The sequence below is a fragment of the Bubalus kerabau genome, chromosome 1 (assembly GCF_029407905.1).
Source record: "Bubalus kerabau isolate K-KA32 ecotype Philippines breed swamp buffalo chromosome 1, PCC_UOA_SB_1v2, whole genome shotgun sequence".
NCBI classification, from domain to species: domain Eukaryota; kingdom Metazoa; phylum Chordata; class Mammalia; order Artiodactyla; family Bovidae; genus Bubalus; species Bubalus kerabau.
The window spans coordinates 158,780,344-158,849,584 of record NC_073624.1 but is presented as its reverse complement, the minus strand read 5'-3'; the positions used below and the strand labels follow the sequence as shown (position 1 = coordinate 158,849,584).

Sequence of the window (69,241 nt, the reverse complement as noted above, 5' to 3'; positions counted from 1 at the left end):
TTGTGTCACTGAAAAGCATAACCATGTGCACATATTTGGGGCAGTGTGTTTGAAGCAATTAATTGAAACAGGACCAAAGAAATTAGAGGAGGGAGTTATTTTTTAAATTTAATTTATTTTTTAATTAAAGGATAATTGCTTTACAGAACTTTGTTGTTTTCTGTCAAATCTCAACACGAATCAGCCATAGGTATGTATACATATGTCCCCTCCCTCTTGAACCTGAGGAGGGAGTTATTTGGGCAAGCTTTATGAAAGGGAGAGCCTTGAAAAGAATCTTAAGGGAAAGGTAAGTTTTGAACATGTGAAACCCATGGGGATGTGAAGTGAAGTGAAGTGAAAGTCGCTTAGTCGTATCCGACTCTTTGCATCCCTGTGAACTGTACAGTCCATGGAATTTTCCAGGTCAGAATACTGGAGTGGGTAGCCTTCCCCTTCTCCAGGGTATCCTCCCAACCCAGGGATTGAACCCAGGTCTCCTGCATTGCAGGTGGATTCTTTACCAGCTGAGCTGCAAGGGAAGCCCATGGGGATGTGAAGGAACTAGTCAAAGAGAGGGCTAGAGGGACTATTAGGAGCCAGATCATGGAGGCCATGGATGCCAGCCTCCATGGTCTAGACTTGAGATACTGGAGTGATGTATGGAAAGACCCATGATGGTTCTTGAGGGCTTTTTACAGTTTTCATGAAGTATGTGGATGTGAAATTCAGATCATATGGTTAAGGCATAAATTTTGGTAGAGAAGGGAAAGATATAGTAAAGCTATTCTTTGGAGAAATTTTGTGATGAAGAGAAAGTGCTTGAGAATTTTACAAGGTTGAGAAGGGATTCTCCTTTGGGTAGAAAAAAATTTCATGTTTTTGTCAGTAGGCAAGAGGCCTTTGAGTCAACTTGTTGGCAAGCTGAGAGGCAGAGGCTGGAAGTGTGGTTCAGGAGACTTAGAACAGGGGTTCCTGGAGAAGGAGAATTAGGTGTGGAACAAAATTACAGGGGAAGGAAAGCACTTTGGGAATTATTCTTTTGCTCTTATCCAGGGGTGGGAAGTAGATGTTCTGAGTGAAGGGGAAGAACATTTGGGATAGTGGTGCATTCTAGAATTTGCAGTAAGGACTTCTAGTTGTCTTGGTAAAGAAGGAAAGGAGGCCAGAGTTTGGTTATGTACTTGAGTGAGGATGAATTTTAAAATATCTGCTGGGGGAATGGATGAATAAAATGATTGTTGGGTGACTCTGTGTACCCATTTTAAATTTATTCATTCTGAAAACACTTTATGGATACCTTCTCTGCCTTACTTCCCTTATCTGTGTAATAAGTTATGATGCCTGCCTCTTATGGTTGTAAAGATTAAATGACTTAATTCATATAAAGCTTTTGTAGCATTGCTTAGCATTTAGTAGGCACTCAAGTAGTGAAGTTGTTACCACTACCATGTTATTTCATTCCCTGGTGGCTTAGATGGTAAAGTGTCTGTCTACAATGGAGGAGACCCGGGTTCAATCCCTGATTTGGGAATCTCCCCTGGAGAAGGAAATGGCAATCCACTCCAGTACTATTGCCTGGAAAACCCCATGGACAGAGGAGCCTGGTAGGCTACAGTCCATGGGGTCGCAAAGAGTCGGACACGACTGAGCAACTTCACTTTCACTTTCACTCTGCTAGGTAAGAAGAGACCTCATCAGCATTCTTAAATCATATGCTCCAATAGCCCGTTACAAACTCAGAGGTAGGGCAGTCAGGGGGTAATGGAGGTGCCCTAGAGGTGATAGTTGGTAGATATCACGAGTCCATGGGGTCTAGAGTTCAACAAGAACCGCAGTGGGGTGTGGGCTCCCAGGCTTCCTGTCAGCTGGGTGGAGGTGAGTAGCCTTGTGGCTCTAGGGGAGGAGGTGAGTAGCCTTGTTCAAAGCAATGATAGGAGAGGGGTGGGGAGACAAGAGCAAATAGCATAGCTCACGGTAGAGGATTTTGCAAAGATTTGGCCCAGCCAAGGAGTCAGTGTTAAGGAAGGATTCTGACCCTACCAGGGAGCTTGACTGTAAATCAGAAGCAGGACCCGTGCCCATTGTCCAGCCTAAACACACACTCTAAGGATGGGGGCAAGACAGAAGTGGGTTTGTGAGTGGGTGCGAAGGGGTGAGGTGCGAAGTTAGTGAAGGAGAGGAAGTGGACTGAGTGCTTCTTAATGTTGAAGGCTCTACTCTGAGTTTACAGGATTGTTGATGTGAGCCTGTGTTTGAAAGGAAGTTTCAGAAAGTAAGTTCAGAGCTTTTCACCTAACGTGTTGGAGCTGGCCTTGTTGCCCAGTTCTGTGTGACATGTTTAAACTACTGAATGTACTTACCTGTGCTGAGAGCTTTACAAGAAGCTACATCTGAAACAGACTTGACTTTATTTTCCTAGAAGCTCGTTCTCCTCTTCACCTTTTGTCCATCACTCAGTCATGTCTGACTCTTTGTGACTGCATGGACTGTAACACGCCAGGCTTCCCTGTCCTTCACCATCTCCTGGAGCTTGCTCAAACTCATGTTTATTGAGTCGGGAATGCCATCCAACCACCTTATGCCCTGTGGTCCCCTTCTCCTCCTGCTTTCAATCTTTCCCAGCATCAGGGTCTTTTCTAATGAGTCAGCTCTTTGCATCAGGTGGCCAAAGTATTGGAGCTTCAGCCTCAGCATCAATCCCTCCAACGAATATTCAGGATTGATTTCCTTTAGGATTGATTGATCTCCTTTCAGTCCAAGGGACTTCAAGAGTCTTCTCCAACACCACAGTTCAAAAGCATCAGTTTTGGTGCCCAGCCTTCTTTATGGTTCAATTCTCACATCAATTCTCATGACTATACATACTCACCTCTGCAGTATCAGAAATGGCTTCATTACTGTTCAGGTGCCAAATTTATGATGGGAAAGTCCTCCCTGACCCTCTTGTGGTTATCCTTCATTCACTACAGGGAGCCTGATACTCCTCTTTCTCTCATGTTCCAAAGCCATGTGATAGGTTTCCTAGCTTGTCACCTTTCTGCTGTCACTGTCATCAGTCTTTCATCAAATTATAAAACATTGCTTGTTTAACACACTATTCAGAACCATGTGCCAGCTCCCTTCAGATAAAAAATGGTAACAGCCTATCCCAACTGTGATCAATGGCCTCCCTCCCTTTACCTAACTTTCCTTATTTCAACAAGTTCCTCTTGTTGGCTCCCCTCTGAGGACTTAGAAAATCCTACCATAGACTTTTGTGAGAGATTCTCAGAGCCTTGCAAAGCCCTCTGCACATGGTGAGAAAGAGGATGGACAAGAAAGTAAATAATGATGGAACGGCAGACAACCAGTTGGGTAGTTAGTACTATGAACTGTTTACATGGATAGAAGTCACTTAGAGATTCATGGAATTGAGAGATCAAAACAAAACAAGACACACAAGCAAAGAAAAAGGTACAGAACTGATTGTGGATGAGCAGTAGAAATGTGAGCAGAGAAATGAAGGTGAGAATGCTGCAGGATGCCTGAGAAATAGTAGATCTGTTCAGTGATGAGGTAGGAGGGAAGTTCAGGAAAGCTGATCTGGACCAGTTTGTGAAGCTTATTAAAGTCAAAGCTAAGGCATTTAGGGTGAGAGTGGGAATGGATATGAGACATGTACATTGAAAACTTTATTGGGAATAGGGGATGAGAAAGTGGTGCTATTTTGCAAAGAGATGTTTTTGAGAGGCTTAATTTAAGTTGTAGTTAGCATGGTTTTGGCTTAGAATGCTGTTGTCTTAGTCTAGGCTTCAGGTAATGAAGGCTGGAATCTGGGTTGTGGTAGTGGAAATTCATCAGTGAATGTTCTTTGGTGAAGAACCCCCTGCCAATGCAGGAAACTTAAGAGATGTGGGTTCAATTCCTGGATCAGGAAGATCCATGGAGGAAGGCATGGCGACCTTCTCCACTATTATTGCCTGAGAATCCCATTGACAGAGGAGCTCAGCGGGCTACAGTCCAAGGGGTCATGAAGAATCGGACATGTCTGAAGTGACTTAGCATGCATGCATGCACTTTGTGCTAAGAACTGTGTTAGATTCTCAAGGGAAAGGTATGTATCAGACGTGATTCCTACTCTCAAGTCACCCACAGTTTAGTGGGGGAATGTAAAAAAAACAAGTGTTAGCTATGACAAATTCCATAAGCAAACTTGGAAGCTGACTGTAGGAAGAACCCTGGACTGGAATAATGGTGGGCCCATTGAGGGCTTAGAGGGATTATGCAGGAGGAGCAGATCAGGGGCAGGAAGGGATGCCTGGCAGTTGGGTGTGTAGCAGGGTGTAAGGGAGAAGCTCAAAGCCTCTCTGCTGCTGCTCTCACTGACCCAGAGAATGGGATGGCAGGGGTCCCCTTGTTTGGGGATACTGGAACTAACATTACTGAGACATTTTTCACAAGACCAGTGACTGAGACACATATAGTTAATAAATATGAGATGATAACCTTATTCCAAAGTGCCATCCCCATTAAAAATATTCAAGTATAGACCATTTGGGCAAACTCCGGGAGATAGTAACGGACAGGGAGGCCTGGCATGCTGCAGTCTGTGGGGTTGCAAAGAGGCGAACACAACTTATCAACTGAACAACAATAGACCACTGAAAACAGAAATAAAAAGCACAAATTTTAAAAGTTCTGTGAAATTTATTTAAACCCAGAAATCAGGTACATTGAATCAGATTTGTTTCTAATTGTGTATTGTTAGTAGCTCAGTCCTGTCCAGCTCTTTGCAACCCCATGGACTGTAGCCCACCAGGCTTCCCTTAAATTGTAACCATTACTACTGCCACTAGATGTCACAAAGATTCAGTTTTTAAAGGTCCTACACCTCTTGAGGCTGTGGCTTTGAAACATTCCTTTTTTTGTACAGAAATAAGATTTTTCTAGTATTAACAAGTATAATGAAATACTACTTTAAAATTTTTTAATTATTACAAAATACCCCAAATATACACAAGAGTACACAGAATAATTGGAAAAGGAAATTGCAACCCACTCCAGTATTCTTGATGGGAAAATCCCATGGACAGAGAACCCTGGTGGGCTGCAGTTTATGGGGTCGCAAAGAGTCGGACAAGACTGAAGTGACTTAGCACGCACAGCACACAGGATAATATAAGCAATATCTTTCACCCCAACCCAGACCTAACAAATATTAACTTCTCATCATATATTTGACATTTCTCTCATTTCTTGCCCACAGATAACCATTCCCTTGAGATCAGTAAATGTACTGCCCAGGCATGCATCCCTGATGTTTTCATGCAAATGCTTATTGATTTATTCAAAAGTAGCATTGATATTTTGGGGTGAGATTGAAAATGTTAAATGGTATCAAACTATAATAGGTGTCATTCTGCATATTGCTGTTTTCATTCCTGCTATATTTTCAAGATTTATTTCTACTAATTCATGAATACACTTCATTTATTTAAACTGTTGTACAATGTACCATTGTACCCATTCTTCTATTGGCAGCTGTTTAGACTGTTTTAAATGCTTTATTTGTAATATACATCTTTGAATGTATCTCCGTGGAAATGTGTGCACTTGAGGAAATCTGATTGTCTGCATACCATCCCTTGACACTTAGTGACTCTCTATCCTACATCCCTTTCCAGAGAATCTATCAACCAGGGACCATGTCCCTAGTATTCTGACACTATGTCCTATTGAATGACATTATGTCCTGTGAAACAGGTGAAAACTAATATGTGAGAGCTTCTCTGGTGCAGTGATTCTGAAACTCAAGCATGCATCAGAATATTTGTGAAGTCTTTGAATACACCCCCATGGGAAATAGATGGGGAAACAGTGGAAACAGTGTCAGACTTTATCTTTTTGGGCTCTAAAATGACTGCAGATGGTGACTGCAGCCATGAAATTAAAAGACACTTACTCCTTGGAAGAAAAGTTATGACCAACCTAGATAGCATATTGAAAAACAGAGACATTACTTTGCCAACAAAGGTCCATCTAGTCAAGGCTATGTTTTTCCAGTGGTCATGTATGGATGTGAGAGTTGGACTGTGAAGAAAGCTGAGTGCAGAAGAATTGATGCTTTTGAACTGTAGTGTTGGAGAAGACTCATGAGAGTCCCTTGGACTGCAAGGAGATCCAACCAGTCCATTCTAAAGGAGATCAGCCCTGGGATTTCTTTGGAAGGAATGATGCTAAAGCTGAAACTCCAGTACTTTGGCCACCTCATGCAAAGAGTTGACTCATTGGAAAAGACTCTGATGCTGGGAGGGATTGTGGGCAAGAGAAGGGGATGACAGAGGATGAGATGGCTGGGTGGCATCACTGACTCGATGGACATGAGTCTGAGTGAACTCCGGGAGATGGTGATAGACAGGGAGGCCTGGCGTGCTGCGATTCATGGGTCACAAAGAGTTGGACACGACTGAGCGACTGATCTGATCTGATCTGAAGGCAGTAAGTCTGGGTTGGGGCTGGAGAATTTGCATTTCTATTAAGCTACCAGGTGTGGTGTTGCTCCAGCTCATCGATCACATGTTGGAAAACTCTGCTCTGGCAGATGTGAGACCCTCTGTGTGATCCTGGTCCCTATTCTCAAGCTTCTAGTTGATGGTAAATTGATTCGCACGGCAGTCATGTGAGTGTTCTATATAGTCCTACTGGCAGGATATGGGGTTCCTGGGGTATCATTCCCTTCCAATACTTGGTAATGTCACACTTCAATATTTTTGCCCATGACAGAACTGTAATGTGCTAGCTTCTTTGTCAATCTGAATTTTTCCTGGTGTTTAGTGTGGTTACAAATCTTTTCATGTTTGCTCTTCTGAGAATTGCTTGTTCATATTATTTATTTATATTTTTTATTGATTTGTTTGTCTTTTTCTTATTGACTTTCTTAGTTGTATGTATTGGGAAATCTCTCAGCTGGTGGGTTGCCTTTTAACTTGGTTTATGGTATTTCTTGTTCAGTAGAAATGTTTTATTTTAGTTAACGGTACCTTTTTTTCCATTCATGTTTTATGATTTTTTGTCTTTTAACAAATTGATGAAACATTATTAAGTCTGAAAAATTTATATCCAATCTGATTTAACAATTATCTTTATAAATTATTTCCATGTATTTTAATTTAAATTTTTCAAATTAATTTTCTTCAAGTATAGTAAATTGACAATTTAAAAATCAGGCTAAAGCATGATTTTACCAGTTAAATTGAATAATAAAATGACTCTTCAGTTCAGTTCAGTCACTCAGTCATGTCCGACTCTTTGCAACCCCATGGACCTCTGCATGCCAGGCCTTCCTGTCCATCACCAACTCCCGGAGTCCACCCAAACCCATGTCCATTGAGTCGGTGATGCCATCCAATCATCTCATCCTCTGTTGTCCCCTTCTCCTCCTGCCCTCAATCTTTCCCATCATCAGGGTCTTTTCAAATGACTCGGCTCTTCACATCAGGTGGCCAAAGTATTGGGGTTTCAGCTTCAACAGCAGTCCTTCCAATGAACACCCAGGACTGATCTCCTTTAGGATGAACTGATTGGATCTCTTCGCAGTCCAAGGGACTCTCAAGAGTCTTCTCCAACACCACAGTTCAAAAGCATCAGTTCTGCGGTGCTCAGCTTTCTTTATAGTTCAACTCTCACATCCACACGTGACCACTGGAAAGACCATAGCTTTGACTAGACAGACCTTTGCTGACAAGGTGTGCTTCTGCTTTTTAATATGCTGCCTAGGTTGGTCATAATTATCCTTCCAAAGAGTAAGCATCTTTTAATTTCATGGCTGAAGTCACCATCTGCAGTGATCTTGGAGCCCCTCAAAATAAACTCTGACACTGTTTCCACTGTTTCCCCATTTATTCCCCATGAAATGATGGGACTGGATGCCATGATCTTAGTTTTCTGAATGTTGAACTTTAAGCCAACTTATCAACTCTCCTCTTTCACTTTCATCAAGAGGCTCTTTAGTTCTTCACTTTCTGCCATAAGGGTGGTGTCATCTGCATATCTGAGGTTATTGATATTTCTCTTGGCATTCTTGATTCCAGCTTGTACTTCTTCCAGCCCAGCGTTTCTCATGATGTACTCTACATATAAGTTAAATAAGCAGGGTGACAGTATACAGCCTTGACATACTCTTTTTCTGATTCTAGTTAATAACTTGTCCATTGATGATGTTGCTGAAATGATACTTTAAGTGCTAAAAATGAGCCTATTGTAGTATAAATACCTCAGCCTATTTCCACCACTGCTAATATTTTTTGCTTTTTACTTTGATGATTAGGCACTTTCTTCAAGGAGAGAAGAAAAAGAGCTTTTGAATCAGATGACTCTGAAGTATAATTTGGCATAGGAGAGTTTACCAGGTGGGAGGTGTGCAGTGTGTGACTTTCAGGCTGGTAATGGTTGGTGGATTTTTCAAGTCATAAGAAATGCTGACCTACTCCAGGATGTCTCCTATGTGGCTCCACTGGCTGGAGCAGCACCTCCTAGATGTTTATTTGCATCCACACTGTTTTGAAATTCAGTTATCTCTGACATTGTTGGCTCATTTATTCAAAAGGAGGAGAATGCTTACTGTGTGCCAGGCATGGTGTGCAAGATACTTTGCAGTAGTATGTGTACTCCCTCTGCAAGGTAGGGATTTCCCTTGTTTTATGGAGGCAGAAATGGAAGTTCAGGGAGCTTTTTAAGCTTCTGAGATTCTCACTGCTAATCACTGACAGAGCTGAGATATAAACCCAGATTTCTCTGACTTTAGAACTTTCTTGCTACCACTGTGTTCTTTCAGTAACATTCTATCAGAGAATGTTTGTAGGCATTAATAGCTATTAATACTTTAGTGAGACTATTTGCTAAACCTTAAGTTATTTTGCTAAACTGTGAAACCTAGCTGAATTGGATACACCAGCTGAATTGGTTACACTAGAGGAATACATGAACAGGTGGGCTGTTGCTGGAGGGTTTGAACTTGGCTGTAACACCTTCTGAGAGCCTGAAATACTGGTGCCCAAAGACTGCATGGGGTGGCAGCTAGACAGGAGGAGTTTCACACCCTTTGACCTTTTTCCTAGTGTAGTGCTTCTCAAATTTTAATTTCTTTTTAAAAATTTTATTTTTTTACTTTTTTGAACTTCTAATTTTTTACTGGAGTATAGCCAGTTAACAATGTTGTGATAGCCTCAGGTGGACAGGAAAGGGACTCAGCCACACTGGCGGGATTTTCTTAAAGCATAGATTCTAATTTCTGAGTCTAGGGTGGAGCCCTAACATTTTGGATTTCTAACAAGTGGGCAGGTGATACTGAGGCTGCTCATTAGGGAACTACACTGAATAACAAAGGTCCAAGGTATACTCAGAAGGTGTGTGTGGAGAGTAATGGACTGGAGAGGAAAAAAACTGTTTGGTAGACACATGGGTGGCTGGAGGAGTTTGAGGGCCGAGCAGTAGCGCAGCAGTTTTAGGAAGGTGGTGGAGGCTGGGTGGTGGCGATGGGGGAGGTGGGTGGTAGGCTTTCTGCTGTAGGTTCAGAGCCCAGGCTGAGCAGTGTCACTTGTCCATTATGGTGTCTGGTGAGTCACTGGACATGGTGCTGCAGTACGGGTGATCCTTATGGCTCAGAAGCCAGTGAAAGCAGATCATGCTGAGCAGTGGAATTAGAGATGTGTTTGCTTCATTGTCCAAGGACCCTTTGGGTATAATTCTGGAGCATTCAATGGCAAGCTTTCTGCAACTGAGGCTATGAGAGGCTTTTTTTTCATAAGCTCTGGTAGCAGAAAGGATTCGAGTAGCTGGCAGCAGATAAATAAACAACCACAACTTTGTGGGTACTTACTTTTTTATTATCTTGAATTAGGGAAAAGTTGAAGCACTTTTAATAGGCAACACAGTGTGGGTAAAGGAGAGAATACTTATAGCTGGAAGGACTGAGTTTGAGTGTGGTTTCACTTACCAGTTGTGTGGCCCAAACTAAGTCATGGAATCTCCCTGGACGTCCTCCTCTGTTAAATGGGGATGGGAGCCTGCTCAGTTACTGTGAGAGCTGACACTTACAGGAGTGCTTTGTAAACTGCAGGACTTTCTGTATACATTTTTAAATATAGAATATTAACATCAGAGACAGTAGGAATGGGAGGCTGCTTCAATGTAGGTGTGTGTTGCTTTCCAAAATAGGTATTCAAAATCTGTTCTCAGCCCCCCAAATGAGACAGTTTTGTAGACATTCCCAAACATGAAATACTTCTGACCCAACTTTATTTACTTTTGGATGGGAGGCCTAAATTAACTAAATAATTATTTTAGTTTCTTATTTCATTTAAAATATTTAGATCTCAACAACACTATTCAGTTATATAAAAATATTTTCTAGAGCAAATAAAGGCTTTCCTTGTAGCTCAGTCGGTACAGAATCTGCCTGCCTATGCAGGAGACCCAGATTCGATCCCTGGGTTGGGAAGATCCCCTGGAAAAGGAAATGGCAACCCACTCCAGTATCCTTGCCTGGAAAATCCCATGGACAGAGGAGCCTGGAGGGCTGCAGTTCATGGAGTTGCAAAGAGTTGGGCACGACTGAGTGACTAACACTTCACTTCAGAGTAAATAAGGGAAAGACAGAATATCGAGAGAAACTAAAGCCAGATGACTTAATGACTGTGTTTTTCTTTTTCTACAATTTTTGCCTCTCAAGTGTTTAGGTTTTGGGGATGGAGATTCGTTTAGCAAAGAAACTGTATTCTGGGGGAAAGGTGACAACTTCAGTCTTTTCCATACCCTTTGGCTGTATTGTGAAACTGTAGGTCAGCGATTTAACCCCATTAAGTAAATTGTGGACTGAGGTCAGGTCACTGTCAATCCATACACTTTCCGGATTTCCTACCAGTATTGATGAGTTTAGAGGGAAGGACATGATATTTTAAATTTCTAGGGTCAGTTGGGATAACCTTCAATTTTTAAAATAGAACTTATTTATAATGACTGACTACAGCCATGCTGATTTTAATAAAAATGGAAGTATATAACTTCCATATATAGCATACATGTAGTCCTTAGGGTCATTAGCCTACACTGACAGATGTCTAGATACGTCCTAGCTAACTTCTCAGTTTCGAGTTAAGAGTTGATGGCTAATTTCTTGAAATCATGTATAATATATTTAACATTCATATTGATTGCTGTGAATTGATTCATAGATTTGACTCATGATTTTTCTACTTTAAAAACGCTAAATCATCTACAGCAAAGCTATTTTTAGCTGAGTAGAGGGCTCCATAGGAGCGAACGGGATTTGTGATTCCCTGTCTAACAACGGGGCCTCTGTGACCCGCCCCTTCCTTCCCTCCAGCGAGGAGTCTCTATGTTGGGAGATCAGCGGGCCAATCCCATGTTGCTCTTCCGACCCACCCATCTTCCTGCTTTTTCCTCCAAAATTACTGACTGACGTTAAACACACCCATGCTGGCTCCATTTTTACTTCGGTTATATATTTACCTTGGCAAGTGTGCTTGCTTATGTAAAATGAGTAGTGTTTATTTCATGATAACAGTAACCTTCAGAATATTAGTTTTTAAATATAGAATCACATATTTATAGAAATTCTTGTAGAAATGGCTTTATTGATCAGAGTATGGGATTATTTTCATACTTTATGTCTGTAAAGACTTTCAGTTTTCTGGAGGCTCATTTAACACAACCTGACCTGTTGAGTAAGACATGGGGAATGCGCGTAACAGGCAATGCTGGTATTTGCAGGGTAGGAGATGGCGCAAGTCCCTGAGAGCACCCAGTCCTCCCCAGCGCATCAGTACTTACCCACCTCCTGGCAGGGTCTAATTCATCCTGAGAACACACGGTGCTTGTATTTATTGTCATTATTACTCTACTGCGGCATCCCGTGTGTTCACCCAGGTCAGTCACTTGGAAGTGATCCCTGAATCCTCCCACCTTTTTGCTTTCTACGTCCAATGAGGTATCAAATCCCACTTCTGCTTTCCATCTATGCCAAGTAATCTCTCTGCCTCCAGGACAGACAGCTCTAGTTCAGTAGCTCAGTCATATCTGACTCTTTGCGACCCCATGAACCGCAGCACACCAGGCCTCCCTGTCCATCACCAACTTCCAGAGGTTACCTAAACTCATGTCCATTGAGTCAGTGACGCCATCCAACCATCTCATCCTCTGTCGTCCCCTTGGGTGGGCATAAAACAGTAGCAGCAGCTGGCAAAATGGTTTCCATGAAATATCTCATCCATGCACATCTTTTTTTTTTAATTTAAATGTATTTATTTTTAACTGGAAGATAATTGCTTTACAATATTGTGTTGGTTTCTGCCATATATCCACAAGAATCTGTCATAGGCATAAGAATGTCCGCTCCCTCTTGAACCTCCCTCCCACCTTCTACCCCATTCCACCCCTGTAGGTTGCCACAGAGCACTGGAGTTGAGCTCTCTGTTTCATACAGCAAATTTCCACTGGCTATCTAATTTACATGTAGTAATAATGTATATGTTTCAGTGTTACTTTCTCAGTTCCAGGCACATGCTTGAAACCCTACATCAACTTCCCTTTGTAATTAAGAAAAAGTCTAGACTCCTTACAGGAACAACAGGGCTCTTCATGATCTAGCCTCTGCCACCACATCTAGTCTTCTCTCTGGCGGTTCCCCAGCCCACACCCCAGCCTCACCAAATAACTTGAAATGTCACAAAGGCCTCATACTCTCTCTAGCTGTGGGTCTCTGTAAACAATCTTCCCGGTGCCTGGAACATTTTCTCCCAGTGTTGCCTGGAACATTCAGGAGGCCCTGCTCTACTCCTGATATAGAGTAGGCATTTAGTTCACATTCACAGAATGAATGCCTAGCATTCATACATGAACAGGGAAAGATGGTAGATGCGTGGGTCCCTGGGCAGCCTGGGGGAGCCTGTCCTGGCATGCTGCCCTGCTCCCTTCCTACCACTGCTGAGATGGCACCCCAGCAGGGCATGCAGCTTCCTATCCACATCTTGTCCCTCAGTACAGACTGGCTTACGGAGAGATGACAGCTAGCCTGATCTTCCAGTGTAAACTTAAACTCAGAGGAATTGTTCCTGCTAAGGCCAGGGGCTGGGCCTCCTGCTAGAGATTTAGCTCCAGAGTGGCTTCTTCCTCTTCTTTGGAATTCCTGCTCCTTGGCTGTCAATTGTCAGATTGTATGGTCTTCAGTCTGGGCCTTTAACTTCTCCAAGATTTTTCTTCCTCTCGTGTTTTTTAAATAATTTTATTTAGTTAGTTATTTTTGGCTGTGCTGGGTTTTCATCGCTGTATGTGGGTCCTCTCTGGTTGTGGCCAGCGGGGACTATACTCTAGCTGTAGTGTGTAAGCTGCTTCTTGTGGTGGCTTCTCTTGCTGCAGAGCACAGGCTCTAGAGTGTGCAGGTTCAATAGCTGTGGCACATGGGCTGAGCTGCCCCGAGGCATGTGAGACCTTCCTGGACAAGGGATTGAACCCATGTCCCCTGCATTGTGAGGCGGACTCAACCACTGGACCACCAGGGAAGCCCTCAAAGGTTTTTCTCACAAAGATACTTTTTAATTTTGAAAATGGTGACACTTTTTTCTGTGACTTGACAATGCCTTCGTGTTATTTCTTTTGTTTTCTGCTGCACTGTCAGCTCCTTGATGTCAGGAGTCATGCTGCGTTTTGTTTTGCTGTTTGTATTTCCAGAGACTAGAGCAGTATCTGGAGCATGACATAGTAGGTGCTCGGTAAATAATTCACTGAGTCATGGGAATGAATATAGGGGTGAAGGAGCTGAGATAAATTTTCAATTTTTAAAAAAGTTTAGAACTCTTCTTGATTTACAAAATTATTGTAGAGTTAGTACAGAGTTTCTGTATACACTGAATCCCCATTTCCCCTATTATTAGCATCTTACAGTGTTATTGGATCTCTTTCTCAAGCTCTTCCCTCTGTGATCTTTCCAGTTTTTTCCCCACTCTGGGCCTGCCCTTTTTATCTGTTGTCCAGAAAACTGGCTTTTAGTTACCCTGCTCTGCTGTTCATTTTGTGTGGCTAAGCCTGCACCTGAGACTTAGCCAAGTGCCTAAGAGAAAACAACAGGGGTTGGTTCCGCTTTCTTGGGATTACAGCTTCTCCACTTGGAGAGAAATTTCCCCTCCTTCAGGATTTTAGGTGCCTACAGGCCCAGCTGCCAATTTTGTCACCCGGAATTGTCTAGGGGCAGGGGCTCCAGAGAACAGAAAAAGGAAAAGAAGTACAAATGATTTCCCTCCACTGTCTCAACTTAGGAATCCCTTTTCCTGCTCTTGTGCCAATAAAAGGGCCTCTTCCAGAGCTTTCTCTGTGTGCACCCCAACACCCACTCCTGAGTTTTGCGCTGCCTTGGGTCCAAGATACAGGAAGGGGGGAAAAAAGGGGAACCTCCCTGACTTTTCCATGATACTTTGAATTTTGGTCTCTTCCCCTATTTGTCTACTACTGTTTACTTTGCAGAATCCTCAAATAGCTACTTCATGCATTCTGTGAAGATGTTATAGCTGCATTCAATGGGAGAGACAGGGTAGAGCCTGCTCATTGTCCTGCCCCATCTCATCTGGAACTAGGACTCAGAAGGTGTAATTAACTCTCAGATTTTTAATCTAAGGAACACATACAGGGGACTATACTATAGAGATACATGGATATATTTCCTTCAGGAGAGAATATGCCAACATATTAATCATGCTCATCAATCTATGAATGGAAGGATATAAAATATTATTTTTCTTTTCTGTATTTTCTGAAACTTTCCCGCAGCTACCATAAATTACACCAGAATAAAACTCAACTTTTTTTTTTTTTTTAGAAGGCCTACTACGGTTGAGTCCTATAATTGGAACCCCACAGCACCATTTAATCTGGAACGTTTTATTTTTATTTCTCTATGAGAAATGAGCCTGAGACAGCCCAGAGGTTTGGGAATGATGTATTGCTTTCTAGTTTTGTAAACATTTTGTTTATGCCAGCATCGGACACTGTTTTGATTACTGTAGCTTTTGTTAGTAAATTTTGAAATTGGAAAATGTGTGTGTCCTCCAACCTCATTTTTCTTTTTCAAGATTGTTTGGCTATTTTAGATCTTTTTCAATTCCATATTAATTTTAATATAAGCTTTTATAATTCTGCAATAGATGCCTCTGGGATTTTGATAGAGATTGCATTGAATCTATAGATTGCTTTGGGTTCTATTGCCATCTTAACAATTTGTTTTCAAACTCATATATATGGGATGTATTTCCGTTTACTTAGGATTTTTTAAAATTTATTTCAGAAATCTTTAGTAGTTTTCCACTGTAAAACCTTGAACCCTGTTAAATTTTTTTTTTTTTAATTTTATTTTATTTTTAAACTTTACATAACTGTATTAGTTTTGCCAAACTGTTAAATTTTTATTTTATTCTTTCTGATTCTATTGTAAATGGAATCATTTTCTTAATTTCCTTTTCATGTTATTCATTGATAGTATATATAAATAACTGATTTTTGTGTGCTTATTATATACCCCAAAGTTTTGCTGAATTAGTTTATAACCTCTAATAGTTTACTTTTGTGTGGATTCTTTAAGATTTTCTATATGCAAGATTATGTTATCTGTAAATAGAGATAGTTTTACTTCTTCCTCTGCAGTTTCAAAGCTTTTATTTTATTTTTTTTTTCCTTGCCCATTTGCTCTGGCTAGAATTTCCAGTACATTGTTGAATAGAAGTGGTGAAAATGGGTATCCTTCTCTTGTTTCTGATCTTGGGGCGGAAAGCTTTCAGTTATTTACCATTGAGTATAATGTGAGCTGTAGGTTTCCCAGAAATGCTATTTATCATGTTGAGGAAGTTCCTTATACTCCAAATTTGTTGAATGTTTTTATCATTTTGATTTTTAAGTCCTTTTTCTGCATCTCATTTGATTATGTGGTTTTTTCCCCTTCATTCTATCACTATAGTGTATTACCCTGATTTTCATATTTAACCACCCTTGCATTTCTAGGGTAAATCAACTTTGGTAATGATGTATATTTCTCTTAATATGTTGCTGAAACAAGTTTGCTAGTGTTTTGCTAAGACTCTCTTATCCATATTCATAAGGGACATTGGTCTATGGTTTTCTTCTCTTCTGATATCTTAGTTTGCCTTGGTATCAGTGTAATGCTGGCCAAATAGAGTGAGTTAGGAAGTATTGCCTCCTCTTTGATTTTTTGGAAGAATTTGGGAAGGATTAGTGTTAATTATCCTTTAAGTATTTGGGGAACTTCACCAGTGAAATCATCTAGATCTGGGGTTTTCTTTATTAGAAGGTTTTTAATTGGCAATCCAATCTCTCGTTAAGTTTTTTTTTTCTTCAGATTTTCTATTTGTTTTTAAGTCAATTTTTTGTTGTTTGTGTTTCTAGAAATTTGCTCATTTCTTCCAGTTATCTAATTTGCTTACAGTTCACGTATGTTCTTATAGTCCTTTTTACTTTCATAAGGTCTGTATTAATGTCACGAACTTTATTTCTGCTTTTAATAACTCCAGTTTTCTCTCTTTGGTGTCTTTTGGTCCATTGAGCTAAATGTTTATCAATTTTGATTTTTTTGAACCAACTTTTTGTTGATTCTATTTTGTGTTCCTGTTCTCTCTTTCATTTATCTCTGTTCTAATCCCTGTTATGTTGTTCCTCTGTTAGATTTGGGTCTAACATGCTCTTTTCCCCTAGATTTTCAATAAAATTAAGTTATTGGTTTGGAATCTTTTAAAATATATATATAAGCATTTACAATTATACATTTCACTCTGAGCACTGCTTTTGGCTGCATAACAAATTCTGTAATGTTCATTTTCCTTCACATCAGAGTATTTTTTAATTTCATTTGCAATTTCTTCTTGATTCATTTTTATTCAAGATTGTACAGGTTAATTTTCATGTTTTTGTGAATTTTCTAGTTTCCTTCTGTTATTGATGTCTGTATTCATTCCATTGTAGTCAAAAAAGATACCTTGTATGATTTCAGTCTTTTCAGATACATTGAAAGTTTTGTTACCTAGCATATGGTCTACTCCAGAGAATATTCCATGTGCTCTTGAGAATAATCTATATTCTATTTTCAAATGGACTTTTCTATATACATTAGTTAGGTCTAGTTGGTCTACAGTGTTCTTCAAGTCCTCTCTTTCTGTATTGATCTTCTGTTTATTCTACATATTATTAAAAATGAATACTTCAAATAGTTGAAATCTCCAACTATTTCTACCTTCTACCTTTAATTATGTCAGTTTTGCTCTGTATATTTTGGAAAGGCAATGCCAAAGGATGCTCAAACTACTGCACAATTGCACTCATCTCACATGCTAGTAAAGTAATGCTCAAAATTCTCCAAGCCAGGCTTAAGCAATACATGAATCGTGAACTTCCAGATGTTCAAGCTGGTTTTAGAAAAGGCAGAGGAACCAGAGATCAAATTGCCAACATCCGCTGGATCATGGAAAAAGCAAGAGAGTTCCAGAAAAACATCTATTTCTGCTTTATTGACTATGCCAAAGCCTTTGACTATGTGGACCACAATAAACTGTGGAGAATTCTGAAAGAGATGGGAATACCAGACCACCTGACCTGCCTCTTGGGAAACCTATATGCAGGTCAGGAAGCAACAGTTAGAACTGGACATGGAACAGCAGACTGGTTCCAAACAGGAAAAGGAGTACTTCAAGGCTGTATATTGTCACCCTGCTTATTTAACTTCTATGCAGAGTACATCATGAGAAACGCTGGGCTGGAAGAAGCACAAGCTGGAATCAAGATTGCTGGGAGAAATATCAATAACCTCCGATATGCAGATGACACCACCCTTATGGCAGAAAGTGAAGAGGAACACAAAAGCCTCTTGATGAAAGTGAAAGAGGAGAGTGAAAAAGTTGGCTTAAAGCTCAACATTCAGAAAACGAAGATCATGGCATCCGGCCCCATCACTTCATGGGAAATAGATGGGGAAACAGTGGAAACAGTGTCAGACTTAATTTTTGGGGGCTCCAAAATCACTGCAGATGGTGATTGCAGCCATGAAATTAAAAGACACTTACTCCTTGGAAGGAAAGTTATGACCAACCTAGATAGCATATTCAAAAGCAAAGACATTACTTTGCCAACAAAGGTCCATTTAGTCAAGGCTATAGTTTTTCCAGTAGTCATGTATGGATGTGAGAGTTGGACTGTGAAGAAAGCTGAGCATTGAAGAATTGGTGCTTTTGAACTGTAGTGTTGGAGAAGACTCTTGAGAGTCCCTTGGACTGCAAGGAGATCCAACCAGTCCATCCTAAAGGAGATCAGTCCTGGGTGTTCTTTGGAAGGATTGATGCTGAAGCTGAAACTCCAGTACTTTGGCCACCTCATGCGAAGAGTTGACTCAATGGAAAAGATCCTGATGCTGGGAAGGACTGGGGGGAGGAGGAGAAGGGGCCGACAGAGGATGAGATGGCTGGAGGCATCACCGACTCGATGGACACGAGTTCGGTAAACTCTGGGAATTGGTGATGGACAGGGAGGCCTGGCGTGCTGCAATTCATGGGGTCGCAAAGAGTCAGACACGACTGAGCGACTGAACTGAACTGAACTGAATTGGCTTATCTTCATATTCACTGACCCTTTTGTCTGCCTAAATGTGCTGCTGAACCCCTGTAATGAATTTTTGATTTCTGTTATTATACTTTCTAGGAGTCGGACACGACTAAGCGACTTCACTTTCACTTTTCACTTCCATGCACTGGAGAAGGAAATGGCAACCCACTCCAGTGCTCTTGCCTGGAGAATCCCAGGGACAGGGGAGCCTGGTGGGCTGCCGTCTATGGGGTCGCACAGAGTCGGACACGACTGAAGTGACTTAGCATAGCATAGCATTATACTTTTGAGCTCCAAAATTCCTCATTGGTTTATTTTTATAATTTTGTCACTTTTTTGATATTCTCTATTTGGTGAGAAACTATGCTGACTTCCTTTAATTTTTTTCATTTGTGGTTTCTTTGTATCTTTGAGAATATATAAGACAGTTGATTTTAAGTCTTTTTTCCAGTAAGTATGAGTAAGTATAATGCATGTGCTTCCTCAAAGGCAGTTTCTATTAGTTTCTTTTTTCCCCCCCTTGCACAAGGGCTATACTTTTTTGTTTCTTTGTGTGCCTGGTAATTTTTTGCTGGAAAACGGACATTTTTTAATGTTATAATGTGGCAACTCTGGAAAAAGATATTCTCCTCTCCCTTCATTTGCTGTTGCCATTTGTTGGGTCACTGTTTCTTTTATGTTTTCCTGAACTATTTTGTATTCTGTACTTTTGTCCTGTGTGGCCAATGAAGTCTGTGTTTCATTAGCTTAGTAGCTGACCATTGTTTTGACAGAGTTTCCTTATATACCTGGATCCTAGAAAATAGAAAAGATACCCTCCCAGTTTTTGTGGATTGTCTCTGTCTTAGGGCATTCTGACCAACCTAGATAGCATATTCAAAAGCAGAGACATTACTTTGCCAGCAAAGGTCCGTCTAGTCAAGGCTATGGTTTTTCCTGTGGTCATGTATGGATGTGAGAGTTGGACCGTGAAGAAGGCTGAGAGTCGAAGAATTGTGCTTTTGAACTGTGGTGTTGGAGATGACTCTTGAGAGTCCCTTGGACTGCAAGGAGATCCAACCAGTCCATTCTGAAGGAGATCAGCCCTGGGATTTCTTTGGAAGGAATGATGCTAAAGCTGAAACTCCAGTACTTTGGCCACCTCATGCGAAGAGTTGACTCATTGGAAAAGACTCTGATGCTGGGAGGGATTGGGGGCAGGAGGAGAAGGGGATGACAGAGGATGAGATGGCTGGATGGCATCGCTGACTCAATGGACATGAGTCTGGGTGAACTCCGGGAGTTGGTGATGGACAGGGAGACTTGGCGAGCTGCGATTCATGGGGTCGCAAAGAGTCGAACACGACTGAGCGACTGAACTGAACTGAACTGAGGGCATCTATAACTCTGCCTTATCCTTAACTTCCTGTTTTGAGGAGCCTGAAGTTCAGCCATAGATGATAAACATGGTCTGCCACTTGTTATTTTTGACATTTAGAGATTCCTCAGGGGTAAATCTAACTGAAAGTGGTATTTTCAAAGCCAAGTTTCTTCAGAGGTTTGTCAGCAAAGCTTTAGAGTTGAAGGTTGTTGCATGGAAATGAGATCAACTTTGGGCCTTCGACATACTGTATTGGGCTTAGGTAATCTGTGGGGCTGGTTGGGGGACATGAGGACAATTCATGTGGAAGGGAGAATGGGACAGTCTGTGCATAAGGGAGGCTTTAATTTGAGTTTATGATGGTAGATTAGGGCTATGTAGTTCTCCTAGCTTCAGCTTTCTAGATAATTACATTGTTGCTAATATCTGCCAGTTCCATCTGAAAAGGACAGATTGATGCTGCTATTTTGACTCTTGGTTGGAGTGCTGTTTCTGTTCTCTAACTGGGTAAAATTTATTGCAAAAGGGAAATCTTTGATCTAGTTCAGGGTTACCAGGGCCTTGCATTTTGTCTTGTTTTAAAAAGCATGCCAATGATTAGTATTTTCTCTGCAGCATCATGGTGACATTAAATAATTAGAGAAGTTGAAAATATCCAGCCACTGGGAGCTGACTGGTTAAATAATGTATTTTATATCCCCATGTGGGATACTAGTCAAGTGCTAAAAATGAGATGTAAAAAGAGGACAAAAGTATATTGTCAGTAAAAAAACCAAGATGCATATAACATACATATAGATATCTACTTCTTTTCCAGGAGAAAATCATGTACATAAACGTATAAAGTGCTTGTGTGCTTACTCTGTCACTCTGCAGCGCCATGAACTGTACTCCACCAGGCTCCTCTGTCCATGGGATTTCCCAGGCAAGAATACTAGAGTGGGTTGCCACTTCCAACTCCAGGGGTTCTTTCTGACCCAGGGGTTGAACCTGCTAATGCCTATTAATAAGGTAATATTTTATTAAATCCTTATTATGTGCTAGCAGTATGCTTAGTACTTAACATACCCAAGTGATTTCATATAGTTCTGACAACAATGCTATGAGGTAGGTAATTATTTAACCCCCTTTAAAAGATGAGGAAACAGCACCCTTAAGAGGGTAAGAAACCCACCCTAGGGTGCTAGAGGATTAGAGGCAAAACAGGACCCCAGCCCTGAAGCCTGCACTCCTAACCACTGTGTTCTGTGCACTTTTTGTTAACATTCATCTGCTGAAAGAGTATATGGTGGCCTAGTCTTTAGTAGGAATGTCATACGAGACTCATATAAAGTGGATTCTCAACTAGGTGCGTTCCAGATCCCTCCCTCCCTCTGAATGTGTGTCCAGGCTGCAGAACCCTCCTGCATATGTTTCTGAAGTGCCACTTCCCTGGACAGGACATTGTCCCTTCCACTTCCATTCACTCCCCCTCACCCACCCCCTGCCTCTTTACCCCATGATGCTATTATTCACTTTGGAATTCAGAGGGCAATTAGACTGCTTTGTTTTATGACTTCTTGCTAGCTGTAGGAGTCTGGATGCACATCTTGCTCTTAAAGCGTCTTTAGAGCATAATGACTATCGTTGTTAACTGGTAGTGTAATCCAGGTCTACAGTTCACATTAAACATTAGCTCATATTGCCTCCAGGTTTGAAACCAATGTACCCAGAAGAAATTGACAAAGGGACAATGATGTTGAAATATTTTAAGTGCAAACAGGATTCCTGTGTGTTGACAGGGACAAGGCCATGTTGTCTAAAGTCCCTATTTTGATTCCTAATTTTCCATTCCTTTACCAGTGGCCTTTTCCTCTCTGGACATTCTGCAATCTTGTGACTAAGCATTACCGCTCCCTCTTTGTGAAATGCCTCTGATTGAATGTGTATATATAAAATCTCTTACTTTATCCCAGCAGAGGTGACTTTAATATGGAGGGATGGTACTGCCACTGTTGACCAGTTGAAAAACTCAGCATTTGGAGCACTGGAAATTTTTTTTTAAATGTTCATCTTCTAAGTAAAGAGGAAATTCGGTTGCCAGAATTATTAGTTCATACAACTGTGTTCTACTTTTTGCTTCCCACAGAGCACTGTTTGGTGCATGAGGTTTTGGTTGATTACGTTTTATTGCATTCTAGTGGGAACCAGTTTCTCCACCCATTCTCACTCTCTGTGCTTTCAATTCCCTTTTGTTCCTTGGGCCAAAGGATGCAGCTAGATCTGAGAGCTGGAGAGAGTGAAGTAAAAGATGCTGGCATTAAATGCAAGAGTTGGTTCAGTATATATTCCTGTCTACTTCTTTTCTTGGTCAAAGCAAAAATAATGCAGGCATCTTGCGAGAAGGATGTTTATCAAGTGTATAGGACCTAATGTGTAGATGCTTAGTTTATCATATGGAAGCTTTGGGAAACTGGAGTCTGATAATTTCCCTATAACGAATTTGCCTCTCAGGATTTTTTTTTCCCCAAAAATCATTGTTCTCCATAGCCTATCCAGATAGTTTTTAACATCTTGCTTGTTAATGTGACTGCCAGCATCTTAGAGAAGTTGACAGTTTATATGATTTCTATTAGCAGAAAAAAGTGGGCTCAAAAGCTTTTTCTGTAAATGAATCTATTGTTGAATGTCTAAACTGACTCAGAATACAGGTGCATGCTCTGAGAAGGTAGAAGAAGGGGAAGAGCCCAATCCAGACAAGGTATGTTGGGGGGGGGAGGCAGGGAACCCAGAAGTAATGGCCAGCCACCCTGTGCTGTGATCTCAGCCTAAACCATATCCCTGGGAAGGAGTTTTTTACTTCCTATTTGTATCCCTGGGCAACCACAGACCCCCACCTCCTACGTGGGATGTTAGCCTTGGAGCACTGAGGAGATGAGCTGCAGAGCTAAAGCAAAGTCCCAGAGGAGCTTCAGTTCTGCAGAATCTATGCAGCCTTCTTTGCCATACATTGATCACACGCTTAGGGCTTGGGAGATGAGAGCTGAGGGCTGAAATTCCTCAAGGTAAGAAGACCCCCTCTCCCAGAAAATGAACTCCTCCAGTTTTTTCACATGATTATTCAAGTACTTTCACTTTCCCATATATAGGAGTCCCTCAGGAGCAAGCTCTGACCAGTCAGAGGGAGTGACACATTGCTCTCCAGTCCCTCCTCCTCACCCATCCGCACCTTTACTCTCACGTGCTGACGGGCACTTACGCAGAAGTGAGCCCCGTGGCTCTGCCAAAGACGAGCCTGTTGGGTTTAAAGGAGGAAAATTAAAAAAACCTTAGGCCAGGTCCCAGCATTAAAATTGTTACCTTGAAGAAGCTGAGTGGAGAAGTGTGAAGAGATGAATGGACCAGTGGATGGCTTGTGTGATCATTCTCTAAGTGAGGAAGGAGCATTCATGTTCACATCGGAATCTGTAGGAGAGGGGCACCCGGGTAAGTAGGTGGTCCTGGACAGATGGCAGCCTATACGGGGTAGGGGGCTGTTACTGGAGGCCTGGAAAACAATGTGCGTAAATTACTACAAAGAATCTCAAGAAGAACAATACGCAATCTTTTTTATTTTATTAATTTGCAGTTTTGTAAAACATTCACTTGTTATGCAAATAATAGACTGTAAGTTAATGAAGCCAAGGGTCTGTGCTGCTGCCCACCACCAGTGTTTTCTTGGGGCTACAATAGAGAATATATGGTTAGTTGGATAAACATATTGTATGTGTAGAATGTATCATCAGGTATTCACTTTGTACAGAGTTTTGTTTTGTTTTTTTGGTAAAGCTTTTTTTTTTTTTTTATCAATGAGCAGCTTAAGTCAACAGAGAATGTTCCCACAAACAAGACCACGGGTCACTAAGTTTCAAATGTAAAGCATGTAGAGTTTAGAAATGAACAGCAGTGCATTCTAATAGGGGCTGAGACAGATCTCGAGATCCTGAAAGAAAATTCCAGCATTTATTTTTTTTCATCTCTGAGAAGTGCGATGTGGAGGAATGAGAGAGGCTTCCGTGAAGACCACAATGGGAGCCTGCAGTTTCTGGGACAGTGGTTCTCAGACTTCAGGGTGCATCACCATCACCCAGTGGGCTTGTTAGAACACAGAGTGCTGGGCCCCACCCCCAGAGTTCCTGATTTAATACGTCTTGGGTGAGGCTCAAGAATTTGTGTTCTGAAGAAGTTCCCAGGCAATGCTGATACTGCTGATGTGGGAGCCACACTCTGCGAACCACTGATCTAGGAGAACCCTGGGGGTTCACTGATTTATGTATTTAAGCACCTCTTCAAAATTCACCAGAGTACTTGAACTTTTTGGTGACTTATCATTACCGAGTTTAACTTTCTTTCATCTTCCTCATCCTTGCTATTTCTCAAAGAGCTTTAATCTTCATACCTTGTAGCTCAGCTTTAGATGTCTCGGTGCACTGCCCCTTCCATATGCTTTAGCCACTGGTTCTCAACTGGGGAAAGTTTTGCAACCCTTTTCCCCTAAGGGCATTTTGTAAGATCTGGAAACATTTTTTGGTTGTTACAGCTATTCCAGGGGGTCGAGGCATGGCCTGATACTGGCAGTCAGTGGAGAGAGGCCAGGTGTGCTTCTAAACACAAGACCATCCCCCACAACAAAGAAATTTTCCAGCCCCAAATGTCAGTAGTGCTGCTGAGAAATCTTGGCTTAAACTGAATGTTGTTTGTAGCTTAGCTCATTTCAATGTGAACAGCATCTTTCATTCTGCATGACTTTATAAAGTTTCTAGGTTTACTGTACTCGTAGTCTCAGATTCACTGCTATGTCTGATGTATTTTGGACAGCGCCATGACTTATGCAGGCCATCTACAGGTCAGAAAATGGCCATATATAGAATGTGCTCCACGTGGAGGAAGTGGGTGCTTTTTCAGACAGTGGCCAGTGGTCCCACTGTGCACACAGCTATGTACTCAGTGGGCAGAGAATGAAAATTCCAGTCAATTGACTATTCTGTCTGCTTAAGGGCAGCCCTTCAATTTGTCTGATTCAGCTTACCACTGTACATTAGCTGTCCATGTAAAACAGTTTTCTTGGTGGTTTTCTTCTTGTCATTCCAGTGCTAAATTCCTCTCCATCAGCAAGACAGAATTAATGCTTCCTTTTCAACTTCCAAGAAAACTATTAGCTATCTTAAGGCTACTAAGTGATATTGATAGAAAATTTGAAAGCCTTAAACAGTTGAGAAAGGACCTCCTAAGGCATTATCTTAATCTACGCAGCTATCTCAGTACCCTTGCTCAACTCCAGCTTATCCCTAATATCCCTATCCCATTTCCCTGTGTGCACTGGAAACATGTGACTTGTGTCCTCTGAGCGAGCAGAGTCATCCATGGTCAGCATGTGAGTGGCTCCTAGGAGTCCTGATGGCTGGGTCTAAAGTGATATTTGAGCAGCAGGAGGCCTTTACTGGTAGGTGGTTGCAGGGGCATGAACTCAGGCAAACCTTGATTTATAACCAGGATCAGCAGGGAGATGGAAAAACTCAAATATATATTTAGTAGCAGCTTCTGAAGGAAAGATTAGAGAATTAACCTTCAGATTAACATGTTAACTACAGAATTTCATATGTACTTTCAAAATCAGAAGTGCTTGATTCTGAGCCTGCATTCTTAATTTAAAAACCTAGAAAATGACAAAAGGGACACAAGGAAATTTGAGAGGTGATGGATGTTTATTAAATCTTGATTGAGGTGGTGGTAACACAAGTATGTACATATGACCAAACTTGCCAAATTTACATACATTAATTATATGCAAATTTTTGTATACCAATTATACTCCAATGAGTCTGGGAAAAATCTTAGTAACTTGCTAAGAGTGGACTCTGTGGGTATTTTGAACACTAAACAAGATGTAATATGTGCAAATAGACATCACTTTTATTTCTGAGTTTGTAAACATTGGCAGTACACATAACTCCAGAGCAGGAGTGGATTTCTCCACAGCGTCTACATGCTCGACCACGAGGAGTCCTTTTTAAATTATATATTTTGGCTGCTCTGGGTCTTTGTTGCTGTGCATGGGCTTCCTCTAGATGCAGTGAGGGGGGCTGCTCTCTAGTTGCCGTGTGCGGACTTCTCACTGTGGTGGTTTCTCTCGTGGAGCACGGGCTCTAGGCATAGGGGCTCAGCAGGTGCCACACCCCGGTTGTTCCAGCATGTGAGATCTTCCTGGACCAGGGATTGAACCTACGTCCCCTGCATCAACAGGCGGATTCTTAACTACTGGATCACTAGGGAAATCCCATTGACCATGGGGAATATTTAAGGCAAATCATAGAAGAATAAGATGAAGTACCAGCCCATGTTGAACTTTTCTCAGTCCCGCCTTGATGAGGAGGTCAGACCCAGCTGCTGGGACATCTGGCCTTCAGGAGGCTGAGTGATGGTGGGGAGGATCTCAGAAAGGCTTGTGGAAGTGTTCTGCACAACAGTGGCAGTGATGTGTGGAGGTTCTCTTGCAGGAGTCTTACAGGTGGAGTCATGGAAGTGGGCGTGGCTTTATGCACGGTGCTCTGTAGCTGCTGGGACCAGCCGTACTGTGCATCTACCTGATCTGTCCTCTTCTACCTGCGGCACCTAATCTCACTGACGTCATTAGTGTTTTACATTCTGTTTCTAGGACTTTGCTTGATGTTAGAATTTAAGGAAATATGCTGAGGAATGAGATATTTCTGTGTGTATATCTTAGTTCCTTGCACATCTATATCTATTATTTATTTAGATATAGTTAGATATTCCTATAAATCTAGTTTTCTATGAATAGATACTTTTTAATTGGAAGACTATACATGTGTGTATATGTGAGTTACTATAGACTCTTGTAACTGGCTTTGGAATATACTTTTCTTTTAGGGAATTCTATGACTTTATATAATATACATCATCCAAAATTAAGGCAAAAGTGGGAAGAAATAAAAATTCCAAAAATTTACAATTTTTTATACTTTAAAAGTGTCCTCTTAGGTAGACTTAATATGTAAATTGACAAAATATCTAATTATTTTAACATTTCAGTTTTTAGGCTTAACATGTCTATGAATTTTACTCATGTTCATTCTTGTCCAGATAAGATCTGTGACCAGATCAGTGATGCAGTGCTGGATGCCCATCTCAAGCAGGACCCCAATGCCAAGGTGGCCTGTGGTAAGAAATGCTTGACCCCTCCTACTGGAGACCTGAGTGGGCTCAAATTGAAACCTGTGCTCATGTTGAAGCCCTCGGCACAGCAGAGAACTGGGGACTTCAGGGCCTAGAGGGCCCCGGGGTGATAGGACTAGTCTCTTCAACTTTACAGAGGGATCTTGGGTATCCCTTGGCCAAGGTCAAGGGGTAGGGGTCCTGATGTGGAGACCAGAGCCCCAGTCTCCTCACAGTCAGCACCTTGTTTTGTCCAATACTCAGACCCACCCTTCCCTCTCCAGCACCACCCTAATCCTCAGACTGAGCGCTGTGGGGACCCGTGTCCCTCTAAGGGTGAACTTCACCCTGACATGTTTATAAATAACTTGCCTTGATTCTGTGCTCAGGACCCCATACCCTAAAGCCTGCAGTGGAGCTTTAGCAGTAAGGGGGCAAAAGAGGCCTCATGTATGCTGGCTGCATTCTTTATGACTACATACAGCCATTGTCTCGTTGTAATGCACACAGCAGTATTATGATTATTTCCATCCAGCAGCAGAGGCTGAATAAGCAGTTCAAGATCGGGCAAGTGGTAAGTGCGTGGTATAAAAACTTGGAATTCATGTGACCAGTTCTTTCCAAAGTGCAGTTCTCTGAGCAGCCTGTGAAGATGGTCAGAACTTGTGCTGGGCTGCACTGTCTGTTATCACCATGACTGTCCTTCTGGAGCCTGTTCCTGGAGTGGCCTCTTGTGCGGGTCTTTGTCAGCACTGTGAGAGGTCCAGGTGTGGAGCCCCTTAGCTGGCATGTGGCCACTAGCCTGCCTCTTTGCCTTCAGAGACGGTGTGTAAGACGGGCATGGTGCTTCTGTGCGGGGAGATCACCTCCGTGGCCATGGTGGATTACCAGCGTGTGGTGCGGGAAACCATCCAGCACATCGGCTACGATGACTCCGCCAAGGGTGAGGCCAGGGTCCCCGGGATGGAGCCCACCTAAGGCTCTCCATCTTCTGGAAGAGCAAATGCTTCTACCTCTAGGCCCACTTGCCAGGGTCCAGGCTTGCAAGCTCTGGCAACAGTATGGCAGCCCAGGCAGACTGGCCCTTGTCCATCTGTTGCTGACTCTGGTCTTGTTTATGGTCCTAACTTCTTAGAAGAGGAAAAAGCTCTGGGTCCAAGGGGCTGCCTCTCTTGGGGACATGCTGTCTGCCAGGCGCTGGGGCAGATCTGTGTGTGTGTGTGTGTGTGTGTGTGTGTCTTCCTACCTAATTGTTGGAGGAACTCTGCTCAACTCCCTATGATGCAGATGAGGAAACGGAGGCTTAGAGATGTCAATAACTCATATAAGGTGGCACAATCAGTAAGTGGCTATCCACAGTTGGGATTGTGCTTTCTGCTAAGCTAGGCTACTCTTCCTCACATAGAGAAGAAGCTGACTCAGTCCAGTACAGGTGTCAAAAGCAGGTGGAAGAGACAGGCAGGTCCAGGGTGGCTCCAGTGCCAGGCAGTGTGGGAGCCTGCAACCCCAAGAAGAGGCCCAGGCACTGGCTGGAGTTGAGGAGGAGCCCTGTGATGAGGTGGGGGTGAGAACTGAGGGCCCTGAAGCAGACGCCTGCATGGTAGGAACAGGCAGGCTGGGAAGGAGCCCAGCCTGGAGGGCGTCAAAGGACAGGGCACGAGGGCCCGATTCTAGGGCTGGGGTACACTGGTCTGCTTATTGGTTGTTTGGGGTGGTATGTGGTATCGGCAGGCTGCAGTGACATGCATGTGTCTTTTATGTGAGAGAGGCCCTCTCTGTGTGAGGGCATAGACGCACAGAAGCTCGGTGTAGCCACCTACATGCTGGCTTGCCCAAAGGACTCACCTGAGCAAACAGAAATTTTGCGGATGTATCAAGAACCTCTGGGAAGAAGAAACCAGTGAGTACAGGCTGCTTCTCCCAGCCAGCACAAAGGGTGTTCACAGAGCAGGCACATTGTCCCAGAACAGCAGCTCCCTGCCACATTACTTTGCAAGCCTTCACCCTGTTCTGCCAAGAATAGCCAACTTATTATTTACTTATTCAAGAGCAAACTTTGTTCTGCGTTTAGGTAGCAGGAAAGTTGTTTCCCCAGGGGTGTCACATCCCCTAGAAGAGAGAAGCAGGAGTGGGCCCAGCTCTTATTGTCAGCACGCCTGCACCAAGGGGACTGGCAGGCTGCGGGCTGGGCTGCAGTCACAAGGCCCCCGTGCTAGAGGCCCCCACTGCTCTTTGCTGCAGACTTGACCTTTCTAAGCCCTCCTCCTCTCCCCTTAGTGCCCTGAACTGTTTTCCCAAGTGACTTGGAGCCTTTCATTACGTCTCAGCACTGAGATTTATTATTTAGACAGGAAGTGTAAGGTAAAATGGGGATTTGGTGAGTCCTTGGCGGCTGAAGGCTGTTCCCTGGTTTGTTTCAGAAGCCTTCACTAGGAATGGGGGCTGCAGAGGACAAGGTGGCCTGGCACTCCTGAGTAGAGGCACTGCCTGGCATTAAGTGGGATGCGGTACGAGACGCTCGGCAGCGAGTTGGCGGCAGAGTGTGCACTGAAGAGCTGGGGTGGGGGCCATTCGGGGGTGTTTACTGAGAGCTGGATGGGCTTGTGGAGGGGACGGGGGTCAGAGGAGGAGCTTTCTAGGCAGAGGGTCCCCGTGGAGGTGGAAAAGGAGGTTGTGTTTAAGCTGAACCTGAGTTTACTTTGGTTGAGGGCTCAGCTGGGAAAGCCTGGCTGGAGCTGAGCAGGTTCCAGTTTACTGCCTTTGGTGGTAGGTCTTCACTTGAAGCTTGTAGGTAAATAGTAGGTTGAACCTAGGGGTATTTTTGTGGTTTTATTTGTTTTAGTTAGCCCATCTGGCCACATGGGTGGGAGAACAGCTTGGGAGAGGGTGGCAGTCACTGTGTCGCTGATACTTGACTTTGTGGTGCATTTTGGCTCCTCATTCATATCTATCCTGTAGCTGAGCCCAGCAAGATGGGGAAAACCAATTTGGGAAGAGTGTGCAGTTTGCCTAGTGGCTCCCTTGTGGGGCTTCTTGGCCTGAGCTGCTGCTACCCAAGATGTCTGTGTCCCAGGCCCCTGCCCACTGTCCCCAGCCCTGGCCAGGCAGGAGGAGGGAACTTAGCTCCATCTCTGTGCTTGAGCTTTGGGTATAGGCTGGCAGGGGCCTCGGCCTCCAGAGGTGTGGTTTTTCCATTTTGCTCCAGGCCCTGTGCGCACCTTGGGCTCAGAGCACTCCGACTCGGGAGTGTCTCTGGATGGTCCACGTGCACCTATTATTCAGTATATTTGATACTTGGGTTTGGTGTATGTTTTTGATACTTGGGCTCTGACAGGCAGTGTTGGAAGGGCCCTTGATGTTCACTTAGTGCAGTGATTTTCAACCTCAGGGAGAGCCTAAGGGGGCAGGCCCTTGGTCATCCACCGCCCTTCTACCAGAGCAGCCGTAATTGTTATCTGGTTTTCATACTGCCATTCTGTGTAGGGTATATATTTTTAATTGAGGTGTAGTTTAATACGTTGTGGAGGGTTTTTGTTTTGACTAAAGAGTTCCATGTGATAGGATGAGAAGGATACTGACATTCCCCATCCTAGGCCTCAGTTCCGAGCCTAGACTGATGGCAGAGACCACCCACCCCAACACTAAATGCCCTCTTGGGTGCCAAGCAGCCCCAGGAGCTCCAGCCCACCTCTGCTTAGGCCTGCTCTCCTTGTGCCCAGGCTTTGACTTTAAGACCTGCAACGTGCTGGTGGCTTTGGAGCAGCAGTCCCCGGATATCGCCCAGTGTGTCCACCTGGACAGAAATGAAGAGGATGTCGGTGCCGGAGATCAGGTCACTAAATGCTAAGTATGGGCACCACATCAGAACAGCAGTGGAGTGTGCTCTGTGTCACAGGGCTGGCTGTTCATGTGTGATGGTCTGAGTGCGCTGTGGGGCAGAGCTCCCCTGCCCCCATGTCTGGAGTCACACAGCCCAGCTGGAGGGCAGGATGGGCTGGGAATGCCCGATGTGGCCTGTCTCCCTACCTAGAGTGTTGGGTTTGGGGACCCTGTCGTCCCCTCCACAAATACCCAGTATAAAAGTCATATGCCTGGGAGGGTGGAGGGCCAGCGGGGCTTTAGATCTGAAGAGAGTTGTCACCTGTAGTCTGAAATGGGTGTCTGCTACAGGGGCTGATGTTTGGCTATGCCACGGATGAGACGGAGGAGTGCATGCCCCTCACCATCATGCTGGCGCACAGGCTCAACGCCCGCATGGCAGAGCTGCGGCGCTCAGGGCAGCTGCCCTGGCTGCGGCCGGACTCCAAGACGCAGGTGAGCCCCTGCTCTCTGACGCCCTGCAGGGCTCCAGAAATGCACCCCAAACAAACCCCTTTCTCTTGATTCTGGTCATATGTTAAGATCAAAATGTTCTGTCTGGGCACTCAAAGAATTGTTGAATCTGAAAAGAACTATTTGAAAAATCTTCTGCTCCAGATAAATCTTTTCTTTTCTCCCCTGATCCGCCAACATTTTAGTATGAAAAAGTTTTAAATACAGAAAAATGAACAGTTCTAGATTTTTGGGAGGCGGGACTTAGCATATGTTTACTCTGGTAATATGATTCCCCAGTTCCTACCTCAAACCTTCGTAACTGGTTTCCGACTTTTGGCCACTGCCTGTCAGGTCTCCATGTCTTGCGCAAAGCTTGAATACCCCATGAACAAGCGCTGTGTGTAGCTCGCTGCAGCCCTTTTGCTTTGCTTCTCACAGAAAGGATTTACCTTTGCTGATCCTGAGGCTCTGTTGCCAGTGGCCCTGACCCCATGTTCCCTGCAGTGATGAAATGCGCACTGAATCCGGATTTGAGAGCTGGCAGTAATGCAAATGCTGGCACATGCCGAGGCCTCTGCCTGCCTTCACTCTCCACATCCTGACAACCCTGATGGCCCCTTTCCTCGGAGCTCCTTTCCCAACTCTACTTCCGCACTCCAGTGGGGTCTGGACACTTGCTTCTACATTCTCTTTCCTCCTACCCACACTTGTGGGTTATTTTCACGTCTGCACACTTGGTTTCCAAATCTTCCACCTGCAGGTCTATCTGAATCACCAGCCCCCATTTCTCACTCATCCTGCAAACACATGGGCCCCAGGAGTGCTCCTCAGCTAAAGGGGTTTCATGGAGCCCACTTTTCCCTGGCCCTCTCTGTCTCCACTCTATCTGGGTTACTCTTTTCCCTATGGAACATCCCTTCTTCTCTGGCCCCTTTTCCCAGGCCAGGCTTGGCTATGTCCTCCTAAAGGCTCTCTCTGCCTGGAAACTTCAGTTAATTTGCTTTGGACTTCACTTTTAATTTCCTTATATCTGCTCAGAACCATCTACAACTTTCTACTTCCTACTTGAGGCGAGAGGAGTACCCATTTGTTATTCTGGCATTTGGCAGGCATTTACAGGTCTTCTCGCTTTTCCTTCCTCGATCCCCACCCCAGTCTTTGCTCAATCCATATGCTTTCACTCACATTCCCTTCATTTCCCAGTGCTTTGCACCTGTGTGCTCACCCCTCACTTTCCTTGGAATCTTTCTCTGGTCCCCACCTGTCCTTCAGTGGCCAGCCTGGTTCCTGCCTCCTTCTGGTCTCCCCTGATCACTCTCAAACGGGACGTCTTCTTATCCTGCACTTGGAATTTGGCTCACGTGGTTTTATAGTTCAGCACGGTGCTTGTGACTCTGCCACATTACTCCCCAGGTGTCAGGCTGCCCATGATGGAGGTTGCATATTGGCTGTACCTGGAGCAACAGAGTGTCTCTGTGGCCTAAAGGAAGCCCTTGGGACTTCAGGTGTTATCCACATGACCCCCACACTGGGAAGTGGGATCATGAGCATCACTCAGGTGATCTTCAAGGTGGTGGGCAGAAGAGCTGAAATATGTAGGTTGTGATGGTACCAAAAGAAAGGAGCCTGCCCTGCCTGCTAAGTTCTGTGCCAGAGCTATGTGGGGATGGGGAAGAAGGGTGGAGAAATCCTAGAACACAGATGAGAAGAAGTAAGTGGAGTGGCTCAGATTTCCTTCTCTCTCCATGAGGGTGAGCACTGGAGGGTTCACACATCAGATTCCCTGAAATAGCAAAGGCCTCCTGTGTCTGCTTAGTAATAGGAGGTTTCCGAGTCCAGAGGGCAGTGAGGGAGGGAGGGGAAGACGGGCCCTTCCAGGCCTTCCCTTCTTGCAAGGAGACACTGAATTCTCTTATAAATGTCCCCCGCCGACCTCCTGCTACCCTGGGAGGGGTGCCGTGCCAGGATCGATGTCTGGGCCTTCTCGTCTACTGGTCAAGGATTTTAGTCACCTGCCCCTGGTGTTCACTGTGAACAGAATGAGCCTTTCCACCTGAACAAATTTTTGCTGCTGATAACTAAGAGCGGAGTGGCAGTACAAATGGCTATTTTTGTACCTGGCCAGGGTTGTGTTTTCCGCGGCCTACTTTTCTCCACATCTTGCTGACATGATGAGATAAGCACAACGCATGGGGCCCTTCGCTCAGCCACAGCTCTGCTTGGGGTTTGCGGCGGAGTGGGGGAGCCCAGGAGCAGTGGAGATGGACCTCAGCAGCAACTCAGGAAGCGAGCCTTCTCTGAAGGCCTCCCCTCTGGAGCTCCCAACCCCCCAACTCCAGCTTCCTCTCCCAAGTCCGGGAGTGCACGCAGCCCAGCAGGAAAGGTTCTGTGCTCGGTACACAGCTGGTGCGCATGTGCCCATTGCCCTAGGATCAAGCCTTGTGCAGCCAGGGCTCTGTCTCTTCCTTTTTCTGGACCCCACCCTATTGTTCTTTGGACCAGGCAGGACATAGGGTTTGATGGATATCGAAGGGGTCTTTGCCTTAGGCAGAGCCCCAGGGAGACTCCGTTTGCTGCCTGCAGTCCTATCAAGGCCCTTGGGGTGGGAGCAGCCTGTGCCTGCTGGCCAACATCCCTGCCAGGGCCATCTGGTGTAGCTGCACTCCTGCAGGCCCCATAGCCCCTCTGGGCACTGTTCTTGTGGGTCCACACTGCCTTGGGTAGCAGTGGGGCCTGGGGCTCCAGTACTGAGGGTCTTGGGTGACAGCCTTCTTCTGGGCGGAGCCCAGTTACCAGGCTGCACAGTTCCAGGTCACAGCCCACCTTTGCTGACTGTGTGATCTTGACTGAAGTATTTACATTCTGGAAGCCCATTTTCTCTCGTCTTTGAAATGGGGCTGGTAGCAACTTCTCACAGCATTTGGCATGCCTTGTAGCATAGAGTACACACCCAGTCAGTGCCAGCTTCTTTTTTTTTTTTTTCCCAGACTCATCTGCCTTCTTCACCACCTCTTTCCCTCTCACTCTGTGCGCAGTCCAAGGTGCGCAGGCTGGGACATGGGCTCTTTCCCTCCCTGGTGTGTTGGGAGAGGACAGGGTGCAGAAGCATTCTGTCTGTGCCGCCGTGGCAGTGACACAAGCTGTGGGAGCAGGCAGAACAGCGACTGGCTCTTGGGCTTTTCACTGACTGGCCTGTGACTTCAAGGACGTTGTTATTCTTCGCAGAGCCTGACTTTTCTCGTTTGTAAAGTGGTGACAGTATTGGCCATCTTGCTGGGGTGGCTTCAGTATTCATCCGTAATGCATGAAACAGGCACAGAACTGACCTACGCTGCGGGGAGAGAATCCCAGCTCTGTCCTGTGGCCAGCCCTGCAGGGGGGCTGCAGACAGGATCCTGCTCTCCTTGTGCCCTCGGCTCTTCCTTGCTTTTGCCCAAATACCCAGAGGCTGGCAACCCAGGCCTTGCTGCTGCCTCTTAGCTCAATCACCCTGGCTCAGGTCCCTCCACCAGACAAGGTCCCTGGGCACATGTGTTTCCAGAGACCCTCCGTTGAGGAGCTGAGGCAGCAGGCCTGTGGTCTGTGGACTCCCGTGTTCCTTAGCAGAAGCCTGGGTGTCTTGCCTAGAGCCATGGAGGATCAAGACAGGTCTTTAGTGGAGGGATATTTGCTGGCACACAGGACCCTCTGAGACAGAGGGAGTCGTCTGCTGAGTCACAGAGGAAACTCTGCAACACCTGGGTCTCCAAAGTGGCACTGATTGTGGTCACGTGGAAATAGCTTGTGCCTCGTGCCTGATCAGCTCATGGCACCAGGCACCAGCTTTGGGGAGCCCTGTCCACCTCCTGGGCACCTGTGCCCGGCAGCGGAGTGTCCTGAGGTCTGGGCAGGACCTCACATTTCCTCCCACCCTGCCTCCCCCAGGTGACAGTGCAGTACACGCAGGACAACGGTGCCGTCATCCCTATGCGCGTCCATACCGTCGTCATCTCCGTGCAGCACAACGAAGACATAGCGCTGGAGGACATGCGCAGAGCCCTGAAGGAGCAGGTGATCAGGGCTGTCGTGCCAGCACGGTACCTGGACGAGGACACCATCTACCACCTGCAGCCCAGTGGGCGCTTTGTCATCGGAGGCCCCCAGGTGCATCCCCATCTCCGAATGAGCCCTGATTTTGCTTACATCCCCAGCACAAAGCCTGCAGGAGGTGCTGGCTTTGTGTGACTCGGCCCTGAGTGAGATATGAAGTCAGCTCGCTCTGTGTAGCCTGCTATGTGCCCTCAGTACAGGGGGATGGGGGACATGTCCTGGGAGGTTCCCAGCCAAGGGGCTAGCAAACTTTCCATCACAGGTGCTGAGCTTGCCCTGGTGGGCTTGCCCTGGTAGCACTTCCTGGGTCTTGGCCACATGTAACCTGCAGCTGTTGTGGGCACCAAGGTGGGGACACAGAGTGGCCCCCTCTCTCCTGTGCCACAGGCATGAGCAAGCAGAGAGTGGCCTAGCCCCTTGGAGAGGCTGCTGACCACTGCCAGGCATCTCTGCTGTGGACATGTTGCCACGTAACAGAGCTCTCGGGTGGGGTCCTAGGCCAGAGCGGCACAGAAACTCAGGGTGAATGGAAGTCCTGTATTTTCCTGCAGAACTTCTCAGGGCTTTGGCATGCTCAGGGCCTTGGCACGCTGCTTAGAACTGTGGATTTCTAAGAGGGGCTGGTGTTGTGGTGGTATAATATGCAGACTTTCCCCGCATCATTTAATATAGAGCCCCCTCAAACATCTCTGTGGACTGGCATTGCACGGAATAGACACCTGAGCAAACGGGGAATGATGTTTGCCAGGTGGCACCAGCTGGGGCTCCGCCCAGGGTATATTGGTCCCAGCACAGGTCCCTTCTGAACTCGGGTTTCTCCATTATAATCTACTCCTACAACGAAGGCTTGGTGAGTGGGCTGGGACCCCAGTGGCCCATCTGACGAGGGGCCTTTTTCTGACGAGGTTCCAGCTGCTGACCTGACTTCAATGACTACTCAGTGACTGAACTGGGATTAGAGCCCAGGGTTTCTGGCTGACTCTCAGCCAGGGGGGTCTTTGGAACACACGCTCCTAGAAGCTTCAGAGACTGTCTCCAAGCCGTGGTCTAGTGGCCATGCCAGTGTTTCGGCCACCCCTCCCCCCACATCCGCCCTCCGTGTCTTCCTTTTCCTCCGCAGGGGGATGCCGGTGTCACTGGCCGAAAGATCATTGTGGACACCTATGGCGGCTGGGGGGCACACGGCGGAGGCGCCTTCTCTGGGAAGGACTACACCAAGGTGGACCGCTCGGCGGCGTACGCTGCCCGCTGGGTGGCCAAGTCCCTGGTGAAAGCAGGGCTCTGCAGGAGGGTGCTTGTGCAGGTGGGTGAAACCCCACCCTGCTCGCACCCCCACACCTGCCCTCAGTAGGGATGCACTGGCCTGGCGGAAGGCCCACACTACTGGAGGACCATGACTGTGCCATGTTGGGTTTTGTGGCCACTGTCCTGCAAGTGGGAGTGGGACAGCAGAAGCCTTCAGGCAGCAGGGCACGTGTGGAAACTGCAGCTGTGAAGTGGCGGGTGTTTCTAGGTAGACGAGGGCTGGGGGTAGGGAGAGTGTATTGGGCAGGGCCTGTGTGGTTTCAGCAGCCTCTCCCTGAGGACATCAAGGTCTCCGTGAGGGGCCTGTCCCTGACCCTGGGCTCTTCTGACAGGTGTCCTATGCCATTGGTGTGGCTGAGCCACTGTCTATTTCCATCTTCACCTATGGAACCTCCCAGAAGACAGAGAGAGAGCTGCTGGATGTGGTCAATAAGAACTTTGACCTTCGGCCTGGTGTTATCGTCAGGTAAAAGGGCCGCCCCTGCAGTTGGGCAAAGCCCTCTTTCCCCACCTGGTGCTTGCTTATTGGAAAGAGAATCAGAAGGAAGGATGTTCAGCCTCCCAGAAGCAGGAGAGGCTTCAAGTTCTTGGCGCAGCACAGTGTAAACCCCAAATGCAGAATGTCTAGTTTTCAGGTTGAAGGAGCCCAGCATTGACTTCAGGGGGCCCATCTTTGAGCAGGTGGGGGATCTTAGGAAGATAACTGCAACACCGGATTTGGGGGGAATTGAGTCAGCAAGTCTGGACCCAACTGCTCTCACTTCTAATGCCACCCCTGCTTCCTGGAGCTTGCGGTGTCGATGTTGGGCTGTGCCAGGTCAGTGGAGCAGAGTGTAGGCCAGAGTTCAAATCCTGATTCCTGGTGCGTCTGTCTGTCTGGTTGATCAGGCTGTCCCAGAACCCTGAGACTGTTTCTTAAGCGCCAGTGGCAGTCACCTTGTAAGGTGTGGCATGGCAGAGATAGGAAATTTAGGGAGAATTGCTCTTGAGTGATTAACACCCCACACACTCATAGTCTGTTAATTACTCCTGTGCCCCAAATTCAGGGAAAGACACTCCGCTCCTTTTCCATTAAAACTGACCCTTTGTTCTACTGAATGTGCAGGGACTTGGACTTGAAGAAGCCCATCTACCAGAAGACAGCATGCTACGGCCACTTCGGGAGGAGCGAGTTCCCTTGGGAAGTTCCCAAAGAGCTTGTGTTTTAGTGCTGGTGGGGGCCAGGCCTGGTGAGCCCTGGAGGCTTCAGGTGGGACAGAGCCATGCTCCTCTCCTCCAGGACCCCCACTCTCAGATCACCCACTGCCCCCTTCCTGGGCAGAGCCAGGCCCCTCTGACCTAGCAGGAGGAAGGGGACCTTCTGGTGCCGGGGCTCAGATCTCCTCGTGAGGCCAGTCTCTATGTGTCCCTGCCTCACCCCCAGACCAAGGTGACGTGAATTTAGTGGAAATAGCACCCCTGTCGGAGGAAACCTGCCCACTCCCCTGCCCCCACAGCCTGGACCCTGAGCGGCCCTCCCTCCCTGGTGTGGGCTGGGAAGATCTCAGGGCTCCTGAGGGTCTGGGTGTGCCGGGCCACCCTTCACGTCTGCAGCCATGTGGTCACCGTCCTGAGCCTGGGCCTTCCCACGGGCCCTCCCAGGCCATGCTTGTGGCAGGGATGACAGCAGCTAGTGTGTGAGAGACCGAGCTCATCACGGATCTCATTTCTTCTTCGCTGCAATACGATGAGGTGACACCTTGTGTTACGAGCATCTAAGGTGAGGAGGCTGAGCTAACTTTCACAGGGCCCACAGCTGCACGGGTCAGGGCCCAGACATGCATCTGGGATCTTTGAATTGTGAGCCCATACACCTTGACCCCTCACCCTCAGCACCGCCCCCCACCCCGATCTCATGCTAGAAACAGGTCTGAGTGAAAAGATGAGGCTGTGACCTCTGTCCTGAAGACCTGAGGTTGCTGGGAGTTAGGGGATTGAGTCCCTTGGCGACCCCTGAGCAGTGATCTACAGAGCCAAGACAGAACCAAAGGGATGTTTCCTTTGCCTCTGTAATTTCAGAAGATAGATCAGGGTGTGCTGGATATCCTGGCCCATGGGGCTGCGCTGGAGTTTGAAATTAAGAGGCACCTATGTTATCCCAGCCCCTGACTACTCAGGGACATGCAGGGTTGGGCCCATGGACTCCTCCGATGAGGGTCCAAGGCCAGTCCTGTCCCATATAGGGCTTCCTAGAGCAGAAGCAGCAGCTTGTCCCTTAAAGAAGGGATGGAACCCTGTGTCCTCCACATGCGTCTCTCTCTCTGACCCCTTTCTCTCATTTCTCTCTCTTTTGTAACCCCTGCAATCTGAGTGCTGTTGGAATAAGTGGGTGAGCCTCTCAGATCCCCCTTCCAGAGAGGACAGCCCAAAGGCCTGAATTCAAATGTTAAATGGTGACTGAAGTGGCAAGTCTTGACTCCTAGAGGGAACTAAGTTGGCTAAGATGTCATGAGGAGATTTCTGCCTTTGCCAGGTGGCCTCTGGGGCCAGGGCTACCCCTGAGGTCTTGGGTGATTCTTGGCACATTAGGGTCTTAGAAGCTATGCATTCTTTTGCCTTCCCTTCCATGGCCAGCACCTTCCTGTACTCCTTCCCCAACCTGGGCTTCTGATTGCTGCACTGCTACCTTATCCCCAGCTCCGCAGACCACAGGTTCAGGTAGGAGCCTCCACAGGTCCCCGGAGAATACTGGGGTCTGGCTTCTTCCTGTGGCACTCGGTGCCAGCTCCAGCTGAGATGCACAGCTCAGGAAGCCTCATCTGGGCAGCAGACAGCCTGCACTGAACTGTAGGCCTGAAGCACAAAAACCTTTGGCTTTCTCTTTCCATCAGGGGAAAAGCAGCAGTTCAGGGCAGAAAAAGAAGCCCAGATGACCGTAAAAACCTAAAGCTGATGTGTGATATGGAAGCTCAGGAGTCTCATAGGGCTCTGGTCACCTGGGAAGTCTCAAGTTCCTTTTCGGAGAGGGAGGCTTAGGTTTGCAGGTGGCTGAGTTCTTCTAACTTGGGCCATATTTGAAGTGAAAATTCAAAATTTTATACTTTCTGCACCCCCTGGGAGAAACAAGGTTTTCTTGGGTCAACACATATGAAACTCGAGTCTTTATTTGTTAATAATGCCTGCTAAGCCAGTGAATAAAAACTCGAGAAGCAACTACTCTATGCTTAGTTTCTGTCTCCAACTGCCGTAGACACCTCACCTCCAAGTAGCATTACCTCATCCACCCCCCAGCGAAGCGGCTGTCCTGCCCTCGGGTTACCCCGCGAAGCCTCTGCCATCCTGTCCACATGGGCTCCAGCGCTTCACTCCAGCTTGTGTGTTATCACTGCCTCACCTATTCATTCCACACCACACTGCGTGGAGGCGGGTGGACCCAGGAAACCCCCGTTACTCGTGGAGACCTTGAGGCAAACCGAAATGGGTTAGGACCCAGAGTGGCTGACAGGTGGCTTCCCCAGCCTTCAGGGTGTGCCCCTCGTCCTTGCCTGATTTCTTCTGCTTCCCCTTCCTACGTGTTGTCTACAATGTGCTTGGCACAAAGCAAGTGTTCAGGCAGTATTTGTCCATTGGTTCAGTGACTGAAGTCAGGTGAGGTGAGTGAGCCAAGGGGGTTGGTCAGCAGAGTTGGGAGTTTGGTCTGGGAGGTGGTGGTGAAGGAGGAGTTGGGGAATGAGAGGGGACTGGAAGAAATAGCAACCCAGCAGTGGGTGCCTGGGGTGAAAGACTTGGAATGGGGGACTTTAAGAGAAATTTTCACCTGGGACAAATTCCCCAGAGCTGATATGACTGGGGCACAGTATCAGAAACAGTGACACAATAGCCAAGATATGGAAACAACCTGAGTCTGCCAATGGATGGATAAAGATGACGCATTGTATGTGTGCAGTGGAGTGTCATTCATGAACAAGAAGGAAATCCTGCCATTTGCAGCAACATGATGAAACTTTAGGGCATTAGGCTACATGAGGTAAGTTGAAGAAAGACAAACGGTATGATGTCACTTATGTGTGGAATCTACAAAAGCCGACCGAGAGTAGAATGGTGCTTATGAGGGGGTGAGATGGTGGGTAGATGGAATGGGGAGATGTTAGCTAAAGGGTACACACTTTCAGTTAAAAGTTCTGGGGAGCTGATATATAACAGTGATATAGCTAATAGCACTGTTCAGTTTAGTTCAGTTGCTCAGGCGTGTCCGACTCTTTGTGACCCCATGAATCGCAGCACGCCAGGTCTCCCTGTCCATCACCAACTCCCGGAGTTCACTCAGACTCACGTCCATCGAGTCAGTGATGCCATCCAGCCATCTCATCCTCTGTCGTCCCCTTCTCCTCCTGCCCTCAATCCCTCCTAGCATCAGAGTCTTTTCCAAGGAGTCAACTCTTCACATGAGGTGGCCAAACTACTGGAGTTTCAGCTTTAGCATCATTCTCGCCAAAGAAATCCCAGGGCTGATCTCCTTCAGAATGGACTGGGTGGATCTCCTTGCAGTCCAAGGGACTCTCATGAGTCTTCTCCAACACCACAGTTCAAAAGCATCAGTTCTTCGGCGCTCAGCTTTCTTCACAGTCCAAATCTCACATCCATACATGACCACAGGAAAAACCATAGCCTTGACTAGACAGAACTTTGTTGGCAAAGTAATGTCTCTGCTTTTGAATATGCTATCTAGGTTGGTCATAACTTTCCTTCTAAGGAGTAAGCATCTTTTAATTTCATGGCTGCAGTCACCATCTGCAGTGATTTTGGAGCCCAGAAAAATAAAGTCTGACACTGTTTCCACTGCTTCCCCATGTATTTCCCATGAAGTGATGGGACCAGGAGCACTGTACTATATACTTAAAAATTGCTAAGCATGTAGATCTTAAATATTCCCACCACAAAAAAGAAATGATAATTGTATGACATGATGGAAGTGTTAGCTAATGCTCTGGTGGTAATCATTTTGCAGTGTATTAGGTGTATTAAACCAGCTCTTTGTGCACCTTAAATGTATCTATGTTACAGGTCAACGATACCTCAGTAAGTCTGTGGGGAAAAAGCAGTGTGACAGGCACCTGGTTCTGGATTCTGAGGTCTACTGCCTTCTTACCGTGGCATCTTCATGAAAGAGGTTTTGGGGAAATAAGAGAGGCTGTGCTCCGAGTTTGGCTCCTATCAGCATTAGATGCCGAGAAATGTGGGTAGGAAAATAACTTCATGTAAGAGGAAACTAGCCAGAGGGAACCAGGAGAGTTGACAACCCCAGAAATATGCATCAAAGGTGCCATTGGACCTCCCCTTACAATATGGGAGTTCTACAGACCCATTTGCTGTAACTGCCGCAAGACAATGTGAGCCTCAAACGTCATAAGGGAAATAATTCACTATATCGCATTTCATAAAAAATTTTTGTGCATTGGAAAAACACAAAGGTAAAACATAAGTGACAAATGGAAAATATTTGCAATGTCAAATTTAATGAACCAGAGATCAATAAGAAAGCAGTCAAAACCCCAGAGGTAAATGAACAAAATACAAGAACAGGAATAAACATGTCATTAAAGGAATGGAACAGACCACCAGAAATGAGTGTTGCTCAGCTGTACACATTTCAAGAAATAACTTTAAAAAAAATGCAATATTGGATCTTGGCAAAGAAATGGCTGGCAGATGGGGTGAGGAAATATTCTGAAAATCCAGAGCTGGCAAAGTATAAGGAAGTACACATTTCCAAATACAGTCCGTGTGACTTGTTTACAAACTTACAAGAGGGTACTTGGTTCTTTTGTTTGTAAAATTTAAATGCCATGTTTGTCTGGTTTGACCTTTGGGTCAGAGGTGCCATCAAGACAGGGAGGGAGTGCTTTGCTCCCTGAACTGTGGGTCAGGTGGCCATGCCCCATCCTGAGGACGACAGGAAGGCAAGCTTGGTGTGTGCTGAATGGATCATGGTGGTGGTGGTAGGGTGGGCACGTGACTCTCTCGGGAAACCCACGTCTAGGCTACCTAAGAGCCGGGCCCTCTCCTATTGCCAAGGTTGAAGGGACTACCTCTAGGGTGTTTTGTGGAGTCCCAACAGGGTGGCCCTGGGACACTGGGGGCTAGAAAAATCCCCGGTCCTCTACAGGCCAAGGCTGCAACTGCTGAGGCATTTGTGTAGCCTTAGAGGACTATTCAGATCCCCAAGTTACAGAGGAGGAAACAGGCTCAGGAGGCTGGGGCCACCTCTGAGGATCCTCCTTCCATAAAGGGCTGACCCTGTCCCCAGGCAGGATGGGAACCACAGGTGTGGCTGAGTCCCCTTCACTTCACTGCAAGAAGCGGCTGGGTCACGTCCCACCTAGCACTGGGCCTCGCCCTGCTGCTCTGGAGAGTATGAGGACCCTCCAAGCTGTGTGTACTCTCCGGTAAGAGGGACAGCCCTGGGCCCCTGGGGAGGAGTAGGGAACCCCCTTTCACTTACCCCTGGACCCTGAGGGGCCCCCCTACCTCCAGGGTTCCTGACCCCAACCACCGGCACACACCTCACTCCTCCTGACAGGAGGTTGGGTGCAGTGGGGTAGGGGCCTCTTGATATTTGTGGCTGACGTAAAGCTGGTTGGCTTGTTCTGTTGGGCTGAGGGTCTCCTAGACAGCTCCAGGGGCAGCCCTGGCCAGGCTGAGAGTGCTGCCTCCCCATCACCTCCCCCAGGGCTGCTCCCCCTCCACCTCCCTCCACGCAGCTCTGAAGAGCAGTGCCCCCCTCCTGTGGCCAAGACTGAGGGTCCTACCTAGGAACTTCCTCCCTAAAAAAAAAAGAAAAGTGGTGGGGGGAGAAGGAAAGAAGGAAGATCACCTTTAATTAGCTCTGGTTTTGGTACCAAATATCCCAACGTCATGAGTTCCACGGTATCTCACTTGTTTCTATCTTACTTCTGTTTCTCTGCTTTTCTTACATTTCATTTTCCATTTTTAACTTTCTGAGCTCCAGATAGATTCCAGTGGTTTCTAGATCCAAAATTTACCCCAGAGGCAGTTCTACAATTTCCACATGGTTTTCCGCTTCAACTTTTTCACTTGTTTCTAGTTTCCCTGACAGGCAATTACAGAAAATAATCTCTGTTACTTGTATTTTTCAAAAAATTTTGAAGTTTTTGTTGTAGTCCAAAATGGTGAATTTTAATCTTATGTGATGACCTGATGTCATTAGCATGTAGATTTGCATCTATTTCAATTTGTTGTTTAAAGTTATATAACATGCATTTATATTTTAAATTATGTAAATCAGATACTCCAATGGACAGTAATTTTAAGCTTTCCTGAGGGAAAGCTATAGACAAGAGAGAACAGTAATGTGTGAATGCTCAGGCATGGCAAATGGTGGTTTCCACCCTCCTCTTCTCTTCCTTCCCTCCTGCCTCACTCACTCTCTCCACCTCCTAACCATCCCTCCTTTTTTCTATCTTTTTTTCCTTCCCTCCCTCCTATCCATAGAGGGTCTCAAACAAGATGAACCCAAACAGACTTACACCAAGATATAACAAGGATATTTAAATAAAAAAAGTTAAAGAAAATTTTGAAGGCAGCAAGAGAAGAACCAATTCACATATAAGGAAACCCTCATAAGACTGTCAGCCGATTTTTCTGCAGAAAGTTTGCACGCCAGACAAGAGCTCTTGTAACAATATGAAAACAAACAAATAATTAAGAAATGGGCAGAAGACGTGAATAGATATTTTTTTCTAAAGAAGACATTCAGATGGCCAACAGTCACATGAAAAGATGCTCAACATCACTAAACATTAGGAGATGCAAATCATCACTACAATGAGATATTGCCTCAAACCTGTCATAATGGCTGTAATCAAAAAGAGAATAAGTAGGGAGTTACCTGGTGGTCTAGTGGTTATGACTATTATTCCCATCTCTTAACAATTTCCAAAACTTGTTGTGATCCACAGAGTCAAAGTCTTTAGTCAGTGAAGCAGAAGTAGATGTTTTTCTGGAATTCCCTTGTTTTCTCCATGATCCATGTTGGCAATTTAATCTCTGGTTCTTCTGCCTCTTGGAAACCAGCTTGTACGTCTAGAAGTTCTCAGTTCATGCTGCTATTCAGCTTGAAGGATTTAAGCATAACCTTGCTAACATGTGAAATGAGCACAACTGCATGGTAGTTTTAACATTCTTTGACATCAGAATGAAAACTGACTGTACTAAAAAGGTCTTAATGACCCAGATAACCGTGATGGTATGGTCACTCACTTAGAGCCAGACATCCTTGAATGTGAGGGCAAGTGGGTCTTAGGAAGCCTTACTGTGAAAAAAGCTAGTGGAGGTGACAGATTCCAGCTGAGCTATTTCAAATCCCAACAGATGTTGTTAAAGTGCAGCACTCAATATGTCAGCAAATTGGGAAAACTCAGCAGTGGCCACAGAACCAGAAAAGGTCCGTTTTCATTCCAATCCCAAAGCAAGGCAGTACCAAAGAACTACCATATGATCCAGCAATTCCACTCCTGGGTATTTACCTGAAGAAAATAAAAACACCAATTCAAAAAGATACATGCACCTTAATGTTCAGAGCTGGGGCTTCCCAGGTGGCGCTAGTGGTAAATAACACTCCTGCCAATGCAGGAGACATAAGAGATGAGGTCCAACCTCTGGGTCTGGAAGATCCCTGGGAGGAGGAAATGGCAACCCACTCCAGTATTCCTGCCTGGAGAATCCATGGACAGAGGAGCCTGGTGGTCTCCAGTCCGCAGGGTCACAAAGAGTCGAACATGACTGAAGCAACTTAGCACGCTAGCATGCACTTTCACAGCTGCATTATTTACAACAGCGAAGATATGGGCAAACTAAGTGTCCACCAACAGATGAATGGACGAAGAAGATGGATATCCCTTATGACATGTGAAGTGAAGTGTCAGCTGTGCCCGCCTCTTTGTGACCCCATGGACTGCAGCCCACCAGACTCCTCTGTCCATGGGATTTTCCAGGTAAGAATACTGGAGTGGGTTGCCATTTCCTTCTTCAGGGGATCTTCCCAACCTAAGGATCGAACCTGGCTCTCCTGCACTGCAGGCAGATCCTTTACTGACCTTGGTTATTCAATCATAAAAAGAATGGAATTCTGCCATTTGCAACAACATGGATGGACCCGAAGAGTATTAAGCTTAATGAAACAAAGACAAATACTGTATGTCGTCACTCCTATTTGAAATCTGATAAAATGTTGTATAACAAGAAGGAAACAGACTTATAGACAACAAACTAGTGGTTATCATAGTAGAGAAGTGGGGAGGGGCAAGAGATTTAGAGGTAAAAACTATGTTTCAACAGGTGACAAGGGAATATAGTACCACACAGGGAATATAGCCAATATTTATATTAACTTCAAATGGGGTATAATCTATAAAATATTGAATCACTGTTATATACCTGAAGCTAGTATTATAAACCAACTCTAGTTTAATTAAAAAACCACAGAGATTCTAGATTTGGGTCACACATCTAATGAGCCAGGTGGAGTATTTGTCAGGGAGGACATGTTCACTGAGCCCTGGACACATTTCTTCTCCCCTCCTTGCCTGCCAGGCATTCTCTGCTCCTCGTCCTCCACACCATCCTGTGAATGCACATGTGAAGTTCATGGCAGCAGGATGTTCCCTTCTTTTCCTCCAGGAAGCCAGGGTGGGCCCTTGGGCTAGCTTCTCACCAAGGGGTCATTGTTCTCCGGGTCCTCCCTTGAGGGGCTGGGTCTTCCCTGCATTCCCTCAAACAGAAAGTAGAAATGGATTACCTCTTGGCTTTGTGACCCTGTGTGGCCTTGCTAATCCAAATCCCCAAATGACCCCAAGGCCCAATGTAGAAACTCACCTTGTCCAAATGTATTTTTGAACTAGCTATATTTCTTTTTAGTTTAAAGAACTGTTTTTACATAAGTCTTTTTTTTTTCTTCTCATATTGCATCTCCATAGTATTATAAACAAAGTTATGGATAGTATTTAGCAGGTAGTGGTTTTTAAAATGATTCCCATTATATTTTATTTTTTATTTTTTTAATTTTATTTTATTTTTAAACTTTACATAATTGTATTAGTTTTGCCAAATATCAAAATGAATCCGCCACAGGTATACATGTGTTCCCTATCCTGAATCCTCCTCCCTCCCCATACCATCCCTCTGGGTCGTCCCAGTGCACCAGCCCCAAGCATCCAGTATCGTAACGAGTTAAATTTAAGTTGATGATGTAATTCACTATTTCTTAACTATTATCTGGGAAAAGTTCAACCACCAAAGACATTAGACATATCAGAACACTGTTTCTCTGTCGAAGCTTTTGTGTGGCTGGGCAGTAAAGAGAACAGCGGAGGTTATGTCATGGCATCAGGGGCTCCCGGTGGTCTGTCTGGGTCTGGCAGGGCTGCTGCCCTCTGGTCACCAGGGCTGGACTGAGTTCAGTTACTTACGGCTGCACAAGGTGCGTGCAGGTTGGGATTCTCACCTCTCCAGGGCTTCTGGGCCAGGGAGGCCTTCGGCCTTTTCATCGAGAGTGAAGAGCCATCTCTGATGGCACCGCCGGCCGTGCACCTGCTGAGGGCCTAGGAGCAGCCTGAGCCAAGATCTGGAGCAGCGGCCTTGGGACTGGAGGCTGGGGCATGAGTTGCTGTGCCCAGTAGTCTAGCTGATCCAGGATCAAACATGCTCCGGGTGGATGTGGATTCTAGGCAAATAGCAAGGCTGGAGCTTCTGGCTGATACAGCAAGCAGTCCTGGGACCTGAGGCTTGGATAAGGTCTACCTTGCAGAGTGACTGTCCAAGAGGAGTCCATCCAGAGCTTAAGCCAAGGCTGTGGGCAAAGGATGCACTGGATGGTCAGGGAAATTTTGCCCTAAATTCTGTCAGATCAGATGCGAAGAAGTTCAAACCTGACTCTAGAATCTGCAGACCGTGCTACTTCTGGTAAATTATGGAGCCTCACTGAGCCTCGGTTCCTCTATTATTTAAGGGAGTAAAGATGGGCCCTGTGAAGGATATGGTGGATGTAAAGAAACCTAACAGGTGCTCAGGAGTGGACACTGGTTCACATCTGCTTCTCCAGGGCACAGCATTGAGCCAGCCTCTGTGGAAACAGGGATGGAACGTCCAAGGGTGAAGACTCTATCAGGCTAGGTCAGGGGGAAAGAAGATCCTAATGGTAGAGCCAGGAGAGTGAGAGGATTAAGTCAGGACTTATCAAGACCCCTGATATAAAACTTCCCTGGTGGCTCAGAGGTTAGTGCGTCTGCCTGCAATGTGGGAAATCTGGGTTCGATCTCTGGGTCAGGAAGATTCCACTGGAGAAGGAAATGGCAACCCACTCCAGTATTCTTGCCTGGAGAATCCCATGGACAGAGGAGCGTGGTGGGCTACAGTCCACGGGGTCGCAAAGAGTCGGACACTGAGCGACTTCACTTTCACTTTCGTGAAGGTGGAATGACTGAATAGGGAGAGTATGATGTGTGACCTTTGTTTTCAGATCTGCTCATTTGACTGCAATTTTTCCTGCAGCCACCAGAGGGCAGAGCTGACCCATACATTTCCTGTGGGAGAGCCATGGGCTGTATGTTGTCACCCTGATTATTTAACTTATATGCCGAGTACATCATGAGAAATGCAGGACTGGATGAAGCACAAGCTGGAATCAAGATTTCCGGGAGAAATACCAATAACCTAAGATATGCACGTAACACCACACTTATGGCAGAAAGTGAAGAACTGAAGAGCTTCTTGATGAAAGTGAAAAAGAAGAGTGAATAAGTTGGCTTAAAACTCAACATTCAGAAAACTAAGATTATGGCATCTGGTCCCATCACTTCATGGCAAATAGATGGAGAAACAGTGGAAACAGAGACGAGAGACTTTATTTGGGGGGGGCTCCAAAATCACTGCAAATGGTGACTGCAGCCATGAAATTAAAAGACGCTTACTCCTTGGAAGAAAAGTTATGACCAACCTAGACAGACTATTAAAAAGCAGAGACATTACTTTACCAACAAAGTCCATCTAATCAAAGCTATGGTTTTTCCAGTAGTCATGTATGGATGTGAGAGTTGGACCATAAAGAAAGCTGAGCACTGAAGAATTGATGCTTTTGAACTGTGGTGTTGGAGAAGTCTCTTGAGAGTCCCTTGGACTGCAAGGAGATCCAACCAGTCCATCCTAAAGGAGATCAGTCCTGAATATTTATTGGAAGGACTGATGCTGAAGCAGAAACTCCAATACTTTGGCCACCTGATGCGAAGAACTGACTCATTTGAAAAGACCCTGATGCTGGGAAAGATTGAAGGCAGGAGAAGAAGAGGACGACAGGGGATGAGATGGTTGGATGGCATCACTAACTTGATGGATATGAGTTTTAGTAAGCTCTGGGAGTTGATGATGGACAGGAAGTCTGACTGCAGTCCAGGGGGTTGCAAAGAGTTGAACAGGACTGAGCGTCTGAACTGAACTGAGCTGTGGGTTCCCTCTTGTGAATTCTATTGGGAATGATGAGCCTTAAGGCTGGAGAAGACTCTTGACAGTCCCATGGACTGCAAGGAGATCCAACCAGTCCATTCTAAAGGAGATCAGTCCTGGGTGTTCTTTGGAAGGAATGATGCTAAAGCTGAAACTCCAGTACTTTGGCCACCTCATGTGAAGCATTGACTCATTGGAAAAGATCCTGATGCTGGGAGGGATAGTGGGCAGGAGGAAAAGGTGACGTCAGAGGATGAGATGGCTGGATGGCATCACCGACTTGATGGACGTGAGTTTGAGTGAACTCTGGGAGTTGGTGATGGACAGGGAGGCCTGGCGTGCTGCAATTCATGGGGTCGCAAAGAGTTGAAAACGACTGAGCGACTGAATTGAACTGAACTGAACTGAACTGAACTGAAGGCTCAGGGATCACCTTCTGCCTCTGTAGGTACAGAAGCCATTCACAGGCCCTGAGAAGTCAGAACCCTTTTCTTAACATTCCATCTCTAGAGCAAGCCCTTTTCCCCAGGGTGAGAGATTATGCACATGAGAGACTGACCCTTAGGTTCCTCATGCATCCATATGGAACACACATACCATCCAACTTTCGTGTCCGCTCTTCAGTGGACTTTAGAAGGCAAAGGGAATGCCTGATGAAGGACACTGAAGGCCCTGCCCCAGGCACCATTGTCCCCCACCCTGCAGCAAGCCCGGCCTCAGGGGCAGAGCTGGGAACCGGGGCTTCCTGAGTAAGGGTCTCTCAGGGTTGCGAGACTCAGGCACAAGCAGGACAGTTTGAGGCACTGTGTCCTGCCCGCCCGACCTTTCATTACGTGCACCAGCCTGGGTCTCCCTCCCGCCTTGGCCCCTCTGTTCCTCTCATGTGTGTCTCCCAATCCAGCCAACTCTCCTCAGTCCTCTGGGGCTGTGGAGCAACGCTCTGCTGGCCACTCGGTTTCCTCTACACCCATGGTGTGGCTTGCATCCTTGTGGGACTCTGATTCGTTCACTGTTCCCTTCCCTGGTTCGTGTTTATCCAAGACACTTATCCTCAGCCTGCTCTTACGCACTTCTTGGGTGCAGGCTCTTTCTCCTCCTCCCTGTTGGTCTTTTGGCCGACTGGGATCTCATGCAGAATCTTTGTTTGTCCCATGGATGTCTGTAGAGCTGTGGGCATACAGAGCCATGGCAGAGGGCACAGCCCCAGAACAGGACTGCTGGTTGCCGAGACAAGGCTTTTTTATGGAAGCAGACATTGCTGGTGGCCAGTGGCCCTGCAGGGGTCACCTGCCATAGTTGAATTCCTGAAGGCCCTGCTTCTCTGAATGTCCCTGCAGACCTGGCTCCTGGCCTTGGGCAGTGTGGGGGCCATGGCCAGTGTGTGCCCTCTGGTCTTGAGTCGGGGCTTAGCCATGTAGCTATCCACTCTACCCATTCCAGTATTCTTGCCTGGAGATTCCCATGGACAGAGGAGCCAGACGGGCTACAGTCCATGGGGTCGCAGAAGAGTCTGACACGACTGAGCGACTAATAGAAACGCTTTCACTTTCATGTCGCTTAGGGGAGTCCCAGCTCTGGCAAGGATGGGCTGTGCTCAGTTTGTAGCAGGTTGAGTTCCTCTGGCTCAGGTCGTATATGAAGCACAAATTCAGTTTTTTACATTTATGCTTGTAGTCATAATTTTCATATTAATACCATCTCCCAGTAAATCAAAATGTGTTTGGTTGAAGCTGTTTCAGAGACATATTGATTGGAATCTGGAGTCTTTACTTGTTCCCAGTCAGTTTCTCCTGGGGCAGTGAATAACAACCCAGCAGATCCTCCAGTACATGGGATGGAGGGATTGGAGGCAGCAGCAACATAGCAGAGAGCAGTTTCAGAAGACGGTAGAGTTAGGAGTGATGTAGAGGCCAGGGAATCCCTGCTTGCCCCTCAGAGGGCAGACACTGGGCTACTGTGTGAGGGGCTGGCCCTGCTCCCTACAGATGTGGGACACTCCATCAAAGATCAGATTTCCCCCATATCCGTCCCCCTGCTAGGACCACTACCTGAATTTTGTCTCATCTTCTCTTCAGTGAGGTGGGGTAGCCTGTGGTCTGAGTGCCTGCCAGGGTGCTGCGAGAGAGCAGGGTAGGAGGTGCCGAGACCTCCTTCTCAGCCCCGTTCTTGAGCTACTTTAAGTTGAAAGCTCCAGAGAACATCCCCTCTTGAACATTAACCCAGACCATAGCCAATCTTAGGCCCACATCTTGGCCTGAGGAGACATTGTTCCAACAACCCGGGTCACTGGGACAAGTGTTGCAGAACGTTCATGCCCAGAGGCTTTGGGCTCTTCTGAAATGTTTTCTAAAGTCTAGGATGGATGTACTGAGATATTCTTGCTGTAATCTGAGGTTAATTAAGTACAGGAGGGCTCGCAGAAGGGCACTGCACATGGGAGAGTAGACCACGTGGAAGGACCCAAAAGAACAAGCCTCTTTAGAGAGCTCTGTGCAGACTCACACCGTTGACTCCATGGTGTTCTGGGGCCAGGCTCCCAGGTGGAGGCCAAGGTTGACACAGGAGGGTCACTTGTGTATCAGCATGTGGGCTCCGAGGTTCTCTGAGGGCCAGTGGAAGGCCTGGATGAATGTAATAAATGAATATAATAAATGTGGGGGAGGCATGGGGAGACACATGATGGGAAAAGTCCCTTTGACTCCAGTACAGACGTGAGGCTGGAATCAGCCAGATCGGAAGCTGGTGGTTCCGCGAATCAGGGGGAAGAGAGAGTTCCATGTTGTCCTGAGTGTGGGATTCCTCCCGGAAACCTGTAACTGTTCAGAGCACAGGCTAATGTGCGTGTTTGATTCTGATGACTAGGGCCTCCTTGATCCTGGGATAAACTAGGGCGTTGTTTGTGAAGAAGCTTGCAGGCTGTTGAAAGTCTGCTCCCTGTCACAGTGTAGGTGGCAGACAGTCTCTCTGACTCCCTGAGGCTGGGATCCAGAGGCGGCCCATCCTGCGTCCTTCCCGGGGACGTGAACCCCAACCCGCTACTGCTAGTTGCTCCGTCCACCTGTCCTACCCCATAGGCTGCATTCAGCTTTGCCTCCAGCAGGCAGTCACATGTAAATAAGCACCAGAACCTGAGCCCTGGCTGCTGCCTCCTCTCTGGGCTGAGCATGTGTGTTTTGCAAGGTGTCTGAAGCCCACTGCCCCAGAGAAACGGACTCTTTGACTCTGTGAGAAACCTCTGCACATGGTCAACATCTATGCTTTGATGGACACTGGTCTCCCGGAAGGCTGGTCAGGCACTCTGGCCACACGGTCCTTTCCTTTTCTCTCTCCTACCATATCTTACTTCCCTGCCCGGCCTCCCGATGTAGCCACGGGAACTCCCTTGGGAGAGTCACTCTTGTCCAGGTGGAGGCAGGGCATGAAGCAAGCCCTGAGCATTCTCACCCCTGGCTTCTGGGTATCCTCTGCCACTTCAGGAGAACTGGGGCTTGTTTTATTTTTTATTTTTTGACCACACTCCACAGCATGTGGGATCTTAGTTCCCTGACCAGGGATCAAACCTACGCTCCCTGCATTGGAAGCATGGGGTCTTAAGCACTAGTCCACTGGGCAAGCCCTGGAGTTTGTTTTAAATAGCAGCCTCATTTGTACCCACACACTCTCCTGCTCACCAGCCACATAGAAGTCAGAGCCCAGGATGATTCACTTGGACCACGCGGTCCCAGATTAGACCCATGAGGTACAGCAAAGCCAAAGGAGATCTCTGTTCAACCTCTGCAGGACCAGGGCCCTGCAGGCAGGGCTGCCAGATAAAATGTAAGATGCCCAACTGCATCTGAACTTGGGATAACCAATGAGTAATAATATTGCAAACTTACAGTAAAAGGATGATTTGTTCCTTTGTGCACTGTTGGTGGGATTGTAAACTGGTAAACAGGTCTAGTCACTATGGGAACCAGTATGGTGGTTCCTCAAAGATTTAAAAATAGAACTACCAGATGATCCAGCCATCTCAGTATATATTCAAAGTATATATCTGAGTATATATTCAAAGGAAATGAAAACAGGTTATCAAGAGATATCTGTATTCCCGTGTTCATTGCAGCATTACTCACAATAGCCAAGCATGGAAAGAACCTAAATGTTCATTGATACATGAGTGGATAAATAAGATGTGGTGTATACATACCGTGAAATATTATTCAGCCATGAGAAAAAGGAAATCCTGCCATTTGCAACAATATGGATAGACCTTGAGGACATTATGCTAAGTGAGATAAGTATTAGTCGCTCAGTTGTGTCCAACTCTTTGCGACCCCAAGGACTGTAGCCTGCCAGGCTCCTCTGTCCATGGGATTTCCCTGGCAAGAATACTGGAGTGGGTTGCCGTTTCCTTCTCCAGGGGATCTTCCTGACCCAGGGATTGAACCCAGGTCTCCCGCTTTGCAGGCAGACTCTTTACCATCTGAGTCACCAGGGAAGCCAAGTGAGGTAAGTCAGAGACAAATATTGTATGATATCTACTTTTTTTTTTTTGTGGCAGAAAATACAATCAGAACACTCCAGACAAGAGAAGAATTGTGATCAAAGAAAATCATGATCAAAGACACGGAAAGCAGCGCTCAGTTCTGTGAACTTGGAGCATCATCCTCTGAGAAGCTGCAGAAGGGAGAACTGATGGAACAAGAGTTAAAGAAAGAGGTAAGGCCAGGTAAATAAATAATTCGTGATTTTATTAGAATTTTTATGACACTTTTATATATTGGCATTAAGCTATGTGAGTAACTTGTTAAACAGATGACCTAAATGATTAAATAAAATACCCCATCATACTCTGTCACTGTTAATGAAAGTAATATCTGAACCAGTGCTAATTTCTTCATTTTGATGGGTATGTGGAAAAACGTTTTTGTATAAAATATAAATTAAGTTACTAGGGTTATGGAATATCATAGTTTCAGGAAAAAATTTGTACTTCCTCTGCATCTTTCCTATAGGCTTGATAGGAAATTTAATTTTGATTCAAAATTTTAAAAGGCTCAAGAAGTTATATAACCTGATCAAAACCACATGGATAAAGAGTGGCAGTTCCAAATCACAACTTGAGTATTTCTGACTCCTAAGTCCACCCCCTCCCCCACCAACCACACGGCCCTGACCTCCAGGCTGCCTTCCCCAGGGCCCTTCAAAATCTGCCCAAGACGATCCTCCCTGTTCTTGTTCCTTCACCCCAAGAACCACACTCCCTCCAAGCCTAGTTGAAGTCCTTAAGCTGGACCTGCTCCCCGCTTGCCCCAGCCCAGTGCCGGCCCTGGCTCCCCATCCCATGCCGGCCGAGTCACAGGCATGTGACAGGTGGCAGCAGGGCAGCTGGAAGCACTTAGAGCTCCAGATCAGCTCTGACAGGCCTCCTGCTCCCAGGAGAGGAGTTCCATTAGCTAGGCTCCCACTCTCCCTGCGGACCTCAAGATTTTCAGACCACTCCCAGGTAAGCATGGCAATCTCATCCTGTCTTGGTTCTCCATTGTTACCATCCTACATTAGAGATTCCCTTCTAATTAAGTGGCTTGAAGAGGAAACCTCTTGCATTGTCTTCACAAGTCATTCTACCACTTAAAGATATCACCACTGCAGGTCATTAGATATCACCATGGTCAAGACAGAAACCATGGCTTCCTGCCCTGTCTCCCTACCACTGAGCCTGCCAAGGCAAAGGAGTGGGGACCCGGCCAAGGGTTCACCTGTGCCAGTGAACTGTGTACCCATCAACTCAGCCACAGACCCCAGAAACAGAAGTTGGGAGGCTCAGTAGTGAGCCATGCCCCTTGACAGACAGTTTGTTCCAGCTCAATCTGATGATCCTTTGGCTTGAGACATGACCTCTGCATGGTTTAGAGCCACAAGGACACTTCCAAGAGCCAAAGAGGCTCTGGAACTGAAATGGCCTCAGCGGACAGCCCTTTACACCACTGATCTGTCTCTCTGCTCCCCTGGGAAAAGAGTCCAGCCCTGGTATGTTCTCTCCCACTGGTGGGCTTTTTGAGGGTAGTGATCCCAGGAGTGTGAACATGTCACAGGCCAGCAGGGCTGAGACCCAGGAGGGAGAAGACTTCCTTTGCCACATGCCTCCTTGTAAGTGCTCTCGTCCTTCACTGAGTGGGAAACTGGACGGATGGAAGGAGAGTGGGTGACCTCTGGCCCATGGGAAATTTCCCTTCTTACCAACTTGGGGTTTCTCGTTAGCAGATTTTCTAAGTGCCTCTCCAGCCTGAGTGCCTGTGAGGAAATGTTGCTGAGTAAACAAGATGGCAGCTTCCTGCCTGGCCCTTCTGGTGTAGAGGCCCTTGTGACAGGAGCCTCTACAGGGTGGAGGGGATGCCTGGGGGCCTACATCAGTATAAATGGCACCATCCACCTGGCCACACTGCTCTGGAGGCAGGGAGCACGGGCTGTGTTCGTGCAGGTGAGTTTAGCCCCATCCTCTGGGTCTTCCCCAGGGTGAACCAGCCCAGCAGGCACAGGCTTCACCACGGGTCAGGTGGAAAGGAGGGTCCTCCTCTGTACTACTGGGAGCTATTCCATAGAGTCCTAACTGTGGGTGCAGGATGATGGGCTTGCAGATATCCTCATTCTTCACTGTGCTCCTAGGCCAGGTCCCTTCTCCCCAAGGACTCAGCAGGGCCAGCAGGGTTGGGGCAAGGGGAGAAACAGCCTGCCAAGGATAAAGGGACACCAGAGCAGGGAGAAGGGGACTCCCTATCATTGACCAACTGGGAATGGCCAAGCCATGGGCCCTGGTCATTTCTCCTCATCCTCAGGATTGTGATCCCTCAACTCAAAAGGAGGGCATCTGAGAGTATGAGGGACAGACAGAATGAGTGAGTGAGTGACCACTTCCTTCCTTCCAGTAGCCTGGGAGGTACAGGCCAGGATTGCCTCCAGGACAGACGTGTTAGGGGAAGCCAAGAGAGTTCCCTGTGGTCACACAGCGAGGAACAAACAGAGACTCTATTAGAACCCAGGTCCTCTGACTCTCCAGAGATCTTTACAACCCCTCACCTGCCCAGGTACCATACCACGTCCAGCCAAGGGGATGGGGCATGAGACCGTGTTAGGTACCAAATGATGCTGGCAGTTTCCAAGAATAGTTTGGGTCTTTCCAGAGTTCCTATTTTTACCAACCCAGCCCTCAGGCCCCAGCATGGGCTGAATCTTGACAAAGCAGAGCAAGGGGAAACCCTGATAAATGCTTCAGAGGGGCCACGGCCCTTCCCTTCCGCAGGAGCAGCTGCTGGAGCAGGCGCCATGCTGCTGTGCTCTTTGACCCTTACCCTCCTCTGGATGGTGGCTTCTGGCCTCGAGTGCGATGTCAAGGAAGTTTGTCTTGGAAGCCCTGGCGTTCCTGGCACTCCTGGATCCCATGGCCTGCCAGGAAGAGATGGGAGAGATGGTATCAAAGGAGACCCTGGGCCTCCAGGTACTGAGTGGGAGCTTGGGTACAGTGGCCTGATTTCAAGGGGACCACCTGCCCACATGGGTCCAAGGGTCAGCTGGATGGTGGGTATTTGCTGGGACCCTTAGACCGGAACAGCCCTGGGTGGTCTATCCTCACAGTGCCCGCGGAGAGCCAGGCAAGTCAGCCTGGCTGAAATGGAGGTCCAGTCACATCAGCCCCAGCTCACTGTGGGTGACAGATACCACACATCCTCTTCCCCCTCTCTCTGCAGGCCCCATGGGCCCCCCTGGAGGAATGCCAGGCCTCCCTGGGCGTGATGGGATGACTGGAGGCCCTGGCCTCCCTGGAGAGCGTGGAGAAAAGGGAGAGCCTGGCGAGAGAGGTCCTCCAGGTGAGCTGGATGGGGCCAATGGGCAGAGGCGACTGGACACCGTGCCCATGTGTTCAGTTACATAAGGAATGACGGGGGTCAGACAAAACTGTGCAAGTTCCCAAAGGGCATCCCAGAGGTGTCTGGGGTGTGGGTCATAAGTGCAGAGTCCAGTGGAAATTGAAAGTTTTCTGTGCATTACAACTGCTGACAGGAAGATACAGAACATCAGGTGTGGGAAATGGAATAGCGATGGGAGGAGGGGAGGCCCTTCCTGGGGCTGAGGTATATGGGCTCACATGGACCATGGAGCAGACAGATGATGAAATTGGGGGCCCCGCTTGCTCAGGGGACCTCTGGAGCTCTAGGTTCCTTACTATGCCTTATAGCAGCAATCAGGGTTCATCAGAGTACAGAAAGAACCACATTTGCTCTTAATGGAGGGTGGGAACGGGCCCCTGCCCAGGAACTAGAAAACTCCACAGATACGGACAGACAGAGCCATGAGAGGACATGGAAGGAAAGAAGATCAGGGAAGGGGCGAGCAGGTGCAAGGCTGCACTAAGGGATAAGCGTGTAGGGAACATGGAAACACACTCCGGCCTTGTGGACCCTTATGACCTGGGGCCTGGGTGGTGGCTGTAGACAAGTGAAGGGAAGAATTCCAGGCTTGCAGTTGATCTCAAATCTGCTTGGCAGCAAGTGGGGTTGTTATTGACCTGTTGATCCTCTCATCTTGCCGGGGATCTCTCTACAGGGTTTCCAGCATATCTAGATGAAGAGCTCCAGGGCATACTCCATGAGATCAGACATCAAGTCCTGCAGTCACAGGGCGGTAAGGAGTCCCCCCTTGGGGCTCTATATGGTAGGGGGTCTCCCATTAGTTCTCCTCATCCTCAGAACCAGGCTCCAGAATCTAGAGACTTAATGAACAAGTGTAGATGTGGAAGTCATTTTTTAGATGTTCTTAAATGGCCAGAAGTGAGAGAAATAGACACTAATTAGCTCCCTATGTCCTGGGGAAGCAAGGTCCCTACCAATATTGCTTTCTTTGATTCCCAGGAAATCGCACAGTTTATGACACATAATAAGTAATTGCTAAATGGGTGAATGAATAAATAGAGTCATGACAGCATAGCAGAGAATCCAGAAAGACTGGGGTTGGAAGAAGGAGGGATGACAGAGACAGGCAAAGATAAAGAGATTGGGGAGAACACAAAGGTGGAGAGCCTGAAGGGAAGAAGGCAAAGAGATCTGTGGCCTGACCTGGATTCTTGCTGTTAGTCCTCCGTTTGCAGGGGTCCGTACTGGCGGTGGGAGAGAAGGTCTTCTCTACCAATGGGCAGTCAGTCAATTTTGATGCCATTAAAGAGTTATGTGCCAGAGTAGGTGGACACATTGCTGCCCCGAGGAGTCCAGAGGAGAATGAAGCCATTGTCAGCATCGTGAAGAAGTACAACACTTATGCTTACCTGGGCCTGGTCGAAGGCCCCACCGCTGGAGACTTCTATTACCTGGATGGAGCCCCTGTGAATTATACCAATTGGTACCCAGGGGAGCCCAGGGGCCGGGGTAAAGAGAAGTGTGTAGAGATATACACAGATGGTCAGTGGAATGACAAGAACTGCCTGCAGTACCGACTGGCCATCTGTGAGTTCTGAGCAGGCACCAAAGCCACAGGATGGACACAGTCCTATCTTTACTTTTAGCCTCCATCCTGGGGATCCACCTGGTCTATGAATCAGGTGCTATAATTCCTTTGTGGCTATCAGAATTGAAGGCACTCTTGAGCACTCCACTCCTGGGTGGACCCTGGCTCCTCCCCAATGATCACTAATCAGTCTGACTCCCCCGGAACCCCTTCTCAGCATTGCACTCTTGGCAACCACTCTAACTTTGCCCTTCTGCAAGAGACAGAGGTTTCTTTCCTCCTCTTCTTGACCAGTTCCTTTATTTATAGATGGCAACAGTAAGGTCCTGAGATGAAGGTTCCCTCCAAAGCACCACACAGGGTGCCTGCTTCCTGGCCCCCCTCTACTCTGTCTTTGCAGCTCACTGCTTGCCCAGCCTCATCAAGATTTAGCAGTTCTGCTCAAGCACAATGATAGGTGTACTTCTGGGAAATTTCACATGTGTGGAGCTAAGGATACATTTGGGTTTATCTAGCAACCTGAGATCTGTGGGGAGGCATCTTGTTAGGCTCTCCATGAAGTCAGAGGGCCAGGTGGTGCTCCAGCATGATGGAGGCCAACTTATTCCTAGTGATTGGCAGGTATTATCCACTTCCTTGAGTCTTAGGGTGTCAGCCAACACCTCTAAGGAAGATCTCACCCCCACCATAGACATTACCCAAGTACCTGCCTGCTGATGAACACATTCCCCACCTCTTCAGAACTCAGTGAGGAGTTCACGCCCCTTGTCACACCACCGTTTATTGAGCACATACTATATACCAAGCACCGTGACATGCACTTCTAAGACATATGATTTAATCTTCACACAGTGTCATGGGACGAGCATTATTTTCCCCAATCTTTTATACAAGGACACTGAAATTTAGAGAAGTTAAATGTTTTGCCTTTTTTTTTTTTTTTTTTAACATGAAGCAGTTGGCAGAGGCTGGTTTCAAACCCATCTACCTGGACCTAAAGCTTGTGCTCATAATCACCTCTCCTTCTCATTGAACAGAGATGATTCACGTGTAATAAATCATGAATGTGTTAACATGAGTTTCCACTGCTTTGGTTTCAAGAAACATTTCTGTATTTTTAGAAATCAAGTTAATTCTGGCTCTGAACACCCACTTACCTGAGAAGTGGGAAGTTCAATCTCAGGTTAAATTTTCTTTGTTGGGTGATAGGGGCCACCTGGTTCCATCCTGGAAGCACATCGGGCACCATCATTCTTTCTACCACCCACACATGCAAAAAAAATAAGAGAAAAAGTTACTGCCTACCTTTCATTTTAAGAAGCCACCACTGTATGGCCAGGGTGATGATGAATCAGAAATTAAACAGATTTTAATGACAAAGCTGGGGCAATAATCATTTGGACTATATTTTAAATCAACTCCATAAAGTTTGCATTCTAAGGAAAAATATATGTAAATAATTATGAGACTGTGTATTCGTTTGAGGAAAAGAGTGAGCTTCAAGGCTTCAAGATTGTACCTATCTATAAGATTATTAAGATTCTTGAACTTGTTATAAAATTAGTGAGTTACATGGATGCACTTCTTAATGTTGAACAATTGCATTCCTGGAATATACTCAACTTGGTCTAATGGCTCATATTCTTATAGCACTTACTATGTGCCATATATTATACTTGTACTAACTCATATAATCCTCATTAACCCTAATATGTAGATGCTATCATTATACCCAATTTAAAAATGAATCAATTCAGTCACTCAGTTGTGTCTGACTCTTTGCAACCCCATGAACTGCAGTATACCAGGCTTCCCTGTCCATCACGAACTCCCAGAGCTTACTCAAACTCATGTCCATTGAGTCGGTGATCCCATCCAACCATCTCATCCTCTGTCATCTCCTTTTCCTCCCACCTTCAAATGATTCCCAGCACCAGGGTCTTTAAAAATGAATCAGATCAGTCGCTCAGTTGTGTCCGACTCTTTGCGACCCCATGAATCGCAGCATGCCAGGCCTCCCTGTCCATCATCAACTCCCGGAGTTCACTCAGATTCACGTCCATCAAGTCAGTGATGCCATCCAGCCATCTCATCCTCTGTCGTCCCCTTCTCCTCCTGCCCACAATCCCTCCCAGCATCAGAGTCTTTTCCAATGAGTCAACTCTTCACATGAGGTGGCCAAAGTGAATACTGAGGCACGTATAGGTTAAAATGATTTTCCGAAGATCATGCAGCCAGTTCATGGCAGAAGTGGGCTGTAAATACAGGAAGTCAGAGTCCAGGGACTGGGCTATTAACCACTGATGCATGACTAGATTTTAATAACTATTTTTTACTTCAAGCTTCCTCGGGGGCTTCATGTTTTCTCCACATCATTTAATTATCCTGATATTAGTGGCTACTAGGGACATATTCTCCTCACATTTAAAGCTGCTGTTCCCTGAGTGTCTGCTCACGGTCACACAGCCAAGTCAAATACCAAAGGGTCTAGGGTGTTTACTCCACACACTCTAGTGGGAGGTGCTACAAAGTACCCCGGTAAAGGGCATGGCTATGTATGTCTACGAAAAGAAGACATGAAAAAGCAGGAGCAATCATTCAAGCCACTGTGGACCTATCTGCCAAATATATTTGATTTTCCAAAGAACAAGGTTTTTGAAATTTTATTAATAGCTCTATAGTTTTTTCCTTATACTAGTTCATTAGTTCCACTGCTAAATTTTTATTTATATCTTTATTATTCCTTATTTATTCCTTACTTACACTTTTTACTTTTATTTTAAAATTTATTTACTTATTTGGCTGTGCTGAGTCTTAGTTGTGGCACATGAAATGTTCAACTTTCATTGCGGTGTGCGAATCCTTAATTCTGGCATGTGGGATCTAGTTCCCTGATCAGGGACAGAACCTGGGACCTCCGTGTTGGGAGTGCAGAGTCTTAGCCACTGGACAAGCAATGAAGTTCCACTTATACTGTCTTTTAAAACTGTCTGTTTATCTGTTGTCCAGAGCAACAGTCTTCAGAGGCCTATTTTTGAGCCTTGTATCAGTCAGATTTCACTCTGCTTACTTCTCACTGTGTTTGGTAGTTTTTACAAGGTAGATTCAAAGTGACCTGACTTCCATCTGAGAAAATTCTGAGTGCCTGGGTTAAGGCTAAGGTCCTTGATTGTTTTTATGTCCCCACAGTATGCTAGATTGTGAAGAACTGGGACACTTGAGAAACAGTTTTTCATCTTGGCATAAAGGAAAAAATTCAGTAATAATAATCATAGGAAAATAATACTAATAAGCATAAATTCAAATGCCAGGTCTGTGAGAGGACAGGCTTATGGCATCCTCAAGGGAGGATCTTTATTCCTGCCAGAGTCAAGTGTTTCTTATTGCCCCTTTGCTTACGGTGCACACCTCTCCCTCCTCCTGTTCCAAGCTCTCCCCTCCTTCTATAGCCACCTTTCCTCTAAATCTGTAGCACATAGAGGGCCCTGAAAGTGAAAGTGTTAGTCACATAGCTGTGTCCAGCTCTTACAGCCCCATGGACTGTAGCCCGCCAGCTCCTCTGTCCTTGGGATTCTCCAGGCAAGAAGATTGGAGTGGGTTGCCATTCCCTTCTCCAGAGGATCTTCCCAACCCAGGGATTGAATCCAGGTCTCCTGCATTGCAGGCAGATTCTTTACCATCTGAGCCACCAGGGAAGCCCACATATCGTGTCCTGCTGCTAAGTCGCTTCAGTCGTGTCCAACTCTGTGCTACCCCATAGACAGCAGCCCACGAGGCTCCCCCGTCCCTGGGATTCTCCAGGCAAGAACACTGGAGTGGGTTGCCATTTCCTTCTCCAATGCATGAAAGTGAAAAGTGAAAGTGAAGTCGCTCAGTCGTGTCTGACTCTTAGCGACCCCATGGACTGCGGCCCACCAGGCTCCTCCATCCGTGGGATTTTCCAGGCAAGAGTGCTGGACGGGGTGCCACTAGTTGTATGTAAATCTCTCAGTTTCAGATTTCCACCTTTCCGGGAGGTCTGCTCATTTGCTGTAAGGTTTGAGCATTCTTTGTCCTCTGAGCCTAAGGGCCCTCCAGAGTTATGTCAATGGCATCAGGAAACACAATCCTGGTGTGTTGGCGGGAGGCAGCGATCTTCTCTACAGTGGGCTCCTCTCAGGGCCTGGCAGGCTCCTTGATGACAGGAATCTGGGAGGCTTGCTGAACAGGGCATGGCGACTTGAGTACACAAGGGCTAATGACCCTTGAGGAGCCAAATCACCAATCACGAAGTAGAGTCAACGGGAAGTGGCCCCACCCCCGGGACAAAGCAAACCTCTAGAGTTGCTTTAGTTGTTAGAATAAGTGTTTCAAAGAGTGGGTATAAGTTTGGGGGAAGGCAGGAATTCAAAGTTGCATCAGGGACTTGAAAAAGGCCATTTGATGAGGCTCTGGAGATAAGAACTGGATGCTTCTGGAAATCCAGGCATGGAGGAGCCATGGACTGATCTGGTATCTGCCCTGCTCAGGGTCTCTGCTTCTCTCCTCACTCTGTCAATGGATCCTTGCTGTGTGCCCAGCCCTGAGTTACACCCTGGAGACAAGGAGGTGAATCAAAGGCAGCTCCTGCCCTAGAAAAGAGAGCACAGATATCAGCTCTGGGTGGAGGGAAGTCAAGAGAGCCGCTTTGAGGACACAGTGCTGGAGGATTCCTTTGTTTCATTATGTTTATTGAGCACTGATTCTGTTCCAGGCCCTCTTCTAGGTGGGGATGTAAGATCCCTGTTCTGATGAACTTCCTGTTCTAAAGGAGTGGGCTGGTCAGTACATATGGCAACCAAAGAAATAAGACAATTTTACATAGAGATGGACTAGAAGAAGATAATTAAAACAGAGAACTATAATTTTGTGATAGGGCTTTCTCCAGCGATATCACTTAAGCTGAAATCTGAATGACAACAAGTAATTGTGCAAAGATGGAGAGACGTGTTCTCAGCTAGAATGCCTAGCACAAATGCCCATGTTCAACTCCGAATTTGAGTTATTTACAAATACTTCCTCTCCTTGTGTCTAGGCCTGTGATGCACCCAGAGAGGACAGATAAGGGATGTTTTGAATGAGAAGAATGGGATGAGGTAACTTTCATGTTGTAGGTCTTTAACCCCTTCCCTCCTACCCCCAGTAAACTAAATATGGATGAAGGGGTGAACTAGGCAGAACAACTGATACAGAGGTGTGCACCTGTGTGTGTGTGTGTACCTGTATGTGTGTGTGTGTACCTGTGTGTGTGTGTACCTGTATGTATGTGTGTGTACCTGTGTGTGTGTGTGTACCTGTATGTGTGTGTGTGCCTGCCTGTATGTGTACATGTGCATGAGCATATGTTTGTTTGGTAGGATGTATATGCATGCCTCTTCCAGAAATAAATATTGGGAGAGAACTATCCTCTGTGATTCTGATCCATGATCTGAGAATCTGTGATTCTAGATGGTCAGATAGCTGAGTGGTAGAGAGGGGTGTGTGGGAGGGAGCAGTAGGAGGTGTCTAGGTGCTGCAGTAGAGAGCTGCCCAGTGCTAAGGTGGAGAACCCACCAGCAGCCCTGGAGAACTGCCCAGGATATGGCAATTCTCAGGATGGTTGTTCATTAATCTGGGGTTGAAGGCCAGTCTACCACTGTCTCTGCTCTATAGACTAGTTGGGGCTGACGTTGCTGAGGCATCCGCCAAAGGCCCAGGCTGGAGGACCAGCTTCCCGGCCATAGCCTCTGTGCTCTGAGGAGGCCCTAGTAGATCATTTGTGGAGGACAGAAGTGGAGGCCTGGGCCAAGAGTCTGGCCATTTGACTTGATCCTGGTGAGTTCCAGGCAGGGGCTATGGTGGGGTCATCAGATTCCCTGAGGGCCTCTGTCTGTCTCTGACCTGGGGCCTTGTGCCCTTCCTGGATCCAGTTGACTATCTGCAAACTAAAGGTAGTCTTTTCAGCTAAATAGAAGGATGGAAATGGGGTGTATATGCTAGCAACATGTTTAGCTCTGGCTTTTGTCTCTAGCATAATCAGGGGAGGTAAAGAAAGGAGAAAGGTGAAGATCTGATCAAGAAAACTCCCTTCCTGGACTTCCCCAGCAGTCCAGGGGTTACCCATCAGTGGTTCCATCTCCGGTCCAGGAGCTAGGATTCCACATGCTGTGTGGTACAACCAAAAAAGAGATCAATTAATCCCCAAATTCAAAATCCTAAAAAAGAAAGACATTTCCCTTCCAACTCATTGCTTCTCACTGAGTCCTGGAGGAAAGAAAGGGTTAAGAGAGCTGACAGGCCAGGGGAGGCAAGGACAGATGCAGTAGTGTGAAGCAGCTCCAGGGACACCGGGGTTAGAGGCCAGAGATAAGCAGAGGGGGAGGCCCACGGTGGCTGGGCTCTGAAGGCTTTCTGGGAGGGGGCCAACTCAGGCAAAGACTGGATGGGGATCTGATGGCTGGATGGGGCGCGGAGCCAGAGAGGCATCTGGGAAGCTTGAAGCGAATCCTGCCAGGAGGAGGAACATGAGCTCACCCCACCGGGCCCAGAGTGAACAGAAATTTTAGAAGCCTGGGTTCTGGCTGGACAAATGGCCTCTCCGTGGAAAATTCAAATGAAGGGAAGGAGGTAAATCTAAGTCTCAGTTGGCTGGGATCAATGACCAAGAAGCCTCCATTCTCAGGGTCAGAATAAGGCTCCATACCTCAGGGCAATCTGGGTCCCCAGTCCTAGCAAGTGCCTGTCACAAAATAGAGACTTTATTAAACAAGATGATTGACAGGCTGTTGGGAAACAGCTGTGGTTCTGAGGGTGGTTGGGACCCTGGGGTGTAAAACAGATTTTTATGTGAAATGAGACAATGGATGTTGTAAAAACAGGTGCCATCAAGCAATGAGACTTGTGGGACCTTGGGTCACCTGCAACAGTTTTGAGTCTAGCTTTAGGGTCCATAGGAGGGGATGGAGGAGGGACATTTAGGCTATGTAGACCTTCAAGAAAGGGAGTTAAGAGAGCAGCCAAAGCTTATGCCAGCAATGAGCTCTCTTTGCTGGGCCATCACCTGTTCTAAAAGGAACAGGGCTTGTGTGTCATGCGCAGACCCCATGGGCTCTCATGCTTTAGGGCTGCCTAAACTACCAAGCCTTGAACTCACAGGGCAAAAGAGCCCCAGGGAAAATGGGCCCCTATTAGATTACTCTTGCATCTAAATTTGTGTTAGCACTAATCTAACTCTAATACAGTTTACTTATCCCAGCAGTAGTTTTCCTAGTAGCTTAGGAGTAACTCAGAGCCAAGAGTTGTGATATTTCCCTGTGTCAACTGCCCTGAGCACAGGGCCCAACACATCAGTTGTTGTTCAGTAGCTCAGTCATGTCCAACTCTTTGCGACCCCATGGACTGCAGCATGCCAGACTTCCCTGTCCTTCACTATTCCCTGGAGCCTGTTCAAACTCATGTCCATTGAGTCAGTGCTACCAGCCAATCATCTCACATTTTGTCACCCTCTTCTCCTCCTGCCTTCACTTTTTCCCAGCATCAGGGTCTTTTCCAATGAGTCGGTTCTTCACATCAGATGGCCAAAGAACTGGAACTTTAGCATCAGTCCTTCCAATACATATTCAGGGTTGATTTCCTTTAGGATTGACTGGCTTGATCCCCTTGAAGTCCAAGGAACTCTCAAGAGTCTTCTCCAGCACTGCAATTCAAAAGCATCAGTTCTTCGGTACTCAACCTTCTTTATGGTCCAACTCTCACATCCATACAGGACTACTGGGAAAAACATAGCTTTGACTCTATGGACCTTTTAAAGCAAAGTGATGTCTATGCTTTTCAATATGCTGTCTAGGTTTGTCATAACTTTCCTTCCAAGGAGCAAGTGTCTTTTAATTTCATTTGCAGTCACCGTCAACAGTGATTTTGGAGCCCAAGAAAATAAAATCGGTCACTGCTTCTACTTTTTCCCCTTCTATTTGCCATGAAATAATAGGACCAGATGCTATGATCTTAGTTTTTTGAATGTTGAGTTTTAAGCCAGGTTTTCACACTCTCCTTTTTCACCCTCATCAAGAGGCTTTTTAGTTCCTCTTTGCAGAGGTGGTGGGAAATGTTGGTAAACAAAATAAGATGAAACAATTGTCCTCAACTCTCTTCATTCTAAGGTAAGGATCATGTTCCTGTTTTCATCACTTCCTGTCCTTCTGTGTGTGGTGACAGTATCCTTCTCAAATACAAAAGCCGTTGAGGATGCTCAGAAGACCTGCCCAGTGGTGGCCTGTGCCATCCCAGTCACTAACGGCACCCCAGGAAGAGACGGGCGAGATGGACCCAAGGGAGAAAAGGGAGAGCCAGGTAGAGGACAGGCCACTCTTCTTAAACCTTTACCCCAACAGGACAGTGTCCTCTCTAAGGGGTCTAGCATAGAGACAGGGGGAGGCTCACCTTTCATTATGGTGCGTGCCTGTGAAAGGGCATTCTCTCTAAAGATGCTTCTCTGGCTCTCCAGGATCCCTCACTGCCACCCTGGAATTGGCAACACATGGTTGTCCTTAGAGAAGGGGTGTCTTGACTGCTCAGGGAGCTGCCTTAGGACAGGCCATCCCCAGGATGCAGGAGGATCTTTCTTCCTTGGGTCACCACAAGTTGAGTGGCAGTTTCTTGGGGTCAATCAACTATTGAGCTTTTGGAGAAAGAGAATGAGTGACAGCTACTTCTTCATATTTCCTTCATCTTCCAACAGGGCAAGGGCTCAGAGGCTCGCAGGGCCCTCCAGGGAAAATGGGGCCTCCAGGAAACATAGGGAATCCTGGGCTTCCAGGACCCAGGGGCTACAAAGGAGATCGTGGAGATAGCTCGGGTAAGGAGCTCACCCCAGCATGTAGTAGGGGCTGAGGGGACGCAGGCCCTGGGAACTCCAGGCCAGGTGGGAGGTGCCCCATCTCCTGCTGCCCCACTGGAAGATGCTCAGCTCTGCTTCCTGACCCAGCACTCTCGTTCCTCTCAGCTCCTTGGGGCCTGAGGGGATTTCCACAGCTGCCTGGGTACAGACTTCCGAACTGCACCGGCTGCTCCCTGAGCAGGCCACTGTAGGCCACGTGCCCTGGCCTTTCTTCAGCTGCACAGTCCAGTGCGTGGTTGCAGGCTGCAAGGACAGAGGCGGCTCGTCTCTGCTCTTCCTTTATGCCTCTTGTCACGAGAGTGGCATGAAAAGTGTTGGCCTCATAGAATGCCTGGATAATGGGCGACATCATAGCAACTTAGTTCAGAGTAAAATAAATTCAGTAACAACAAAACCAAAATGATGACCTCTTATTAATATTTTATCCACTGGCCTATCAAAATAATAAATGTATTCAAGAGTCTGCCTACAATAAGAAATTAAAATAGGATTAGGAACATGTTTCAAAAAGGAGAATAATTTGTTGGGCCTTTCTTATGAATAATTATAATATTTAAGAAATATATGAAGACAAGGACCCAGAACTATAGTTTATGGTATTATTACTAATATTACTATTATTATTTCCAGAGTTATAGTTTGCAATAGTTACTAAGTATACTTGGGAAGGCAGGAATACATTTTATTTTCCTTTTGCATCTTTTTATTTTTTTTTTCTGGAATACTTTTTACTACGCTAATATATACATATATTTTCAAAATACTCTGCTTTCCAATTTAAGGTCTTCTTCACGGATGGAGGAGCATAGTAGGCTACAGTCCATGGGGTCGCAAAGAGTCGGACATGACTGAGCAACTTCACTTCACTTCACTTCTCAATAAATATCCTCTTCCTATCGTTTTATAGTTGCCGAGGCTAAGCTGGCTAGCTTGGAGAGACAGATAAGGGACCTGCGATCAGAACTGGATCATGTCAAAAAGTGTAAGAATTTTTTCTTACACTTACACTGTGAATTTTTTCTGTCGCCAATGTGTTCTGGATTCTTTTATTTCCAGCGAACTCTAAGTTTTGGGGGAAGGGTGGAAAACAACTTACATGTATGACCACTTATTATATACCAGGGCTAGGTTGGTTGTCATTTTCTTAATAATAAGATTTCATTCAATCCTCTTGCTATCCCTATGTATGGGTATTATACCCATTTTATTGACAGGTGACAAAAAATTAGGTCCAAGAAGTGTGGATAATTAATTCAGCAGCATGCAGTTAGGAAGATGGAGGAGGATGGAGTGGAGGTCTGCTGACTCTGGGATCTTTGCTCCTTCCTCAGCACCCATGGGTCTCAGATGGGTATCCATGCCTCTTTCTCACCCTGGTGGCTACACCTGGCAGTGTGGCTCTAGCATGTATCCCTAGGTTCACCAGTACAGGGACAATTTTTCCAGATATTTGTCCTAAGGATGGGATATCCCAGGAGATCCCTGGCCTG

The 69,241-nt window shown here is 46.4% G+C and overlaps 3 protein-coding genes across 4 annotated transcripts in view; all 3 read left to right on the top strand.

Annotated features, from left to right (window-relative positions):
* Positions 1-23,358: 23,358 nt before the first annotated feature.
* On the top strand, positions 23,359-40,070 carry MAT1A (methionine adenosyltransferase 1A). The gene is made up of 9 exons (XM_055566437.1): positions 23,359-23,452; positions 27,107-27,184; positions 27,999-28,121; positions 30,898-31,010; positions 31,349-31,492; positions 35,417-35,635; positions 36,702-36,884; positions 37,219-37,352; positions 37,992-40,070. Exons 1-9 carry the CDS (start codon positions 23,359-23,361, stop codon positions 38,092-38,094), a joined length of 1,191 nt encoding a protein of 396 aa, XP_055422412.1. The 3' UTR covers positions 38,095-40,070.
* A 16,598-nt stretch (positions 40,071-56,668) lies between these two features.
* Positions 56,669-58,868, top strand: LOC129641846 (pulmonary surfactant-associated protein A). Of its 2 annotated transcripts, none has more exons than XM_055566436.1 (4): positions 56,669-56,771; positions 57,169-57,228; positions 57,965-58,042; positions 58,492-58,868. In XM_055566436.1, exons 1-4 carry the CDS (start codon positions 56,687-56,689, stop codon positions 58,866-58,868), a joined length of 600 nt encoding a protein of 199 aa, XP_055422411.1. In that variant the 5' UTR covers positions 56,669-56,686. The 2 variants fall into 2 exon arrangements, with proteins under 2 accessions (XP_055422411.1, XP_055422410.1); XM_055566435.1 differs by having other exon boundaries at positions 56,669-56,858; positions 57,109-57,228.
* Positions 58,869-67,023: 8,155 nt separating this feature from the next.
* LOC129641845 (mannose-binding protein A-like) overlaps positions 67,024-69,241 on the top strand; it is a 2,747-nt gene continuing 529 nt past the window's right edge. The window contains exons 1-3 of the mRNA XM_055566434.1: positions 67,024-67,204; positions 67,593-67,709; positions 68,659-68,733. Of these exons, the coding sequence (XP_055422409.1) occupies positions 67,024-67,204; positions 67,593-67,709; positions 68,659-68,733 (373 nt within the window). The remainder of the gene's footprint in view (positions 67,205-67,592; positions 67,710-68,658; positions 68,734-69,241) is intronic.

Excerpts from the sequence above, each read along its gene's own strand:
- MAT1A (XM_055566437.1), top strand. The coding sequence starts at position 23,359 with ATGAATGGACCAGTGGATGGCTTGTGTGATCATTCTCTAAGTGAGGAA. Across the intron at positions 28,122-30,897 it reads CTACGATGACTCCGCCAAGG|GCTTTGACTTTAAGACCTGC; the intron begins GTGAGGCCAGGG and ends CCTTGTGCCCAG. Across the intron at positions 36,885-37,218 it reads GCAGGAGGGTGCTTGTGCAG|GTGTCCTATGCCATTGGTGT; the intron begins GTGGGTGAAACC and ends CTCTTCTGACAG.
- LOC129641846 (XM_055566435.1), top strand. The coding sequence starts at position 56,687 with ATGCTGCTGTGCTCTTTGACCCTTACCCTCCTCTGGATGGTGGCTTCT. Across the intron at positions 56,859-57,108 it reads AGGAGACCCTGGGCCTCCAG|GCCCCATGGGCCCCCCTGGA; the intron begins GTACTGAGTGGG and ends CTCTCTCTGCAG. Across the intron at positions 58,043-58,491 it reads AGTCCTGCAGTCACAGGGCG|TCCTCCGTTTGCAGGGGTCC; the intron begins GTAAGGAGTCCC and ends TCTTGCTGTTAG.